We start from the raw sequence: 72,089 nt of genomic DNA on the forward strand, positions 1-72,089 counted from the left end.
GGTTGAGAAGAGCTGCCAGGCAAGGGCCTTGTACTACGGGCTGCTATTAAGTGCGGCTGAGGTGGATAAGGGTTTGGGCCCACTGGACACCCACTGACTTCATGGGGATGGTAAAACACCGGTGGATAGGGGATAGATTGTCTGGGTAACTCCGGAGGAGGTCGCCGAGTTTGGAACACGGTAATTTTGTGATTTCGTTGTCTTGATAAGGGAGGAAAAGCTTGCTCATGGGTGAGAGGTAATGGCTGAACCACTTCAGCATATGATCTTTTCATAACAGCTTCCTTAGCTTTCTTGAATGGCATGTTATATTTGGCCGAAACCTCGTTTATCTCTAATCGTTTGTTATACTCCGGACACTCTTTACTGGGGGCACTGTGTTGACCTTGACAATGTACGCACTGCGGCTGAGGCAGTGAGCAGGGGTATGGAATATGTGACACACCACAGTTATTGCATCTGCCCTGTGAACGACAGAGTTTACTTATGTGGCCGAAGCGCAAGCAGTTGTAACAAATATGTACTGGAGCCACGTATGGAGAAACTTCACAACATGCCCCATATATTGACACACTGTCTGGCAGCGTCGGAGAGTCAAACGTAACCACACAAGTCCGTATTTGAACAGCAGTTGAAACATTGCCCTTCATTGTGCGCCTATACATACGACGGACTCGTCTGATTTTAACAGAAGAATGTATCACTTGCAATAGTTCGTCTTCCTGTATTTCTGTATGTACATCTCGAATGACACCCTGTCGAGTTGTGACGTGAGATGGAATGTGACCTTCTAATTGATGTGAGGAAAAAAGTAGAACTAACGAACCAGTTTGCTGCTTGTGCTGAATGAAATTCCATTTTAAGACGATTTTTCCCGATGGGAGAAATATCTTTGATATTTCGGCGTTGAGATGGACACTCTCGATACATTATTTTACCAAACGCTATCGGATGTAGTTTACCTATGTTTCCTTCTTTCCCTTCCACGTAGACGTAGTAAGGCCCTGAAGAATCAGTGTGATATCGGTTAGCTTTGTTATACTCATATGCACTGAGCCGAGGCGGTGCTCCGCTATTTTTGAGGAGGAAGCACAGCTGGTACGGCATTCATGTCAGAAACACGAGAAGCTGAGCTAGACTCTGAATCACTGGGAGAATATATCTGTTGGGAAACATTACCTGTAGCATTTTCTGGCGTAACTGCTTGTTTCTTACCGATGTTACCTGAAGGTTCTTCTAATGCTCGATTGTTTGCCGCCACAACAGATGTGAAACTCGCCTCCATATTACATTCGTAGGTAGGTGGTGGATTTAGAACCGCCAAAGCACTTCCAACACTATGAGACACCTGGCTGCTGTTTGAGCACATTAGACTGTGATATGAGGAGAGGACCGGCCTCCCCATATAGGCCTCCTTCCATAGCACTAACTGCTAATTAAACTGCTAGGTATGTCATGAGGCTACACACTAGTAGACGTAGTCACTGAAAGGCACGAATAAATGCCCATGCAATTAATAAATCCGTACTGCCGTACGATAAATGAGTGTGAGTCACACAGAGCGAACACACCAACAACTGCATGCCAGGAAGTCTTCGAACACACTGGCAGGCATTCTAAGGACTCAGACTAGGCCTGTAGCGTCAGCTCAGCGACGAAAACCGTATTCCCAAATGTCATTCCTCTGTATTTGTCGTAAGCACAAACCGCCATGTGCACATAGAAGAAGACTTATAGAAAGAAGGGTATAGACGTGGACAGGAAGCTCAAACCTGTAAGAAAAGTTAACACCGTGGAGAACCAACCACATCTACATGTAGTCAGTGTAGTCCACTTGTGATCAGTGATCCATCGTATAAAACTATAGGCACACAATGTTCTATTGCTGTGGTATTCAAAGTGTGGTACGCGTACCACTAGGGGAACGTGGGGTCATCTCATGGGGTACGCAAATTTATCATAGCTTGTAACCGTTTTCAGTGAGCAGTCCAGAAAAGAGTGGAACCTGCTCAGTCTACCACTACACAGAGTCACCTTTCCGAATTCATTCTAAGATATGTGTCAGTTTGTACCTCCAGTTAATTAGATATGTAAAAATGCTTATTTACGTCGAATTGTTCTTTTTTAATGTTTTGTTTCGAAATCCACTCATTCACTTCACTTGTAACAGTATATATAGTACAATAGTAACTATTGCATTAATAATATACTCGTAGCTTATCGTTGCTAGGCAATGAACACCTCGTAATTCCACTCACGAGAAAACCACGTTCCTCCATCTATCTTGTGAAGGCTTACCGCGTTGCCTGAGAAGGGAACAGAATACTCAAATGGTCGAATAATTGGGCTATCATTATGCAATGAAAATGCCAGGAGCAGTTCCCCGGTCATCGCTAACCGTTCGGATTTTGCGCTTCTTTTGTAAAGTTTACTCTGAAGGAGCTACGAGGTTTCCTTTGTCCAGCGATGATATTACATTATTCTTATTGTCGGGGAACAGTGTGGTGTAGTGGCTTAGCTGCTTGCCTGTTATCTCGACAAAAGTGGTTTGATTCCTGGTGTTGCTGGGGTGGTATTTTCAGTTGAAAATCGCGTGGTGCCAGGAAGGCCATGCGACCTTAAATGCCCGACCTCAACTCTTTCTTGGCTCAGTGCTTGCACGAACCCTGACCAAGCGGGATAAGCTGATGATGACGATTATAGTTAATATTGTTCGGCATCCAGCAACAATAATTTGTTATTTCTGGTATAATCGCAATATACTCGTACATCGGGGGTACAGTTGTGTTTGGGGGGTACGCCTACGAAAAAGTTTGAATACCACTATTGTATTGAAGTAAAAGAAAGCTATTCAGTACTAAAGTGGGCCTGCAATAAGCAGAAGATGGGTAGGCTATGTTTAGCGGAAGTTATCTACAGAAAATTTCCTTGCCCGCAACTGACAATATTTCAGTTCATTTCATCCATTTTTCAGGACAGGGGAGGATTAAGGTACCCTAACGTTTTCTTCATAACTTTGATACAAAAATCGTATGATTTTGTTCCTGAAGCCATACACTAGCTGCCAAAAAGCAGTATCTACCGATTTGCGCCCATTACTCTATTTGAAAGACAGGTTTTTAAGTGATTTTATATACAAGATCTGCCACAAGAATGATCACAATTGTTGCTGCAGATTTTGCTACTCTAAACATTTTTTCAGACATTATTGTAAGTAGTATGTCATCGAATGCGAAAATTTTGCAAAATTAGACCGAGCACCTTTGAAGAGAATGGTGTTAAAGCTAAGTTGGGAAGTTGTGTGATAATTATAGGATGATTTCGTACAGGAGATCCATTTCTATATGGGGACATTTTTGAAAGTATTAACCAATGATATTTTACGTGTGCATAAGTGGACAACCTGTTCTCATGAATATGTTTAAAACCTCTTTTTATATGAGGAGTCTAAAGCACAACGGATATAAGTGACATGAACTGCAAACTGAGATGAATGGGTTTAAAATTACAGTAAGTGACAATAGAAAATACTCTCTCCAATGTCTGTTTTGTGCTTACAAATTGAGTTGTAGTCATAGGAAGTAGCTTACAGCAGTTTTGAAATACACTGAAGAAAATGGAAATTGCAACACCCAGAAGGAGTGGTGCTACATTGCTCCAATTGAACATGCAGGACGAGTGTTCGGTTGTGATTCGATGATTACACTTTCAGGTCCCTCTGACTGCAAGTTTGGACAACAATCAATACAGGATGTGCCCACCATGAGCTGCAATACATCGATGAATTCGTCGAGGCATGGAGTCAATAAGGCCCTTGATCGCTTTCTGAGGAATTGTGGCCCATGCTTGCTGTACTGCACGGGTCAGTTGTTCGAGAGTTGTGGGTGGCTGAGGACGGTTGGCCAGTTATCGACCCATCATGTCCCACACATGCTCAATAAGATTGAGGTCCGGGGATCTGGTTGGCCATTCTAAGGTTTTGATGTCGTTGAGAGCTTCTTTGGAGATGCGTGCAGTGTGAACCCGGGCATTGTCCTGCTGAAACATCCCATTAGCAATGCTCGCCATCATAGGGGCAACCACTGGATTGAGTACCCTATCAACGTACTGTCGAGCAGTCATAGTGCCCTCAACAAGCACTAATTGTGATTTCACATTAAAGCCAATAGCTCCCCAGACCATAATTCTTGGTGTTGGCCCTGTGTGCCTCTCGACAGTAAGATCTGCTAAGCTCGGCTCAACTCGGCTCGGACTTGGAGTGTTACGGAACAAATGAGGAAGAGGGATACAGGCGGATCGAGCGACACAGGCGTAGGGAAAGAGAGAGACATCGCTATTGCTCCAAATCGAGTAATGGGAATCTGCACTCTGGTCAACCTAGCGAACTCGTCTTTTGCACCCTGCGCCGTGCAATGCACTGGTGCATACAGCCTGAGAGGCCCTGCTATAGGTTGAGCTCACTACTAGCTTAACATTACAATGATGTTAAAGTAAAGTTGAAAACATAATTACCCTACAAGAACAACAACAGTAGAACAAGCAAATCCCTGGAAAGAAAATATTACAAGAAATACTACTAGTTTAAGTTTACAATTCTAAATCCATCATCATCATCATATACAAATTCACACAAAACTTAAGTATTTCCCGGTGCTTAACACTACAGCTTACACTATTATAGGTTGAACTTACTACTAGCTTAACATTACAAGTGATAATAAAGTAAAGTTAAAATGATTGGTAATTACCCAACAACAACAACAACAACAGTACAACAAGCAATTCCCTGAAAATGAAATGAAATGGCGTATGGCTTTTAGTGCCGGAATGTGTCCGAGGACTTCGGCTCGCCAGGTGCAGGTCTTTTGATTTGACGGCCGTAGGCGACCTGCGCGTCGTGACGAGGATGAAATGATGAAGACGATACATACACCCAGTCCCCGTGCCAGGACAATTAACCAGTTATGGTCAAAATTCCCGACACGGTAATCATTTAGCCATGGAGCCGAAGTTCCCTGGGAAGAGAATACCACAAGAAAAACTACTAGTTTCACAACCTAAACCAAGCAGAAAATCACAAATTCAGTGTCTGTAATTTACAACTTTTACTTTTTTACTTTACACTAGCATTAATGGTCTTCTTAAATGCCTTGATACCGCAAGGGAATCTATCAAAGACTGCTGCAGGTAATTTATTCCAATTCCTTATGGTCCGGTTTACGAAGGAAAACTTGCTCACGTCCGTATGCTGGTTTCTGGCCCTAATTTTATGTTTACGATCATTTCTCGATATGTATGAGGGAGGTTCCAATCTATTCCAATACTACTCCAGGCAGCCTTTCTCGTATAGCTCTTATAAAGACCACACAGGCGAGCTCTAGTTCTTCTACATTCAAGACTTGCCAAATTAATGGTATTCCTCCTATTCCCGGTTACGAAACGCATCGCTCTTCTTTGAACTTTTTCTAGGGAAGTGCTGAAACAGATGTTGCCTCAGAAATAGACGCAGGCAGTAGATAGTCTGTAATGCAGATGTCTGATCGATCGATCGAGCTGCGCGCTTCGGGCTGGGTACCTGTTAGCTTGCGTTGGGGAGATAACGGTTCGAACCCCACCGTCGGCAGCCCTGAAAATGATTTCCGTGGTTTCCCATTTTCACACCTTAATAAAGGTCAAAGCCGCTTGTTTCCCGTTTCTATCCCTTTCCTGTTCCATCGTCGGCGAAACCTCTCTGAGTTAGTGCTATGTACAATCACTTGTATGTTTGTATGGTAGAAAATAGAGAAGCTGCATCACAACTTTATCCAAGGTACACTCCTCGCATTTACCTCAAATGAGTAATAGACTCCTGCAGTCCTGCAGAATATCTGTCCCAAGAGAAACGGTCCTTGGAAACGTGGCGGAATGCCCACGACACGCATTTAATATAGACTAAATGTATTATAAGTTCATGAAGTCTCTGTCCAAGCTGTCGTATTTCACCAGCTTCAACCACAACAGTCCGTTCGGCCCATACTTTATCGTCGCTTGGCCTCAGAATTTATGGAAGAGGATATATCTCCATTTTGCACGAGCTTTTCTCTTCCTCTTGTTCCTTGTGTTATACTGCAGTGAGGGATTTGTGAGTTGAGCGATGAGAAAATAGGAGGAGTCTGAGAGGCAAGAGACGGACGTTGATAACAATAACTGAAAAAAAAAAAAGCTTCTTAGAGGAGCGGACCGGGTAACCTCGGAATTGATAATTAGTTTTGTTCCAAATACAAATGACATAAACATGAGATTAACAAAATATAAAGTATCAATCAGCTCTTTTAAGAAACTTGTTACGGTGTGTGGGGAAAATCGTAGATTGTGAGATGCATACTATTTCAGCAGCCAACTCCAGTCTCTTACTAAATAATTTCCCTTCCAACATTGATGATTAGTCTTTCTTTTGTAAGTTCGAACCACTGACGTAACTTAAAACGTAAATGAATACCAATAAAAACTCGACTGGGTGCAGAGGTATTTTTCTGAATCTTTAAATAATACTCGTTAGAGTGAGCACGTTATACTAGAAATCCAATTCGAACACGGTCTCCAAGACCGAAACGTCGGTGTGGAGGCGTAAGTTATCTCATTCACAATCTTTAAATAACACCCGTTTTTCTTCTCATTTAGATGCTTACCTTATCTTTCTGATCAAACACGCGTTTTTTTTACCGTATAGAAATAATCACGACTACCATAATTGTCATTCAACTCGTTACAGTGAGGATTGAAGAATATTTCCGTGTCAGCGTTGATGGACTTCGCATTCGTAATATCTGTTACTGCCCGTGCGATGTTAATGCATGAGACATAACTGATCGGAAATTGTAGTTCTATAACTTTTGTTGTGTGCAGGTTTTAGATGAAACAAAATTCCGGATATATTTGGAAGGTTGTGAATAATGCGTGCGAGACGTGGACCCTCAACGAGCGTGACGAGAACTTTCTACGGGTGAGGGAGAGAAAGATCTCGAGGAAAATATTCGGCGCGGTTCACGATCGAGGAGAGTAGCGCATCAGAACGAACGAAGAAGTCTACGCCCTGCACGGCGACCTCGAGATACTCGCAGAGGCAAAAAAGAGGAGACTCCGGTACCTCGGGCACATCATAAGGATGGACCACGACCGAGTAACAAAGATAATCCTCGACCAACATCCTGGTGGCCAACGAAGACGGGAGAGACCAAGGACAAGATGACTGGACAACGTCTCGAAAGATCTGGAGTTGTTGGGGATCCAGGGCTGGAGAGGGAGAGCACTGGACCGGAAGGGGTGGGCGAGTGATGTTGGAGAGGCCAAGGCCTTTCATGGGCTATAGCGCCAGGAGAGTGAGTGAGTGAGTGAGTGAGTGAGTGAGTATGCGACAAAACCAACGGCACTGAAATGTTATTTAAATGCATTGTTTCAGTATGTGTTCAAAATTTGTACCATCACGTGCCACACATACAAACGTTCTGAAAATTATTGAACATCTTGATGAACAAAGGTTGCTATAAGGACACAAAAATCATGTTATCTTCTCGTGTAATTCAGGAATATTTGTAGATGGGTTATCGGTCGTGAAAAATGATTCATTCAACGTACCCCAGTGTGTACGCGTCTGGGCCAATGAGATCCGGGGAGCGGGAAGGGTACGAGAGTGGAACTCCACGAGAAATTAGACGATCTCCAAAGTGTCCTTGCAGAAGGGTAAGCGACTCCCCCGTGGTGTGGGCTCAGGGCTGTAGCTACGTCTTGCTGCGTCCTTTGTCGTTGGAGGAGTAAGTATCTGGTGCGACAAGAAATGGCGTAATAATGAGATCTGTGTAGACTATCTGATCCACTGCTTTTGGATTCCGTGCAGCGGTTCGATGAAATAAGGGCCCAGTATTTTATGACCAGGCACGTCGCAATGAATCGTAACCCGCGCGCAGTGTAATGGTTCCTGTATAACATCAGGCCGTTCAAGTCCTAAAAAAAGGACTTGTTTGTCGGTTGATGTAGCCATCAAGGCGAATATTGCTTTACTCTGCAAACTACGTGTAACAGAAGAAATCTGGCTCCTCATACATTATGGACAGCGCTCGGCTGCAATACTGTAATCGGGCTCGCTCATCCTGTTCACCGACCGACCGACCGACCGACTGACCGACCAACCGACCGACCAACTGACCAACCGACCAACCAACCAACCACGTAAAAACTAAATATAATGCAAAATTTGGAAGTGAACAGACAAAAAATGATATTTTTATTTGTAATGATAAAAAAATCTAGGAGAATAAACAGACAAAGCAAAATACTTGCCCATGGCTACCAACTACTTTTCTTCACGGTTAATTGGGGTGTATGATGACCTTTTTACCATTTTTTTTGTACATTGGAACTGGAAGAAAGTGTCTGGTTGATTTTTAATTTCGCTTGTGGTTTAACATTACAGCCACCTCAGGCAGGTCTTCTGATTACGATGGAATGGGAAAGGGCTAGAACGGTGGCCTTATTTAAGGTTCAGCCACAGCATTTAACTGGAAAACCATCTTCAAGGCTGCCGATGATGGAGCTCGAACCCACGATCTCCCCGATGTAAGTTAATAGATACACGGGTAGCCAACTCGCTCGGTTGTTAGTCTGGTGTATACCCACTGAGAGAAAAAAATGTCATTCTTCTTCTTCTTCTTCTTCTCCGTTTAGGCCTACGATGGACCACGTGGTTCTTAGCTGGTGAGCTCTTTTCTTCCTCTTAGCCCAGTATTCCTTCATTCTAGCGCTATGGATTTAGTTGTTAGTGACTGGTGATGATACTTGTTGTTTTAAGGGGCCTAACATCGAAGGTCATCGGCCCCGTTAGTGACTGGAGAGAGTCAGATGTCTTGACTAACTTTCTGAACTTATCTCGGATGTAAATGTCAATGTGATCAGTGTTTAGGTATTGTAGGTCTTTCCGCACTAAATTCGTCCATTTGGCATTTGTTGCTTTCCGTCTAGATACAGTGTTGAATATCCTTGAAGTGAGTCTCCGGCTGTCCATCCTGACTACGTGACCATAGAACATTAGTCTTCTCTTCCTCATAGCCGTTGTAATGCTCTCTATTTTACTGTAGAGCTCCTTGTTGTGCCTGATTCTGTAGCCATTTCCTTCTTTAATGGGACCCATAATCCTTCTGAGGATCTTTCGTTCTTTCAGTTCCAGTTTTCTGAGTTGCCCTTTCCGGGCCATGTTTAGGCATTCTGAGGCGTACAGTACAGATGGTCTTACTATGGTGTTGTAGTGTCTAAGATTCAAGGAGAGGGATTTAGACGTGTATATGTTCTTACAAATATGATAAGCTCTTTATAATTTAGTGCATCTACTCTTAATTGCAAGGTCCTCATTAACATTTGGGGTTATCCATTCTCCAAGATATTTGAATGAGTTGGCCTTGTGTATTATTTTGTCCCCCAAAGAAATGAAGTTGGATGCTTCTCCGATGTTGGTCAGAAATTCTGTTTTATTGACAGCGAGCGATCTTTAGCCCTACTTTAGCTTCTATGCGTTCTAGGGAGGATAGCTGGTACGTAGCTTCTTCCATACTTGAAGCTAAGAGTGTGAGGTCATCTGCGAAGGCTAAGCAAGTAACTGTTAACTTGTCTTTTTTGTAGCCGATTTTTAATCCAGAGTTGTCAGGTAGTGTGTTCGTCCATTCCCGAATGACCTTCTCCAGAAGACAGTTAAACAGGATAGGGGACAAACCATCTCCTTGTCTAACACCTGTTTTGATCTCGAAGCTTTTTGATAATACCCCTCTGAATTTGACTTTGGACATGGTGCTCGTTAGAGTAGCCTTCGCAAGATTCAAAGTCGTCTTATCCAGTCCCATTTCAGTCAACGTCTCAAAGAGGGACTGTCTGTCTACCGAGTCGTAAGCCTTCTAGAAGTCAACGAAAATTGCTACATAGGGTGAGGTGCTGAGGTTTTTGTAGGTAAAGATAATTTTGAGGTTCAGAATCTGCTCTCTGCATGATCTTGACTTCCTAAATCCAGCTTGGTACTTTCCTGTGCAAGAATCTAATTGTGCCTCCACTCTTTTAAGCAATGCTTTGGAGAAGATTTTGTAAGTCACTGATAGGAGAGAGATCCCTCTATAGTTGTTAGGGTCTAACTTGTCTCCTTTCTTGTGCAGCGGGTGGATAATAGCTGAAGTCCAATCCCTTAGTAGTGTTTCTGTTGTCCAGATGTCAGTTATGATTCTGTGGATACTGTCAATTGTCTCTTCATCTGCATGTTTCCATAATTCTGCAATGATGCCATCTTCGCCTGCTGCTCTGTTAGATTTCAGTTCAGAGATGATCTGTTTGATTTCTTCTTTGGTAGGAGGAAGGGAGTCAGGGTTAATAACATTCTTAGGTTGAAATTGTAGTTTTTCCTCTGGTTCTTCTGCATTGAGGAGGCCATCAAATAATTTTGCAAGGGCTGTAGTACAACCATCATTGTTCATTTTCAGTTCTCCGTCTGGTCCTCGAAGGTGGTGTGGGTGTAGGGGCTGAGTAAGCGTTTGTCTGAGATGTTAAAGTTTTGTACAAGTTACTGGTGTTGTTCCTTTAAAAGTCTTTCTCTGCCTGATCTATGATGTCGTAGTTATATTGCCTCTAAGCATTTCTAATGGTATTGGCCGTGTTCTTTCTGACTATTAGGAAGGCTGTATGATTTTCCGTGTTTTTGTTGCAGTTCCATTTCTCCCATGCCTGTCTTCTCTCCTCTATTGCCTTATCACATGTTGGTGTTCACCATGGGTGTTTACTCCTTCTGACTGCAAGGATGGTTTCTGTTGCTGCATCTATCAGTGCCTTCTGTAGGTTAGGCCAATCCGTTTTATTCTGATTATTGCTTAGGACCTTAGTAAAGTTGTTTTTCTCTTTCTACTGGGCTGGATTAAATTTTGGGATTCTGGACCTGGTGTAATTGTTACCTCTGCACTTCGTGAGTGGAATGAAATTTGCTTTGATCAAAGATAGGTAGTGGTCTGAATCAATATTGGCACTTCTCAATACCTTGACGTTCATTATTTCCTTGCTATTCCTTCTACTGATGGCAACGCGATCTAGCTGGTACTCTCCTAGCAAGGGATTGGGACATCTCCAGGTCTTGGCTTTTATAGAATATTCTATAGAAAAATATTTTACACTTTGAAAGGCTGTTTCTCAGTGCCACACGCGAATGTCCGATGTCTTCATGTGGTCACCCTTTCGTTCTCTGGAAAATTTCACCGAAGTCGCTGGGATACGAACACGGGGCTTCTTGATTAGAGGCAGACTTCTCTACCCCTAGACCGCGGGGTGGCAGTAGGTAATAACACGAGACATATTTTTAAACATGGCCCCAAACAATGTGATTTAGTTCCTGCATACGTTCCTAATTTATCTACTCGACGCAGGTGTCCAAGAAAATATTGTACTTGTTTACGATGAGAATGCGAAAAAGACTATTCTTCGTTGTAGGAGGTTGCAAGTGCCTGATACAACTGTTCACAGAAGGCGAGATAGAAGTGAAACATGGACATAGACGGAGAGTAGCTGTTGCTCTTCTCAAGTTCATAAAATGTAAGGAGTTCACTAACACTTCTCAGCCCTTATTAATAAGCTCGTTCAATCAAGTACAGCATAGTAATTAGTTAGCTGAAGATTTTCGTTCGGCTCGGACTGTCGGTATGACGTAATAACACTTTACCCGAGAGTGCAAACAGAACCTACCAGACTACACGCGTGTTTAAGCGCTTCACAAACAATCAATATCGTCAAGGCCAGTGCAGTAGCACATCCTCCTCAATCGTGGGACGTTAACTCACTGACTGATTATTCTATTTACAGGTGTGTCCTTGTGATATGTAAATGACTGTAATAATGTTATTGGTTTTACGACTCACTAACTACCTTCACGAGTTTCCTGTAGACGTGGAGGAACAAGAATTTTGTCCCGCAGGAATTATTTTACATGCCAGCGCCTTGAAATACCACCGGACTGAACCGGGATCAAACCAACTTGAGCTCGGAGGATTGGGACAGCCAATAGGAGTGGTACAAGAGCTTCCCGGCATTCTTGAAGTGAACGTGGAGTTCGGCATAAAATAAATTATCGTAACGTCTGATAGAAATAGTTTTCTCCTTGCAGACAGGATTTTTGGAAGAGTAGAGCTGGAATGGTGAAAACCTAACCGTATTTAATAAATGTGAATACAATAATATTGTTTTCGAAGTTTGGCTTGGAGTAGATTGGCATTTTCTAAGTGTAAAATATTGAAATATTTAAAGAAAATTGCTGGAATTAGTGACTTTAAAACCTTAAGTTCCAAAAACAAAACATTTAAATCAGGGTTTAAATGTACAATAAAAGGCCTAAATTACTACAGTGATATCGTTGAGGACAATACGTGCATTTCTTTGTGAAAAAGGGAAAGAAATTGTAACAAAATCTGGAACCTGTGCTATTAATTCATATTTGTACTGGAAAAATGAAGGCTGTGAACTTAATTCTGATAAAAAATTATGTTGGTAAAGAATGGCAACAGAAATTAGACGTTGGCGTCTACGGATATGCCTCTTTCAGCACTCCAGAAAATAATGATGGTGGCAATGAACAATGAAAGTAGTGTTTGTATGAAAATATATTACAGTTTGACTCTTTTGTCACCTTTCGTCCTTAATTGAAGACGTGCAATTATGTAATATCATGCATTTAAGTTATAACCATTTGAAAGTAAATATCCAGTCATATGGCAACTCGTCCAACAAAACCATTAAATATAACACGCCCAAATTTTGTTTGGAAATTGCAGGAATATCTTATTATTTTTGTCTTATTGTATGAAACTCTCTTTGTTATTTTATCAGAATCTTCGTCTTCTGCTTCTTCTTCCTAACCTTTTTCCTGTTACTTGGGGTCGGCACTTCTTCTTTTTCTACCGCTTTCCCCCACACCTTGTGTAGCACATGTGGCTTTGCCATGTTTTACTGCCGGATGCCCTTTCGGACGCCAACCCTACGTGAAGGGATGCAATCACTAGTGCGTGTTTCTGTGATGGCCGATAGTGTAGTGTAGTCTTTTGTCCGAATATTAAGAGGACTGTTTTGGGAAAAACACTAACAACCGGTCTCCGAGCCAGAAGAATTAATCACACGCGATTAAAATCCCCGACCCGGCTGGGAATCGAACCCGGGACCCTGTAAACAGAAAGCCCGAACGCTGACCATTCAGCCTAGCAGCGGACACTATATGTGGAATTAGCCCGCTTTTACAGTCGGATGCCTTTCCTGATGCCCACCCCGTTTGGGGGATGTATTCAGTATTGTATGTAAATGAAGGTTACATTAGCAGAATAAGTAAGTAATTTCAAAATGTTTGCCAGATGTTCATTTTTAATGTACATGTTGCTTAATTCCTGCCAAAAATGTGTTAACAAGTACGTGTTGCTTTTTAGAACGCCAGCCCCTCGTTGTTCAGTATGACCAAATCCGAAAACAAGTATGGTCGAGTCCCATCACTGACCTCTATGTCTTCTTCTTCTTCTTCTTTATCCGTTTACCCTCCAGGATCGGTTGTTCCCTCGGACTTAGCGAGGGATCCCACCTCTACCGCCTCACAGGCAGTGTCCTGGAGCTTCGGAGTCTGGGTCGGGGGATACAACTGGGGAGGATGACCAGTACCTCGCCCAGGCGGCCTCACCTGCTATGCTGAACAGGGGCCTTGTTGGAGGATGGGAAGATTGGGCGGCGTAGACAAGGAAGAGGGAAGGAAGCGGCCGTGGCCTTAAGTTAGGTACCATCCCGGCATTTGCCTGGAGGAGAAGTGGGAAACCACGGAAAACCACTTCCAGGATGGCTGAGGTGGGAATCGAACCCACCTTTACTCAGTTGACCTACCGAGGCTGAGTGGACCCCGTTCCAGCCTTCGTACCACTTTTCAAATTTCGTGGCAGAGCCGGGAATCGAACGTGGGCCTCCGGGGGTGGCAGCTAATCATACTAACCACTACACCACAGAGGCGGACACATTTTTCTATAGCTTCCATTTGATCTCCAGGCGTGATCAGAGATGATATCCTGTTACAATCAACGATTTTTTTCCTTTCTCAATCCCTACCCCAGTTACAAATACTCATACCATTTAAATAAAGAACGCAGTCGCTGCTAGAGGTTTATGGCCACTATGACTCAAGACAGAATGTAAACATAGCAGAAACGTTTGGTCATTTGAAACACGGTGATACCTCAGCACTTCCGACTTCGAAGCCAGTGGCGCGTGAAACGATACCGTTAGACATCCTATTACCTCAGTTGTGCTACGTGGTGGCTCGAATGACACGCCTCTGACACACACCTTAGTAGGAGATCGGTATCCTGAAAAAAGGCATATCAGTTTTCTCTCTTCTGTTACACTTCCCGCACTGACGTATCTATGCCGCTGCTGCTGTTGAGGGAGTTTATGCATGTTTGTTAATTATGAGCATTAAGAGGCTGCGGTGTAGCCAAGGGACAAGCAGTCTGGATCCGAAGATGCTTAACTGGCTGTGGAAAAGACGGCAAATTAAAAAAGAATAGATTACTCCCCCCTTCCCCCTTCGTACCTGGAAGATATTTTGTATCAGCGCTAAAGATTACGCTGTAACATACAGTCGTTTATAATTTATTGCATCATTTCCAAACTTAAATCTATATATATAAAATAAGAGTTTTGTCTGTACATTGCTCAAATTTTGAAAATGATGGTATTTCTGTATCAGTCATGACCATAGTAACAAGGAAATGCATTTTTTAATTTTTCGTAATTTCTGTCTGTCTGCCTGTCTATATGTATGTACACGCATCACGAGAAAACGGCTGAAGAGAATATAATGAAAATCGGTATGTAAAGTCCAGCAATAAGTCGCTACAATCTAGGCCATAAATAATCTTTTTCACGCTGGAGAAATGGTAGTTTACGGGAAGGCCTAAAATTTAATTCTCAAATATTTATGTTATTAGTGGTCCTATCATAATGAAAACCGGCATGTAAAATTCTAAAATAAGTCGCTACAATATAAACTATAAATAATCTTATTCACTCTGAAAGAAATGGTAGTTTAGGGGAAGGCCTAAAATTTTATTCCCAAAGATTTATGTTATCAGTGGTTCTATCTTAATTAAAATAGGTATGCAAAGTCGGCGAATAAGTCGCTACAATCTACGCCATAAATAATCTTATTCACGCTGAGAAAAATGGTAGTGTAGGGGAAGGCCTAAAATTTAATTCTCAAATATTTGTTATTAGTTGTCCCATCGTAAATAAAATCGGTATGCAAAGTCGGGGAATAAGTCGCTACAATCTAGGTCATAAACAACTTTATTCACGCTGAGCGAAATGGTAGTTTAGGGGAAGCCCCAAAATTTAATTATCCAATATTTGTGTTATTATTGGTGTTATTGACAATTTCTATAAAAATAAAGTTACATAATATTAAATTCTCGATCATTTAGGTCTTAAACATTTTGACCGTACCAGCTATGATAACAGAGATATTCATGTATATGGACTTTTTTTTGCTAAGATCATATCAGCGCCGTCACGAGAAAATGGGTAAACAGAATTTAATGAAAAATCGGTATGTAAAGTCGGGAAATAAGGAACTATAGTCTACGCTATAATTAATTTTATAAGACGGCCTTATTACAGAGTCGAAAGAAAACGGAATGTGAAGGCCTACAATACAGAAAGCTCATAACATTGATCAACAATAACATTACATTGACCATTGTTTGTTGAGATTTGTTTTCTGTCTCTGCTGCCATTCATCCCCGATAGATGGGATTACTGCTGTATATCGAGTTTTATTTTTAATTTGCTCTACGTCGCGCCGACACCGATAGGACTCATGGCGACGATGGGATACGAAAGGGCTAGGGTGGGAAGGAAGCAGCCCCTACGTTAATTATGTTATAGCCCCAGCATTATCCTGGTGTGAAAATTGGAGATCACGGAAAACCATCTTCAGGGCTGTCGACAGTGGAGTTCGAATCCCCTACCTCCCGGATCCAAGCTCATAGATATGCGCCCCTAACCGCGCAGTCAACTCACCCGGTCGTACCGAGTATAACAGCCTGCCTGAAAATTGGCGGGAAGTAGCTGGCGAGTTAGATAAATTTCTGATACTACTGATACGTAACAGACTGGTTCATCATAGCATTCGAGCTATTCACTTCCAACTCTGAGGCACTGTTTGGAATGAGCAGTGTGCATATTTAACGGAATAATGGCAGAGAAGTGTTCACGGCTGTCTGCGGACTGGTCATTGCAGCACTGGAACTTTGGACCGTTAGATCGGCACCGTAGTACTGTTCGTTAAAAGTGAGAAAATGTGCGGTTTATTAATTTGATCGAGTATTATTGCTTTTAATCACTACATTCCTTCTGACGAGTTCAGGAAGGAAAACCACAAGGACAGTCTTCCTAAGAATCCCGTAGCGAAGCACGGGTACATCAGCTAGTCTATATATATAAAATAAGAGTTTTGTCTGTACATTGCTCAGAATTTGAAAAGAATGGTATTTCTGTATCGGTCATGTCCACAGTAACAAGGAAATGCATTTTTAACTTTTCCGTATGTCTGTCTGTCTGTCTGTCTGTCTGTCTGTCTGTCTGTCTGTCTGTCTGTCTGTCTGTCTGTCTGTCTGTCTGTCTGCATGTATGTACACGCATCACTAGAAAACGGCTAAAGAGAATTTAATGAAAATCGGTATGCAAAGTCGGGGAATAAGTCGCTACAATCCAAGCCATAAATAATTTTATTCACGGTGATAGAAATGGTAGTTTAGGGGAAGGCCTAAAATTTAATTTTTAAATATTTATGTTATTAGTGGTCCTATCTTAATAAAAATTGGTATGCAAAGTCAGGAAATAAGTAGCTGCAATCTAGGCTATAAATAATTTTATTCACGCTGAATAAAATAGTAGTTTAGGGGAAGGCCTGAAATTTATCTCTTAAATATTTACGTTATTAGTGGTCCTATCTCATTGTAAACTGATATAAAATATCGGAGAATGAACCACTATAATCTAGGCTATAAATCATATTATTCACGCTGAATGAAATGGTAGTTTAGGGGAAGGCATAAAATTTAATTCTCAAATATTTATATTGTTAGTGGTCGTATCGATAAATACTACATAACCAAAGCTATATAGAATTAAATTTACGACCATGTATGTCTTATACATTTTTACCGTACCGGCTATGATAACACAGATATTCATGAATTTGGATTTTTGTTGCTAAGTCCATATCGACTCCGAGCCACGAGAAAATGGGTGAACAGAATTTAATGAAAATCAGTATATGGAGTCGGGGAATAAGAAACTACAGTGTAAGCTATAAACAGTTTTATTCACCCTGGATGAAATTGTAGCTTAGGGGAAGGTTCCTAAAATTTAATTTTTAAACACGTATGTTTTTGGTCCTATTGAAAAGTACTACATAATATAAGTTACAGAGAATATAATTTCCGATCATTTGTGTTTTATTCAGTTTTACCGTACCGACTATGATGAGTGATATTTCAGAGTCTGAAGAAAACTAAATGTGAAGGCTTACAATATCGAAGGCACATAACATTGATCAACAATAACATTACATTGACAATTTTTTGTTGTGATGTTCCCAACTCCGATAGATGGGATTACTGCTGTGTAGCGAGTGTAATAGCCCGACTGAATATTGGCAGGAAATAGCCGGAGAGTTAGAAGACTTTCTTCTTTAGCATGACATTCCTCCTGTTCATGCGTTTTCTGATACAGCTGGAACGTAACACACTGGTTCTTCATAGTATTCCAGTTATTCGATCCCTACTGTGACGCGCTGTTTTGAATGAGCAGTGTGCATACTTAAGGCAGAGGCTGACTTAGTAGTAGTAGTAGTAGTAGTAGTAGTAGTAGTAGTAGTAGTATGGCCTGGTCTAGAATAACGATTTAGGCCTATTCCAAATTATAGCACCACAATTCACTAAATACTCAAAATTCAACCCTGAAAAGAGCCGTTTCTTAAGAAAAGCTTCTTCTTCTTCTTCTTCTTCTTCTTCTTCTTCTTCTTCTTCACTTTTGTTAAATTCTATATTCATTTCATTCCAAATTATCTGGCTTAGAGGATAAATTTGCCTCCAAGTCAGATAGATTTTTCGGCCGCCAGTGTAGTGAATTGATATTTTCCGACTCATCGGGTACTCCTAAGAAACTTATCAATAAAAGGGCATAGTTTTTGCCTTGGGAGTCTCTACTATTCGACCCTCTCACCGCCGGAAAAGTATGAAGAGTGTTCAAGAATCAGGGCTGTCTGCGGCTTGGACATTCCAGCTCTGGGACTTTGTTAGACTCTGTTAGATCGGCAGTGTAGTCCTGTTCGTTAAAAGTGAGAAAATGTGTGGTGTTTCATTTGATCGAGTATTTCATATGAAAGCATTGCTTTTAATCGCGCGATTCCTATTGACGCCATTGTAATGTATGTTAATTTCAGTTGGGAAAACCACTAAGACAGTCTTTCTGAGGATGTAAACAGGCAGGTGGAGAGTGAGTGTCTACCATCATAATGGAATCTCCCCAACCTGATAGTGACTGATGGTATGCAAGCGGGTCTACCCTTACAGTGAAAATTCCCTAACTCAATCTTCATATGAGAAAGATGTTTGGTGACTTCCCCGTCGCGTTTCTGTGGTAACGTTAAGAGCTACTCAGTAATGAATAAATACATTATTTATATTTCTAATTGTATCTTCTTTTTCTGTCACTTTCCCCACACCTGTGGGGTCGCTGGTGCGAACTGTGTCGCGAATGTGGATTTCGCCCTATTTTACGGACGGATGCCCTTCCTGACGCCAACCCTATATGGAGGGATGTAATCACTATTGCGTGTTTCTGAGGTGGTTGGTAGTGTAGTGAAATGCGTGCATCAACCGGCCCTGTGAACAACATTTTCACACCATTCATAGCAGGGACTGGCTGCATAAGGAATGGCATTACTAGCATCACTCATACCTCAGTCACTTTCATATTATCAAAGCCAAGGATAAGCCTGAGACAGGTCAATGAAAGTAACAAAATTGGTGTAGCCTATACTTGAAGACTTAGTGCACTGTAAACACTAGGTCCCTCCAGCAAAGGCATATAGAGTAATAAATAAGTTACAGGATTGCAGCGTCTGCAAAAAGAACAACAGTGTTAGGAGATGGACAGCAGACAATGGTATCATGGTAAATGGTGTGAAAAATCAGGTTGTGAGTTTCACCAAGAGGAAAAGCCCTTTCAGTTATAATTTTTTTGCTATTTGCTTTACGTCGCACCGACACAGATAGGTCTTAGGGCGACGATGGGATAGGAAAGATCTAGGAATTGGAAGGAAGCGGCCGTGGCCTTAATTAAGGTACAGCCCCAGCATTTGCCTGGTGTGAAAAAGGGAAACCACGGAGAACCATCTTCAGGGCTGCCGACAGTTTGAATTACTGTGTTACAAATCTCTTCATGCGATTATGAGGGTATTTAGGGGCTGTAGTAAGGATGGAAAGGAGAGTGCATATAAGTCACTGGTAAGACCACAACTAAGAGGATGGCTCCAGTATATGGGACTCTCTTCAGGATTACATGATTCAAAAACTGAAAATAATCCAAAGAAAAACAGCATGGTAATGTTGCGAAGTCTGTTCTTGGAAGACTTGAGAGTAAGGAGACGAGCTGCTCGACTAAGCGGTATGTTCCGAGCTGCCAGTAGAGAGAAGGCGTTGGTGATTTTGAAAGTTATTTCTACGTTCGCACGTAGAACTAGTGTATCATTAACTTATTATCAAGAGAAGGCCACTTATAATTACTTATAATAACAATAATAATAAATTCATTTCGAATGTAGATCTTCTACATGTCGACCGGAACACAATATCATTCTCTCATCGCGGGAAAAAAACAGGTAAGTCCATTTTTTCGTTCTTTTTAAAAATTTTGCAGTTACCTATTAAAGTTAATGCTCTCTGTCCTTTGACACCAACAAGATAAGTTATTTCATCATAATACTGAAGAAAAAGTAAAATTTTATTTCCAGATTATTCTAGAATACAAAACAGTCCCAGGTAAGAACGAGATAAGTTGTTATCTTGTTAATTTTCTGAATATTTTTAAGAAAAGTGGCTCCAACCATATAAGTTCACTTGTCTTATGTGTAATATATTTTCTGTTGTTGTTGTTGTTGTGGACGTAGACATTATTATGATGTAAATGAATTATTGGTAGTGAATTTACACAGCTGTTTCTGTCAAAGAGAACTATTAAATCTTACTAGCTGGCAATACCCAAATGTGACTACACGCTTTGGTTTTGACTGGTCCACATAAGAAAATAATGCTGGTCAATATAGGACAAGTCAGTTTCATTCACGATTCAAAGCAGATACTTAATTCATTTTTGAATTAAACAAAATCCAACCAAAACCATTACTTAAAATGCTATTTCATATAACGCAGAATGTTTTTTTATTTGGTGAATCGGTTATTTCCAATTGTTTAAAAACACAAAAATGCTTCCACTGAGAACTTTTTTTTTACTTGTCTTGTTATCCCTGGGATGAGTGATAATATTCTTGTATTATTTACGAGAAATACAATAATGGGCTGTCTGCTTTCTGTATACTGTATAGGAAGAAGAATACAGCACTTCATCATTATTGAATAGCAGACCCAGTACAAATTCGTTTCGCAACTAGTAATTTCTGCCAATAAGGAGAAGTCATTGTTTTTGTAGACATGATAAGAAGCATTTCGGCCTTTGCTGTGTTACGTTTCGCAGATAACTTTGCTCCGCATCTTCCGAAGAAAATTTTCTGCGAAACGATGTTTTCTTGATACGGCAAAAGCTCTAAAAGTTTATTATCATCCACAATTACGGGCCGTGAAAGCGTCATTGTAAACGTCATTGTATTTGTTTATAACTTTAGCGCTGTTTGGAAAACCTCACTCGCTTACGTTAGGTAAATTATATCAATGGCAATGGCGAACAGGATATGCAACGTGACGCGCCGCAACACTGTATACAACAATAATTACAAGGCCAAAGTTGGAGATCATTTTTCCCGTCAGATGCAAGTGACACACGATGCTATTTGTTAGGGAACCCCGCCGTGTCAGCGCTCAATATTAGATAATGCGGGTAGCTATCAATCAAGTCCAACTTGTTACAGATACAGAGGGTGACTGGATGTCGATAATCCCGGAGCTGTATAGCCAGTGAATTAGAGCGGTCCACGACGAGTTACCGTAGCATGAAAATAAAAAAGTCAGTTATTAAAATATGAACATGGGCCCCGTGATAAGGGAAGTGTTCGAGCTAGACCTAACCGACTGCAATGCATCTCGTTAGAATGATCAGTTAAGACATCACAAACGTAATGGTAGTAGTCATTCTGCCGTAAAGTACTGTTTACTTAAAAATAGTAATTTGATGCTGGAGTTTTAAATGAAACGTGATGGATCGAAAGGCTTCGCTTGCAGTGAAAGTAGGATGATCAATCGATGTACGCCTACTGTTTTTATATAGACTGTAAACAGCATGATACAAAGATCCATTCTGAACAGGAATGCGGCAGTTTCCTCGTTTGTGCTAATAAAAGACTATACAGGGGAGAACCGAACTCCACCGACAATCTTTCGGAGGTGATTCAGGGATACCTTCTGAGTATATTGGTGTAAGGGACCTATGGTCTCCAGTGGCTCATTACAGAGTAATTGCATTTCGTTTGGTTTGTTGTCCGAGTTAGCTTTGTACCTGTATTGCACTGAAAATAATAAATGTTAGTTCTTGACAAACGCCGGGGTGTAGGAATTTTGTCCCGCAGGAGTTCTTCAACGTGCCGGAAGCCAACCATGCCGTGATCATGGTGGTCGACATTTTAAACAATACCTGTAGGAACTGTTCAGTTCTGCATTTGTTGTACTCTACACTACACTGACAAAACAGATTGAACGCACTGTGACGAACTGTTTCGTCTGAGGGTTGTTGCCTTACTCTGTGTTTTGTGTTGTACGTTTTGGTCATTGCATATTACAGGCTTTGCATTACTCTGTGTTTCGTGAGGCTTTTTCCCTGATATGAAGGTATTTTTACAGAAATAAGGATGATTGGGGTAACAAACGAATAAAGCGTTATTACTCTGTAATAACAAGCCACCGGACATCCGTGGTGATGTTACAAACTTTCAAGGATGATGGAGGACGGCAAATGGATCAAATTGAGATAAGGAGCCGTAGTCCGGAAACTTTTGAGTCAAAAGTTATTGATACATAATAAATGCAGCAGTGTAAACAGTGGTACTCAGAGATGTACTACCCACGTTCCTGGAACACATCCCACTTGCCCTCCGTCAACGGATGTGCTTCCACCATGATGGTGTCCCACCTCACTTTGGACTGAAGGTTCGTGAACACCTGGATCAGACATTCCCTGTAAAATGGATAGAAAGGGGAGGTCCTGCTTTGTGGCCAACCCCGTCACCTGATCTCACCCCACTTGTTTTTTTCTTGTGGAGACATGTGAAAAGCCTAATGTATGAAAGACCTGTTGGGACTGAAGAGGATCTCTTGGCAAGAATTCTCGCTGTCTGCGACGTTGTTCATACGACACCGGGGATGTTCGAACGGGTATGACAGAACTTTGTGCGATGATGCCATGCCTGCATTGACGCCATTTCGAACATTTGTTGTAAATGGAGCAGCTTATGAAACTTGTGCAGGTAAACGGACTTAAATGAGTAGAATTTTACTTAACGTTTAACTCGATCGTTTCCGGAATATGGTTCCTTATCTCAAATTGATCCATTTGCCGTATACACGTATACACCCTGTATATTCAGAAGGTATCCCTGAATGTCGGTGGAGTTCAGCTTCACCCCGTATAAGATCATGCACGTTTTTATACGAGGGTTGGGGCATGTCATGGCAACTATTTTGTTCCTCACATTCACTCGGTGCTACCATACAATGGTCATATATTCTGGAAAGCATAACACTGATAGTACATGAACACAGCACGAGATGGCAGTGCGTTGGACAGGCATCACACTCAGGGCGATTGGGACTGCAGTAGTGAGTCAGGTTCTGCGCTGAATGGATGTAACGAAGCAAGAACAGCGTGTGTACATCAAACTGGCCGTTCGCCGGAGTCGCAATGCCAAAGGATGTCATAAAGAGCTTTTGAAAGCTATGGGGAATAATGTCCTTCCGTACCGAGTAGTTGCGAGATGGGCAGCAACATTTCAACACGGACGTGAAACAAGCAGCGAAGTGCAACGGTCCGCAAGACTTGTTAGTGTCCGGACAGATGTGTCACGTGCAGTAATTACCCAGTACATGGACGTGGACAGAAAATGGACACTACTTGAGTTACATGTCGAAACAAGCATCCTTCTCCATAATGAAATGAAATGTCATATGGCTGTTAGTGCCGGGATATCCCAGGACGGGTTCGGCTCGCCAGGTGCAGGTCTTTCTATTTGACTCCCGTAGGCGACCTGCGCGTCGTGATGAGGATGAAATGATGATGAAGACAACACATACACCCAGCCCCCGTGCCGTAGGAATTAACCAATTAAGGTTAAAAACCACGACCCGGCCGGGGATCGAACCCGGGACCCTCTGAAACGAAGGCCAGTACGCTGACCGTTCAGCCAACGAGTCGGACATCCTTCACCATGATAGTACCAGACCGCATGCAGCAGAGGTTGTACGAAGGCAACTTCAGAGCTTGGGGAGGGAAGTGCTGGAACCGCCACCATGCTTACCGGACCTGTCTCCGTGCGAATTTGACCTCATCCCCAAAGCGAAAGAGCCATTGCGTGGGAGACGGTTCGGGACACGAGAGGGCATTGCCTACGCTCTGAAGCATGGGCCTGCAAAATTTCCACATGCTGAGGTGCCTGCTATCCGACGTAGCACAAGGATTTCAAGGATGATAGTTTACTCGCTTTACCTGCCACACATTGTGCGCCTTCGTAGCGTAACGGTCAGTATTATTAGCTGCCGTCCTCGGGGGTCCGGGTTCGATTCCCGGTACTGCCAGAAATTTAAGAATGGCAGGAGGGCTGGTATGTGGTGGAACTGGTACATGCAGCTCACTGTGTGCCTGAAAAGCGCTGCACCACCTCGGGATGAAGAAACCACACATTGTAAACCTTTGTGTATACATTCCACTGCACCTTACGCTCCCCTCTTCCATCTGTATGTTTTCATTTGTCTGCTATATACCGCAATCGTCCTGACTTATGCCCCAACCCTCGTAATTAGATAGCCAAGATTTCATACCACCTAATATTTTAGTTTTTGTTATAAACAATACAAGTATTGAAACCTTACTATATGCATATACAGTGCTGTAGTTATTAGTAAAATACGTTTGTAGTTTGTGAAATTCTGTTCGTTTGTTGCTCGTTTTCGCTATAAAGTATTTTATGTAACTTTACAACAGAGCTATCGGTGCATGTGCAAGGTCACTTTGGGCCATCATCAGCCAACTGCTCCAAGCCGTCCAACTATTTTTCAGCAGTTAACACCACCGTTGACTTAACGGCAAAGTGATTATTACCGTTAAATTTAGAACATTATCATCCTACAAAGTTTTACTGAAATCTGTCTGGTTCAGCCGAAATAGTTCCCTTGTGGGTGCTGCAGTGGATTAGACGCTTGCCTTGTGTGCTCACTGTTGCTCACTGACATGCACAGAATTCTGTTCCTAGAAATTGGGTTCGTAAGACAATACAATAACAACTCCCTGGTATTGGCTTCCGACATGTTAAACAATTGCAGAACAAGATTTAGACCGACCGACCGACCGACCGACCGACTGACTGACTGACTGACTGACTGACTGTCTTGTCTTGACTTGACTTGACTTGACTTGACTTGACTTGACTTGACTTGACTTCTATTAAAGTCTATAGCAATTGAAGGGAGGTTGAATTAGATATATTTTTACTTCAGTACGACACAAAGGATATACCGGTAGTGGAAATTCAATCCACTTAGTGCTGCGTGAGGAGGAGGATGTGAAACGAAACTTCAAAGAAACTCTTAGTAAAATTCTTGGTCGAGCAGAATTAGACAATGAAGAAATATCCACCATCGTCTGCGATTGTTTGAGAGTCTTTAATGATTTCTCGCCCTTTGACTTACCTGTCTAGCAAGTCTGGAGACCTAACAACATTAACGACGCCATCCATGTTCTTACAAGAAATCAAGGAAGGAGTGCCACACATAGTTTAAATAGACTCTACTAACTGTGCAAGAATCGCTTACAAAACTAAACTCAGAGAGGCTGTCACAGAAATATTTCGGCGAGAGTATTTTGGACAGCTGAATCTTAGGAGTACTAAGTGGAGGAGCAAGGGAGAAGTTGTACTGACGGTATGAACGGCTAGAGTGGAGGAGTTGATACCTCGACATGATGGGGAGACATCAGCTGGCACACTCCTGCAACCTATACAACGGCTCTGTCACATCCAGAAAATTGTGACGAATTGGTAAAGTACATTCAAGAGAGGTCCGGCTCCATGGCTAAATGGTTAGCGTGCTGGCCTTTGCTCACAGGGGTCCCGGGTTCGATTCCAGACAGGGTCGGGAATTTTAACTATAACTAGTTAATTTCGCTGACACGGTGTCGTCTTCATCATCATTTCATCCTCATCACGACGCGCAGGTCGCCTACGGGTGTCAGATCAAAAGCCCTGAATCTGGCGAGCCGAACATGTCCTCGGACACTCCCGGCACTAAAAGCCATACGCCATTTCATTTCATTCAAGAGACGACCGACAAGCTGGAAGGACTGAAACAACTTATATTCTTACCTAAGGTGATAACTAGAGGTCGGAAATTAAATAAAGAAAGAAGGAAGGCTAATTTGTCTGTGTAAAAAGGTGTTAAGTCAACTCATAAGGATATTGTTACCTTAATGTGGGAGTATTTTTAATTATGTTTACTGTCGCAGCATTATAAATATTGTTTCTTGAGGTTGGCTAAACCCAAGTGGCGACTATGAGAGTAAGCTGTTTTTTCTTTCTGCTGCTGTTTCATAATGCATCTGATGACCGTTTGTAATGTGTATGTTTTTAATGTAACATACTGTTTTAAGACCTGTTTCCAATATCTGGACACTACTGTATTTCCAAAAATATTGATCCTCGTTGTTCGTTTTTTACCATAAAAGGGTTTCAAGTTTTAACTCTATGGCGGTTTATTTGTTTACAAACTTCGAGGTAACTTATTTTTAATACTATATCAATTATCTCTGAAGTGGTGTGGGTGTGACGTATCTTCCGCTTTATCTGGAGATCCTGTGTTCGATTCCTGACCAGATCGGGATTTTAATTCTGGACTGAGGACAGGAACGGGTTTGCTCAGCATAGTGAAACCAACTGAGGAGCTGTCTGATACAAGAGTCACCGGACGCGGTCAGGAAAGCCAAGCAGTACATTGAGAAATGGCAGTTGAGTATCTGCAGGCCATTTGACTGTTACACCACTGGTTGGTGCATGTCAATGTGGTAGACGATAGTGTAATGTGTGGGGGTCGTGTTCATGAGTGGCATCATCACTAGTTTTTATCAATGAGGGCATGTTTCGAATCCCGACCAATGCATGTGGGATTCTTGAAATTAAAAGTCACGTCCCTGTGGTTCGGATTACACGTAAAATTGAGGTCCTGTAACTGTAATTATGATACATATGGTTACAAAAAACTGCAAGCTTTCTTCCAAGCAACAGAGTTCTGTACTCATGAATAAATGTTAAATGTAGGCCTATGTTATGTTCTCTGTACGACACAGTACTAAAATGTGATCATATTCTCATGAGGGTAACGTATGGTATCATTTCTCACTTTATAGGCCTACCCATATATTAGTTAGTAATTTCATAGTAATCCAGTCCTTCACCGGGAGATTTCAAAGGAGCCAATTTAACATCCAAGATGTGACTGTGTCTCTCGTGTGTTGGCCGTGTTAGCGGAATGATTAACACACCCGTTCAGAGATGGGAGGGACACGAGTTTATATCCCGAGAGTTGTCTTTCGTCTAAGAATCAGAGATTTATTGGTTGATATAATATTTGGCTATAGCAGGGTTTGTGTACCGGATGTAAAATTCGTTCTCATTACTCATTAAAGGGTATAGCTCTGTTAACAGTGTTTGCAGAATATACTTTTCAAAACTACTGTATATATGAACTGTTCTTAACTGGTGCAGAGCCTGTGATGTAACGATAATACTTAGATCTTGTTGCTATGCTCTTAAATACCTGTTATGGAATGTTAATGAACGTTGCGCACTTCTTGTCAGCGTTATTGCGTAGTTTTCATTGACCTTGGTTATTTTCCAAGAAAGTCTTAATTGGAATTCTGATTGTTTATGACATCTGCAACATAATGATTGGTTGTTCGTAGTTAGACCTTGCCGTTCAAACACTACTGTTCCTGTTCACTGTAAAGTGTCCTTCTGAGAATGTTAATATAAGGGTTGCCCAGATTAAACTGAGACTTCTGTTGATTTCTGTATTAAAGTCAATACGTCATCATACAGGAAGTAAAGAGTGGAGTGATGATATGTATGAGTGATGTATCTGCGTAAATATAGTCGCACTGTTGGTTCGAATAAGTGTCCCAGCGCTCTACTTGATGACGGATACCCCGAGCGGTGGTTGACGGCGGAACCATTCTTCAATGGCGTATCGGTCTCACCGTTCCTTGCGCACCGGCATCCCTTGAATCTGCTTTAGTTTTTCTCACCAGACTGCGCACTGGTTCTGACCTGGTTTAGGCATGTCCTTACTCGTCCATGATGTTTTCCCAACACCATCTGAACATTGTAGAGCGTGATACACACTCATTCCCATACACGACGATAATTGTCGGCTCCGCTAACATCATCTCCCACTGTAAACTGAGTAACCAACGCTGCGAAATTCTGAACGAATTCAGGGCAAAGCTTCCGCACGTACAAACAGCACACTAACATTTTCCAACGATACCACATTTCTTTCTGACATACGTGGCCATCCACGGACGAATGTGCAATATTCTCTTTCTTCAAATAACGACGCTCCTACTAAAGTCTGTTTCATTTGGGCAACCCTTATACACTCTTCATATCAAGCTCTGCATACTCCCACATAGAAACAGAAAGTCTACAGTGTAACCGGTATTTCTAAAGAGGATATTATTATTATTATTATTATTATTATTATTATTATTATTATTATTATTATTATTATTATTATTATTATTATTATTATTATTATTATTATTATTATTATTATTATTATTGTTTGCTTGTATGGGTGACGAAAATTCCACATTGAATGGTTACTGGTAAACATTACGGCGAACTTGACAGGCTTCTGTTTGGCGCTTGTTTCCTGCTCCAGGTCGTGTTATCTGATCTCTGCACTGTCGATTGTTGCATCTCTTTCCCTGTACAAAATGTAATACTGTTCACCACAATGTTAAAATACATGTGTTAGGCGTTGTTTCTTTGCTATTGGTTTGTGTCACACCGACTCAGATAGTCTTTTTTGGCGACGATAGGATAGGGCAGGACTAGGACTGGGAAGCAAGCGTCCGTGTCCTTAATTGAGGTAAAGCCTCATCATTTTCCTGGTGGAAAATAGGAAGCCACGGAAAACTATCCTCAAAGCCGTCGACATTGGGTTTCGAACCCAGTACCTCCCCGCCCCCCTCCCGAATGGAAGCTAACATCTACAGTACATGGCTTGAATTGCGGAGCCAACTTGCTCAGTTGCTAGCGGTTCATGTGGCACTAACTCCGATAGGATATAACAATTGCGTCTAGCCTCCGGTGAAGGTCTTTCAAGTTGACACCCATAGGCGACCTGCGCGTCTATGAGAAGGGGGCCCCACCTACGATAAACATCCAGTCTCCGAGCCAGAGGAAATAATCAATGAAGGTTAAAATTCTCGACTCGGTCGAGCATCGAACTTAGCTATCAAGCCGGACTGACGATGGGACGAGAAAGAGCTAGAACTGGGAAGAGAGTGACCGTGGCCTTAATTAAGGTACAGCCCTAGCATTTGCCTGGTATAGAAATGGGAAACCATGGAAAAATATCCTCAAGACTGCTGAACGGAATTCGAACCCACTATCTCTGGAATACAAGTTTACAGAAATACATCCCGCACTCAGCAGCCAGCTCACTCGATATTAATACTGTAAATCAGAGGTTCAGTTGGAAAGCAAAAAATAAAATAAGCCAAGAGGGAGGGGATAGAGCACAGGGTTAGTGGTCTTGCCACTCGACGCCCTACCTGGTTCGAACTCCGTTAATGGATAGTGTTAATCTTCCGGAAACCACAGCATTCCAGCACCGATAATGGCCTTGACGTCAGCGGATTCCTGTTCAGATAGCACAGTAAACACAAGTGTGAACTTACGTATTTTTAACGGTATGACAGAATCGCTGACATAAGTAATAGATTCTTACATTACTGTTGCAGTTGTCACGGAGTCTTGAAACTGTTGCTTAAACCAACTGTACCTACGCATGAACTGTTCTCGACTCCTCCTGTGACTCGTACAGAACATTTTATCTTTAAGTAAAAGCCTTTTATGATTTTGCTCGTTATCAGATTTCTTTAAGTGGGTATAGAATGTGTGAATTGTGCTTGTGATGGATGATCGATTATTATTCTGATAGTTTAGGACTAAACATGTGCTTATGCAGTCACATCTAAATGTAAATTACACTGACTGACAGAGCAAATGCAACACGAAGGAGGAGTGGTTCGAAAGGGATGAAAGTTGGGGGAAAAAACAGAGACGGCACGGACGAAAAATTGATGTTTATTTCAAACCGATATGCAGGTTACACAATGCGCACGGCATCGACTCAGTAGGAAGTAGGACCACCGCGAGCGGCGATGCACGCAGAAACACGTCGAGGTACAGAGTCAATAAGAGTGCGGATGGTGTCCTGAGGGATGGTTCTCCATTCTCTGTCAACCATTTGCCACAGTTGGTCGTCCGTACGAGGCTGGGGCAGAGTTTGCAAACGGCGTCCAATGAGATCCCACACGTGTTCGATTGGTGAGAGATCCAGAGAGTACGCTGGCCACGGAAGCATCTGTACACCTCGTAGAGCCTGTTGGGAGATGCGAGCAGTGTGTGGGCGGGCATTATCCTGCTGAAACAGAGCATTGGGCAGCCCCTGAAGGTACGGGAGTGCCACCGGCCGCAGCACATGCTGCACGTAGCGGTGGGCATTTAACGTGCCTTGAATACGCACTAGAGGTGACGTGGAATCATACGCAGTAGCGCCCCAAACCATGATGCCGCGTTGTCTAGCGGTAGGGCGCTCCACATTTACTGCCGGATTTGACCTTTCTCCACGCCGACGCCACACTCGTCTGCGGTGACTATCACTGACAGAACAGAAGCGTGACTCATCGGAGAACACGACGTTCCGCCATTCCCTCATCCAAGTCGCTCTAGCCCGGCACCATGCCAGGCGTGCACGTCTATGCTGTGGAGTCAATGGTAGTCTTCTGAGCGGACGCCGGGAGTGCAGGCCTCCTTCAACCAATCGACGGGGAATTGTTCTGGTCGATATTGGAACAGCCAGGGTGTCTTGCACATGCTGAAGAATGGCGGTTGACGTGGCGTGCGGGGCTGCCACCGCTTGGCGGCGGATGCGCCGATCCTCGCGTGCTGACGTCACTCGGGCTGCGCCTGGACACCTCGCACGTGCCACATGTCCCTGCGCCAACCATCTTCGCCACAGGCGCTGCACCGTGGACACATTCCTATGGGTATCGGCTGCGATTTGACGAAGCGACCAACCTGCCCTTCTCAGCCCGATCACCATACCCCTCGTAAAGTCGTCTGTCTGCTGGAAATGCCTCCGTTGACGGCGGCCTGGCATTCTTAGCTATACACGTGTCCTGTGGCACACGACAACACGTTCTACAATGACTGTCGGCTGAGAAATCACGGTACGAAGTGGGCCATTCGCCAACGCCGTGTCCCATTTATCGTTCGCTACGTGCGCAGCACAGCGGCGCATTTCACATCATGAGCATACCTCAGTGACGTCAGTCTACCCTGCAATTGGCATAAAGTTCTGACCACTCCTTCTTGGTGTTACATTTGCTCTGTCAGTCAGTGTATATTTATCCATGCGTCCGATACCTCAGAAATCCTACTGCAGTACCCTCGAATTGAGGGTATTGTTCAGTTTGACAGCTTTCAAAGTGCAATTCATGTTATAAAATGCGGAGTTATAATTTTAAGCGTTGTTTTTTACATGATGCTAGTATCTCTGCTCCCGTTGGGCCAGTGCCAAGAAGAATGCCTCCCTTGAACTACTGCACTACGGAGGCTTTAAATCAGCTATTCTTTATAATACCTTTCTTCTCTCTGATGTTGGCGCGCCAAACAGGCTGGTCTTGCGGTTAGGTCACTAGCCCCTCGCTCGTGTTGTAGCAACTGTGTCACCAGCAGTCTCTGGGCGTGGCCTTCGTCCGTGTTTGCTTTACACGTATTTGGGTGATTGCGTGAGTGTAAATGGTTTAGTTAGTGATTGATTCATGATTGATGTTTCGATTTACGAAGGTAAAGGAGAGGGGGTAGAATACAGGCACAGTGGTCTTGCCACTTGCCGCCCTACTAAGTATCACTGGTTCGAACTCCGGCAAATTGGGGTGGATTTTTTTCACTACGGCCAGCACGTGCTCTTGTCTTCAACCCCCAGGCAAGTGCTAAATTAAATGAACGTTTCGCTGACCCAACGTAAACGTGGGAACTGCTACTACCACTACTACTCCCCACATGGTGGTGGTGGTGGTGATAATTGCTGTTTGAAGATTATCACCCTATTAACATCACGCACTGACGTACAATTTACCACCCACTACGCTGTCCAACTCCATCGTAGGACTTACCCCTCAAATGTGGCTATAATTATCCTACGAAATTATTATTACAGATAATCATCATCATCATCCGACTCCTTGGATGAATGGTCGGAGTAATGGCCTTCGGTTCAAAGGGCCTCGGGTTTGATTCCCGGCTGGATCGGTGATTCAAATCTTTAGTAGTTAATCCCTGCAAAACATACGTCACACCAACACGCAGTTTCCCATACACGGCAAATGCCGTCCACCCTCACCGGAGGGTCTGCCTTAAAAGAGCTGCACCAGGCTAGCAATAGCCATACGAAATATTATTATTATTATTATTATTATTATTATTATTATTATTATTATTATTATTATTATTATTATTATTATTCACTCGTTGCAACAATAACGATTGCGTTTCTACTTAAATCCTAGAAGAACGCTCCTTGTTGTAGAACCTGGAGGTCGCTTCTTCTCTGACAGCCTCGCTGCTTTTCAAACTGCTGTGCACTTGCGTAAACAATTCGTTTTCGGGTAGGCCGATCCGACTCTAGGTCCTCCAAGTTGCGAAAGTCAATTTGGAACTTGTTCATATTTAGAACGTCCTTGTATCGTTTTCTCTGTCTTCCATGACTGCGTTGTCCATTCTCCAGTCACTTGGTTTGGAAGATGTGTGTTGGGCATGCGAGCGACATCATATTTATTACTAGGCTGGTATGTTTTCGGGTTCGATTCCCGGCCATGTCAGGGATTTTTACCTGGATCTGAATGTTAGTTCGAGGCCCACTCAGTCTACGTAATTACAATTGAGGAGCGGTGCGATAGCGGCCCCGGTATAGAAAGCCAAGAATATCGGCCGAAAAGATTCGTCGTGCTGACGACACGACACCTCGTGATGTACAGGCCTTCGGGTTGAGCAGCGGTCGCTTGGTAGATCTTCCTTCCCTACAGACATAACTTAGTCTTGGAAATGCTATTTTCTATCACACTTATTGCACCTATTTTCAAGTTCCAAGATATCAGTGCTTACTACATTTCCACCTTATCGAGTCCTTCCCTGCCACTTTATGCTTCTCAGTACTTCAGTATTAATATATATATTAAAGCAAGAATGTCTCAATATTGGATCTTGTACGTAATATATCTTGTGCAGCACTTGGTGTGGCAAGTCCTTCGAAGTTGTCCTCGAAACAAGCTATTTTAGGAAGTTCGGTCGTCTCACGGAACTAGACAGTCTTGGATTCGAATCATGGAAGCCCCGGAGGCAGTAGGAAATGTAGAGGGAAGGAAAGAATTTAGGCTTATACGGAGATGCAGGAAGAGAGAAGAAATTCATTCATTGTTGTCGGTCGTCGTCCCTACGTATCCATCTGTGTGGTGATGGTAGACAGTGAAAATGTTTTGATATCTGGTAGCCTTGTGCTGTACTTCGTCGTACATCATGTTTTTTAGACAATGTGCGTTTTTGCGGAGCTTTCTACAGTGTGTTTACAGTTTGATGGAATGTCCTATGTGCTTGAAAATCTGTATCCATTTGCGAGGCTTCAGCTTGTGTTTGATAAAGTGAAAGTCCATTTTAATTTCTGGAAATTGTGTTTTATACACAACATGTCTCTGCACTGTGTATGCACTTGTCGTTGTTCTCGCTAAAAAAAATGCTAGCTCATCCTTCGTTCTATTTCCCAAGTACTTTTATGACTGATCCTATTTTTTGTTTTGTATAGAGAGAATCCTCCAGCCTTCTGTTAATGTCTATAAGTGTGATTTTATTGTTGTTGTTGTATGTGTGTGCTCTTGTGAAGATTATATCGGATTATAGGCTTAGATGGTTTATGGTGAATTAGAGTGGAGAAATTATTGTGGAACGTAGGTGCATTTCCCACTCGTGCAATCATTTTCAGATGGTTAGGTAAGGTCTGTAGCAGTTTCACCAGTATACTGTACAGCCTGTACAGGCTTGGGAGGGAAGAGACAATTTATCATGCTCTATCTTGGTGAACTCAAGCGCCCAAATTACGGATATTTCAAATTTTAATAATTAATATTTCAATGACAAATAATAAAGCTTCAAATAGCACCCAGTTCTGGAGCTTGCAGTTAGTTGAAGTTACCACGCAGCCAACTTGCTTGGTCGCGAACTCTGATGAGCTTTCTAAAGGGGTGAATGTGGTCGTTGAATAGACGCCAGAATTGTCAAGATCAATGGAATCGTTCATGCTAATGACAGAGCTATGAAAATATTAGCGATCTCGTTTCAAACTGTGCAGTCTTATTTTTTTTTTATTTTTTTTTTTTTTTTGCTAGTTGTTTTACGTCGCACCGACACAGATAGGTCTTATGGCGACGACGGGACAGGGAAGGGCTAGGAGTGGGAAGGAAGTGGCCGTGGCCTTAATTAAGGTACAGCCCCAGCATTTGCCTGGTGTGAAAATGGGAAACCACGGAAAACCATTTTCAGGGCTGCCGACAGTGGGGTTCGAACCTACTATCTCCCGAATACTGGATACTGGCCGCACTTAAGCGACTGCAGCTATCGAGCTCGGTGTAGTCTTAAGGTAATCGCCCACTGCAGGGAACCGCGCCGCGCCGCGCGGAACAAGCTTGTGGAACATTCCACGGGTCATTTTCCGAGACTTCGCCCATACAGCACACCTCACCGCGCCGCCTCTCTCCAGTTGGGGAAGTGCAGCTCACACAGAAAGATGAGTTCCAGTTCCGAGGAGGATTTATTATTTGCAGTTGCGCTACTTGCAAATGAGGAAGAAGAAAAACGCGAAAGAAAAGTTTGGGTCCACAACATTTATGAGAAAAGGGAAACGTACGGAGAGTTTCACCATTTATTTCCTGATCTACTAAAGGACCGAAGTAAATTTTTCCACTACTTTCGTATGTCCCAAGAAAAATTCTATGAACTATTGAACCTAGTTAAGCCGTGTGTAGAGCGAGAAAATACCACCTTTCGCCGAGCTGTACCATGTGAAGAAAGACTTGCTGTATGCCTCAGGTAAGTTATTTGATTCATTTATATTTTAATTTCATATTTTCTCGTACAAACAGAGTAACACAATATAGCTACAGTAATAGTAGTTACTGATAATTCAATGTAGCGTATCGAAAAGGTTTTTATTTATTTATTTATTTTGTTGTCCGATACACAAAAGCCTATTTTATCCGAAGTTACTTTAGGGCTAAAGATGATAATAGATTATACAATTGCATCAGATTAAATAGTATGAAATTATCACAGAGCTGCTGAAAATTTCCATCCTAAGGTAAAGCACTAAATCATTTTAAGACTATACAGGTTCTGGAGGAAATAAAATATAAAATCATTGATTCAGTGTTTTTTTCAAAAGGCGTAGGTGAACAAAAGTTAGTTGGGAAACTAAATAAAACTTCCCCAAAGGCTGAATTTTTAATATACTTTTTTAAAATGGATTTTTTGACTAACATACTTTTATGGAACATGTTCCACTCTCTGAAATAATTGTAAAAATGTTTGTCCGGAAGATATGCGCAAAAGAAAATCGTGCAACTACGCCCTTTCCAAAAAAATAGACACAAAAACGTTCATTAAATTGTTTTAAAATGCAATTTATTTGCTAGAGACAGATATTTACAGAAATACGTGACAAAGACTAACACAAAATATAATATCAGTTTAGGACTTAAATTGGAATGTTTCGCAACACTAAGAAATTAGTGCAAATCTAAAGCACAGACAATTTGTTCAGATGGAATGCATTTGCTACACACTAAAATTACCGTACTACAAATCTGAAGCACAGAGAACCACTTACAACATAACAAAGCCATTGTTACTCAGCAGTTTAGGTTTGAAAACCTAATATACAGTATTATTTAATGCAAATCTAAAGCAAAGGAACATAGTTATAAAAAAACATTACTAAATAGAAATTCAAGTTGTTAAATTGAACGTATTTGCTACACTGAGAAATGAAAGCAAATCTGAATCACAGAGACAGATACCATGAACATATCATTGTTGCTCTAATAACATCTTATAACAAAAGCAGATGTCTCAATAATTTTGTGGGAGGCGGTATGTAGTTACAGCTCATGGAGAGTAGCGAAATGGTTTACACTTTAATTGTCGTTCACTGGGTGGTTGTCATCATTCGTCTGGTGATTTTGATTGAACTGGGGTGCCTGAATATGGCCTGGTGTTGGTGAGATTGGGATCTGTGAACCTGCTTGAGTGTGTGTAAGGATACTGGAAGAAGTCAAACTTGGTGGAAATCGATACTGGACAGGAATTTCGGGATGGATAAAATTTGGTGCTGGAAATGACTGCATATTGATTGCTTCAAATTCTGCCTGATGAATGATGGTGGAAATCTGACTTTTAATTTTTACTTGTAACTGTGGTGGAAATGTTCTTACTGTCTCTTCTACACTTTGAAAGTATTTGCGGAGATGGTCACCCTCTTGCCCTAGAGAAGATTGTCGCGATTTCTTCAACTCAACAAACTCTTTAAAAATAGCAGCCGAAGGTGTTAAAGGCGCAGTTTTCTTTCTCTTGCCACTCCACAATCCTGGTCGTTTGTCATTTTTCTGAGTATCTTCAGTTGTATGTGAGGAACCCGAGTCGACATTCTGAGATTCTTCCTGAACCTCAGAAATATCTGTTTGTTCATCGTCATCGGATGGAGTTCCTACATTGCTCACCTGGCTTCTCTGCATTGTGATGAAGGGCCTGATGAACTCCATTTGTGCCTCGAGGCGCCAAGGGTTGATTTTCTTGGCTGCTTGTCCAGATTTTGGTTGTCTTTTTCTTAAAGCCTTCCGATAACATTCCCGCAGGGACTTCCATTTGGCTCTGCACTCATCAGCTGAAAGTAAAAAAAAGATGTAATATAAATAAATAAATAAATAAATAAATAAATAAATAAATAAATAAATAAATAAATAAATAAATAAATAAATAAATAAATAAGTTAATTATCTAACTATGCATAAAAGTTTAAATAATTTCTTAAATGTTTATATCATTATTGAAATATAAAAGCAATCAATCAATCAATCAATGAATTCAAATCAATTATCTAAAGGCTAAGCCTTGTCGCTGTAGCCACATCCCACGGTCTTGAGCAGTTCTCTTCATCGTGACGTAGGAAGCAAAACTGAGTATATCATATTTATTTCGTCCACTAGAAATTAAGAGAAACACGTAACCATCAATGGCTCAAAGCGAAATTGTACTAAATTTTGAGATGTTAAGAGACGTGCAGGATCTCTCCGAATATTTTACCAGTCAGAAAATTGTATCCTTTCAGTTTAGGGATTTCACAACTAAATTACAGGCTTTTGATCAAAATGACAGGGCATTTAATATTATCAAATTATTTCTTGTTAGCTGGAGAAAGAAAGTAATCAGATCAGAGATGAATTAAAATTTGTGATCATTTAACAAACGCAAAGAATTAGGCAAGAAGCAATAATATTTATTTATTTATTTATTTTATTTATTTATTTATGTATTTATTTATTTACTTTTTCTTTTCAGATTTCTTGCTACCGGGAACTCTTTCAGAACACTTGCATTTAGCTACAGACTTGGAGAGACAAGCGTCAGGAGGATTGTGTACGATGTGTGTGACGCTGTGTGGACAAAGTTGGTTCCTATTTTCATGCCTCAACCAGACAAAGAAATCTGGGAGAGAAATGAACTAGAGTTCCGAGAAAGATGGAATTTCCCGAACTGTGTGGGAGCAATGGACGGGAAACATGTGGTGTTTGACAAGCCAGCCAACAGTGGGTCATTGTTCTACAATTACAAAAAAAGCTTCTCCATTGTGCTTCTAGCTCTAGTCGATGCCAATTATAAGTTTGTGATGGTAGATGTAGGGGCTTTGGGAAAAAATAGCGATGGGGGAATATTTTCTAATAGTATTTTCGGAAGAAAACTTCAGCAGAACAAATTGGACTTTCCTCCGGATAAAATTCTACCTGGAACGAATGAGCTCATGCCTCATGTTATTGTTGCAGATGAAGCATTTCCTCTGCAACGGAACTTGATGAGGCCTTATCCCGGTGATGAATCAAAAAGAAACACGGAGAAGAGAATATACAATTACCGACACAGCAGAGCTAGAAATACCTGCGAGGATTCATTTGGCATTTTATCTAAGAAGTTCAGAATATATCAGAGGAAAATGCAAGTTTCGCCAGAACATATGACGAAATTTGTTTTGGCAACCTGCGTGCTTCATAATTTCTTACGCGAAGATCATCCAAATCTGCTTGCAGAACTTATAGAAGAAGCTACACCTGCGCTTCAAGATTTGAGAGGCACTGGAGGGACGTACACAGGATCAGCTCTTCGGATCAGGGACAGATTTAAGGACTATTTCAGCTCCCATGCAGGATCGGTTGAATGGCAAGAAAGAATGATAAATGTTGGCCGAAGGAACACTAACGAATAAAAATTAATTCTTAACGTATTGTCCTCGTTGAGAACTTAACATGATAGCCTACAATTATTAGTAAACGTTTTACATTAACTAAGTAGTATAATTTTAGACTTTTCATCATAATGAACCTAAGTTATCGTTTTTAATCTCTATATATTTGTTTTGATGAACAATTGCCTGACCGGAAACATAATCATGAAATGCATAGGATATGGCAATGAATATGTGAGGTAATAATTATTATAACAAACAATAAGTTTCTTAAGTAATAAGAAAACAAAAATGTGATCAATTGTTAAACATATTTATAATGTTTAAATCTGATGTCTTTTTCAGGTTGCACTACATCTGTTTATCTTTTAACTCCTTTCGTTTACTCTTTCTTTTGGTATAGGATCATTGTTTTCTTGTCACGTAGTACAATTTTGTAGCGGCTTTTGCTTTTACGCTACTACTTTCCTTCCAACACGTTTTGCTTATGGATAGAAGGCTGAGCGTTAATTATGGTGTCCTTAGAATTTAATGGCTGTATGTATTTGATATGTCATTTTTTTTAAATTCTTGTTCACTGTACTGGGTAATGAAAAGTTTTAATATTATTTTATTTTATAATAGCTTTAACGTGCTTGTCAATTGGAAATAAATATACTTACCACTGAGGCCCATTTCCTTGCTGATTTCATCCCACGAATTGTCCTTTGCCAGATTATCGTGGTACTTGGGATGAGAGGGATCGTACAGATGGGGATATTCCTTCACCAAAAGCAGCAATCCTTCTTCATTCATTCTGAAAACCTGAATTTAAAAAACGAAATGAAAACCTTAAATTTGTTTTACTTAACTTAATAAACGTGACTGAGGAGTTTGTTGGAGAACTAACACGTTTACATTTTTAAATTATATTCTAATTAAATTTACAATATAAAAACCACATGAAAACATCCGGCTCGATGTTGATTTTGTTGAATTCTAGCTCAATTTGGTTATGCATGATTTTACTTACCACAATGAACGATGAGAACAGGACAGAAGAGGAAACACAACTCAGAAGACAACAGAAACACAGACAAGATAACAGAAAGGCGTACAGTGCACAATACCACTAACCGCGTGAAGGTACGAGCATGCTGGCACTAGTCGAGGACTCCCGAGGACCGCCGAAACGGCACGAAACCACATTCTTTCCGTTATTCCATCCTTCTACCCTCGCCCAGGCAAGCGCGCCGAAAGGAAAAAGTTCCGTTCCAGAAACCTGGGGGCTTCTGGCGCGGAAATTCCACAAGCTTGCTCCGCGCGGCGGGGCGCGGCTCCCTGCAGTGGGCGTTAAGCCATTTCATTTCACAAGAAGCAGACCACGGAAATTTCTTCTCGGCTGCGCTGCGCGGCGCGGCGCGGTGTAGTGGGCGATTACCTTTATTCGTCTATATGAGAAAGAGTATACTTTTTACAAACATGCACCCAAACACTTTTTCTGGAGTTGTAATGAGGACATGTCCCAGGAAAAGAGGATGCATGGTAGCCCTAATCTACACAGCTCATGGCAAATCCACTGACGATAGTCGAACCCCGATTGGGGCATGATATAACAACAATAACAGCCAAAATATCTTGGCGGAAGAACTTTCGTGGTTGGTATGGGTTCAGAATATCTACTGTCTTAGAGAGACGGAGAAGAAATGGCGAATCGCACTGACGATAGCCGACTCCGGATGAGATTATGACAGACATGGCACATTGTAAGAAGAAAATAAGAAAAATATGCATTGTTAACAGTAACCCTGTGCCGTGCTTCACTGTTTGTCATTTTCCGCCTCTGAAGGCCCTCGTTGTCGTAATCCAAGCGCGAAAGTCTCACTCTTGATGGATCGGCCCTCCTTCGCTTCCTCTCATTAAGGAGCTAATGGTGTGCGTGTACGTGATGAAAGACATGATCGAAATAAGCACAGTAGAAGGGAAGCAACTCGAGTGGTGAAATGTGTTCTTGATATTTTGTCCTGTTTTGGGCACTTCAGATAGATGCAGTTATCTACAGCATCATTTAATTATAACTTGTTTGAATTCTTTGGTATAGCCTCTTTTACTGCGGTATCCATTAAGACATTTGTGACTAGGTTAATATTTGGTCTATTTGTCCTGAAAACCTATTATCAATGATTGGTGACGGCTTCACTGCATTTTTGTGGCAGAAACAGTTACCTCGTTCCAGTAATTTTAACTGAGTTTGCTCAGTCGTCTTCAGCAACTAACTCTCGGGACAGGTGTCAATGTACTGAGGAGAGGTTGCGTGGTTTGTGTCTTGTAACTGTCAGCTTGCATCGGGAGATAGTGGCTTCGAATCCCTGAAGTTTTCCGTGGTTTCCCATTTTCATACCAGGCAATATACATTGAATAAGGCCACGGCCACGTCCTTCCCACTCCTGACCATTTCCTATCCCATCATTGACGTGTCAGAGCGAAGTAAAGCAAATTTTAGAAGAAAAAATTATCAAAGTAAACAAATCACTGACAGCCTTCAACACGAAATAAATAACGAAATATACAGGAAGCGCGCGCGCACGCTCTCTCTCTCTCTCTCTCAGAAATCTACGGCACAAGACAGTTTTCATAACAAAATACTAAACAGAATTCATCGTAGAAAAAGCAACCAACAAACGGACATGTATATAATTTACCTGGTGTTTACAGACTCAAATGCATAAACTGAACGTTTCGGTCAACGGAAGGTACAGAGCTCTCCTAGTTACGTTACCAGGGCCGAAAATGAGTTTTTACGTTCGAGTTGAAATGTTTACGGAATTTCGGACCAAATGCGTCAAACACTTTTGCCGTGTAATGCACAATTTCATGCTACTGTACATCAAAGAACCAACATTCTCAATGAACAGATTCAACTCAAATGTATCCTGCTACGTCAAACAAAACTCCATTTCTAACCGCAATGTTGATATAGAACACATTCCATCGGATGGTGTGCTTAAAAGGGAGAGAGTACTTCAATCTCAAGAGGCGTTTCTGATTCGTTTGCATAAAAGCGAGATAGTTCTTTGTCACCTGAGATATGTCTTGCAAGGTTGAGATAGAACGAGACAGCTTGACAGCACTAATTATTTTTAAAGCCCTGATGAACAGGGGGATGAATACATAAACATACATGCATACATTATCATGATAGACCGTTATGCCATTCAGCGTTCTGTCTGCAAGCCCCTGTGAATTTACTACACGTCGCCACAATCCTCTATTTGCAACTAGTGCTGTGTCCTCATCTTTAACTCGTTATAAACTGAGTCTAACCATCGTCGTCTTGGTCTCCCTCTACTTCTCTTACCCTCCATAACTGAGACCATTATACCTCTAGGTAACCTATCCTCCTCTATTCGCCTCACATGACCCCAGCACCTAAGCCGGTTTATGAGTACAACTTCATCTATCGAGTTCATTCCTAGCTTAACCTTTATCTCCTCATTCCGAATACACTCCTGCCATTGTTCCCACCTGTTTGCACCAGCAATCATTCTTGCTACTTTCATGTCTGTTACTTCTAACTTATAAATAAGATATCCTGAGTCCACCCAGATTTCGCTCCCGTAAAGCAAAGTTGATCTGCAAACAGACCGATGTAAAGATAGTTTCGTCCGGGAGCTGACTTCCTTCTTACAGAATACTGTTGATCGCAAATGCGAGCTCACTTCATTAGCTTTATTACACCTTGATTCAATTTCACTTACTATATTACCATCCTGGGAGAACACACAACCTAAATACTTGAAATTATCGACCAGTTCTAGCTTTGTATCACCAATCTGACATTCAGTTCTGTTGAATTTCTTGCCTACTGACATCAATTTAGTCTTCGAAAGGCTAATTTTCATACCATACTCATTACACCTATTTACAAGTTCCAAGATATTAGACTGCAGGCTTTCGGCACAATCTGCCATTAAGACCCAAGTCGTCAGTATAGGTCAGACTGCTTACTACATTTCCACCTAGCTGAATCCCTCCCTGCCACTTTATGCCTTTTAGCAAATGATCCATGTAAACTACAAACAGCAAAGGTGAAAGATTACAGCCTTGTCTAACCCCTGCAAGTACCCTGCACCAAGAACTCATTCTACCATCAATGCTCACTGAAGCCCAATTGTCAATATGAATGCCGTTGATTGATTTTAATAATCTACCTTTAATTCCATAGTCCCCCAGTATGGCGAACATCTTTTCCCTCGGTACCCTGTCATATGTTTTCTCTAGATCTAAAAAAACGTATACACAGCAGTATATTCCTTTCGTAGCATTTTTCAGTTACCTGGCGCATACTGAAAATCTGATTCTGACAGCCCCTCTGTGTTCTGAAACTACACTGGTTTTCATCCAACTTTTTCTCAACCACCGATCGCATCCTCCCTTCCAAATGCCAGTGAATACTTTGCCTGGTATACTAATCAACGAGATGCCTCGACAGTTGTTGCAATCCTTCCTGTTACCTTGCTTATAGATAGGTGCAATGACTGCTTTTGTCCAATCTGAAGGTACCTTACCAACACTCCACGCTAATTTTACTACTACTCTGTATGAAACCATTTCATCCCTGCCTTCCCACTATACTTCACCATTTCAGGTCTAATTTCATCTATTCCCACTACTTTATGTTAATGGAGTTTATTTGCCATCCTTTCCACTTCCTCAAGCGTAATTTCACCAACATCATTTTCCTCCTCCCCATGATCTTGTCTGTCCGCAACACCACGAGGAAGATTTGCTTTTACGTTAAGAAGATGTTCAAAATATTCCCTCCACATCTCCAGTGATTCTCTGGGATCTATTATGAGTTCACCTGAATTACCCAAAACACTGTTCATTTCCTTTTTCCCTCCCTTCCTAAGATTCTTTATTACTGTCCAGAAAGGTTTCCCTGACGTTTGACCTGCCCTTTCCAGGTTATTACCAAAATCTTGCCCTGACTTCTTTTTGGATTCAACAAATATTTGTTTCGCTCTGTTTGTTTCATCTATGTACAATTCCCTGTCTGCATCGGCCCTTGTTTGGAGCCATTTCTGATAAGCCTTCTTTTTACGTTTACAAGCTGCTCTCACTTCATCATTCCACCAAAATGCTCTCTTTTCTCCAGCTTTACACACAGTTGTTCCTAGGCATTCCTTTGCTGTTTCTACTGTTCTACAGCATCCCTGTATGCCACCCATTCTCTTTCTATATCCTGAACCTGCTTACTGTCTGCTGTTTGAAATTTCTCGCTAGTCATATCCATGTACTTCTGTCCAATTTCCTCGTCCTGGAGATTTTCTACCCTTATTCGTTTGCAGACAGATTTCACTCTCTCTATCCTAGGCCTAGAGATACTTAGTTTCACTACAGATCAGATAGTGGTCTGTATCATAAAAAATCCACGGAAAACTTGTACATTCCTAACAGACTTCTTGAATTCGAAGTCGGTTATGATATAGTCTATTATGGATCTGGTACCCCTAGCCTCCCTTGTGTGGCGGTGAATAGCCTTATGCTTGAAGAATGTATTCGTAACTGCTAAACCCATACTAGCACAGAAGTCCAGCAAACGCTTTCCATTCCCATTAGCTTCCGTATCTTCCCCACATTTGCCAATCACCCTTTCGTACCCTTCAGTTCTATTTCTATTTCCAGCTCTCGCATTGAAATCGCCCTTCAGCACTAGCCTATCCTTGCTGTTGACCTTGACTACGATGTCACTCAATGCTTCATAAAACTTGTCAACTTCATCCTGATCTGCACCATCACATGGTGAAGACACTTGAGACAATTCTCGTCCTAATTACTCCGACTGCCAAGTCTACCCACATCATTCGCTTTTTTACGTGCCTAACAGAAACTATGTTGCGTGCAGTAGTATTTCTGATAAACAACCCTACCCCATACTCTGCCCTTCCCTTTCTAATACCCGTCAAGTATACTGTATAATATCTTATCTCCTCCCCTTACCCGCATATCACTTACTCCTAGCACATCCAGGTTCATCCTCTTTGCTGACTCAGTCAATTCTACTTTCTTCCTTCCATAAGCCCCAGGTTGTTTCCAAAGAGTCCCTCGCCTGTCAAATGGGAGTGGGACTCCGTTACTCCCATAGGTCCGAGGCTTGCTTAAAATGTTCTGAGCTCGGTAAATTCATGAAGCAGGATGCTACCCTACTTACACATAGTCCAAGTGAGGATCTCTCCTCTAACGGGTTATGGACCACCGGTGAATTGTATAGTCCTAGCCGCGTGAGCACAAGGAAGGCCTTGACTCAGAATATGTCCGAGATGCCCACTCCCATTCCATAGCAACTGGTACCCGACTCTCAGGACCACTTACTAGGCCACTCAGCCGTTGCTCACGGTTCACGAACTAGGATGTGACTATAGTAACCCACACCATGAACCACGAATACATAAACACGAAGCGTAATGCCAGCACCAACGTGTTTACAAGTGGAGGTACTTTTTATCCTGGCTCGGTGCACGAATCGCGAATTTTAAAAAACATGTTTTACAGTGATGGCAAACCTTCCTGCTAATGCACTTCCTCTAGCCTGTGCAGAACTAAGGTATTCCATGACAAAGAACCTGCTGTACTAAAGCACGTGTTGTCATTCAGAATGTTTCAGTCAGCTGAAGCAGAGGTTTCTCATTCTTCGGAGCAAGCTAAGGTTAGCCATAGAAAGGTTACCCTGCACTATTGTGTGTGCGTGGTTCTTCGTAACGTAGCCAGACATCGCCATGACGCCGACTATGAAGTTCCTGAGGAACTTGCGCTGGTGGAAAAGATGAAGCTGTTGAAGGAGGAACACGAGAGAGGTGCCAATAAAGAAAATAAATTATGGCAAGAAAAATAATGCTAGGCACCAATAAATGAGTAGGCTTTATATTATTCCAATTGTATTGTTGTTACCTTCACTGTTTACTTTATTGTTGTGTTCAGCAAAATAAGAACGAATACCCGCGTTGTTTGCAGAATTAAGGCACCGTGCGCGTCACGGTTCTAATTGGTGGATAACAGAAATAGCGGAGTAAGAATAAAAGCGCGTTCTAAGATGTTGAAACTCCTGGAAATGCAGATACTACAAGAAAGCGGAATGGGGACAAAGAGGGTTTTTTTTGCTATTTGCTTTACGTCGCACCGACACAGATAGGTCGTATGGCGACGATGAGATAGGAAAGGCCTAGGAGTTGAAGGAAGCGGCCGTGGCCGTAAGTAAGGTAATAGACCCAGCATTTGCCTGGTGTGGGACAAAGACTGTTGTGTTGTTGGGTGTAGTAATACCTACAACGGAGACGCTGATATCTTGCCTCCGAGTGCCCAAACCCACGGTGCCGGGGGCGTAAATGATGGAGCTTCGGATCCGACATCATAACAACGTTACGGCATCAAATTCCGTCTCAGTAGTCAATAGGAAGGGAACGAGCTCGAGGGCATTAAAGACGAGGAGGCCGGGATATCGCGCCCAGTCTCTCTTGTAAAAAAGTGTTTACGTCGCCACAAGAACGAATGAACACGGGGAGATTAGGAAAGGGATCCCGAACTTGGCGCCCAGCCTCCCTCGTTAAACAGAATCACGTTGCCACAAGAAATTCGTACGTTTCTTTGGTGGCATCAGTCAGGTTCTGAGGAGGGTATGTAGTTGGGAACAACTTGCAGACAACAAGATTGTTCATGGTCTGCTCTTCACTGCATTCACTTTCTCATATTACCGGGCGAGTTGGCCGTGCGCGTAGAGGCACGCGGCTGTGAGCTTGCATCCGGGAGATAGTAGGTTCGAATCCCACTATCGGCAGCCCTGAAGATGGTTTTCCGTGGTTTCCCATTTTCACACCAGGCAAATGCTGGGGCTGTACCTTAATTAAGGCCACGGCCGATTCCTTCCCACTCCTAGACCTTTCCTGTCCCATCGTCGCCGTAAGACCTATCTGTGTCGGTGCGACGTAAAACAACTAGCAAAAAAAAAAAAAAAAAAAAAAAAACTTTCTCATATTGATCTTCGATCTGCCAACTCCGGAGCGCAGCCTGTTGTGTGCCTTCCATGTTGACAAACTTTCCTCATGATCTGAAGGGAGGCTTTCAAAAGATACCATACATTCTGCGAGGTAGCTGTATTTGGAACGCCATGAATTTACTTAAGTCTTCGAGTTGTTAGTAGATATCCATATAGAGTATGGGCCTAGATTTCTCTAGTTTGGCTGCAGACTAACGACTTATAGCTGGAGATGGGATAGCTGCTTGACAGTACAATTTCCAAGTGGTCTACACCTCAAACAAGATGTAATGAGGTAACATCCACTTGATCAGCGTGGCTGAATCTGTACCAGATGGGATAGGCGTATTCTGCAGCTGAAGAGCAAAGGGCTATAGCTGAAGTTCTTAAAGTGCGAGGCTGCGTCCCCCAGGTTGTACCTGATAGTTTCAGAAGAATATTGTTCCTTGCTGATACCTTCCTTTTGGTAATCCAGCATTGAGTTCTGTAGGTTCGCGCTCGATCAAATATTACTCCTAGATGTTTTAGAGTGAAGCAATGTTCTAGTTGTGTACTTAACTCCTAGATATTTGAGAGTGAAGCACTGTTCTAGTTATGTGCTTTTCCAGGCCACCGGCATATATTTTTACGCTTGCCTGTTTTTGAGTTGGAAGGCGCAGACTTGTGTTTTTGATGTATTCAGTTTCAGCTGGTTCTAGTAGTAATAATCACCTAGGTCTTGCAGAGCATGAGAGACCTTCTCTTCAGCATGTCCTAAACTTGTCTCTTGAACTTCTAGAGCGTGATTATCTGTATAAATAAACCTCTTCGTTCCTTGCGGGCGGGGCTGATCATTAGTGTAGATGTTAAAAAGGAGCTAGCACACTTCCTTGTGGAAGATCATTCTTCAGTTCTTCCGTCTGCCCTTGGCCTTGAAATTCAACCAAAAATACCTTCTGTTCTGCAGAAGGGACTTAATAATTCGAGTTAGTTTGTAGTCTTTAGTTATTATGCATAGTTTACTTAGCAGTATACATGGTTTACCGTGTCGTGGGCTGATGCCAGGTGAGCGAAAACTACTCCAGGGAGTCTGTTGTTTTCGTAGCCATCTTCTATATATGCTGCGTGAGATGTATTATTTAGGAAGTACAACTTTACCCTCTTCGAAAGACTGCTTGTTCTGGAATGAGCAATGGCTCTACCATTTCAGACAGTCTATCCAAAATCATTCGTTCTGAGATTTTGTACAAATGGCACGACAAAGAGATTGGACTGTTGTTCTTGGAATCACTTGCATTCTTGCCAGGTTTAGGTATTTTGCAGTTGGTGATGCAATTGTTGAATAAATCCAAGAGTCACTGTTTACTAGCAGAACCAATCTTTTGAGTTGTTCGATGCAGACATCACTGAGATCTGCTGCATTACCATTTCTACACATTAAGCGCTCTGTTAAGATCTTCCAAAGAAAAGCGATGGAAACAGTTCTCCGGGTAACACATTTTTCCTGCCTTTGCCTTGGTTTGACTGCAGCTTATTTCATTCATCCCAGGGAATAATAAGATAAGTAAAAAAGTTTAAAGTTCTCATGGGAAGCATCTTTTGTGTTTGAACAATACGTAATCACTGATTCATGAAATGTTGTCAAATTCTGCGTTATATGGAACAGCTTTTTAAATAATGGTTTTGGTTTGATTTTATTTAATTCAAAATATTAAAGAATATTAATAAAATATCTGCTTTGGATCTTGAATGAAAGTGACTTGTCCTATATTGTCCAGACAGTATTTTCTGATGTGGACGAATCGAAACCAAAGTGGTGTAAGTCACATTTGTGTATTGTTAGCTAGTAAGATTTAATAGTTCTCTTTAACAAAGGCAGCCTTGTATATTCATTACCAATAATTCATTTACAATACAATAATGTCTACGTCCACAATACCAAGAGAAAATAACTTACACTCAAGATAAACTGACTTATCTGGTTGAAGCCACTTTCATTAGAAATATTCGGAAGGTTAACAGGATATCTCAACGTATCTGGTTCTTATCGGTGACTGTTTTGTATTCTTGAATAATCTAGAAGTAAAATTTGGATATTTATTCAGTAATATGACTAAATAACTTATTATGTTCGTGTCAAAAGATACAGGACATTGAGCTTGGTAGGTCCCTGCAAAAATTTAAAACAATGACTTACCTGTTTTTTCTCTGGGATGAGTGCTTTGGTTTACCATTCTCAACGAACTAACTAGCTATTTGTTTTGCAGATATATTACTGTTTACTGAGGTCTTCGTTGTATCGTTACTGAAATGTCTGAATAAATTCCAGGTGTTGTAACTATAACATTTCTTCCATTCTTTGTGCGTGTTTTTCTTTCCAGAAAGGCTATTCGCAACTGACGTTCCCAAGCAAGATGTAGGATGCTGCTCTCATTTGTATGGGAGGCAGAAGAGAAGTAACGTTATTTATTTCCGCTAGAACTGCTCGGAATTCAACTTGTACCTTCTATTCCTCCAGTGCAACACGCTAGGTTACTGGGTCTCGAACACACATTGTTTAATATTATCTAAGATATGAAATGTCCTTACGGTCTCAAAAGATTCCTCGACAGAAACATATAACTGCAGTTGTAACCCAGCTACTAGCCAATGTACTTAGAAGATTTTGTTGGTGATATTGATTATTATTGACGTTCATCCTTGGCTTCTTTATTTTTCTTCAAAGTAGCACAGTAAATAGCTTTCACTTCTTCATTTGAACAGCTGCGTATATTCCTACTACATGTATTTATAATCCTTAATTCTTGCCATTCACGCTGAAGGGATAATTTTCTATGGCTGTTTCTAGCGTGGTGCAGGCCTTATAGGGCGGAATCGTCTAAACAAAGAATGGTCCTGTATTTCAAGTATTTTAGGTGTTAATATGAGATATGAGCTATGAAAATACGTAATATATTTACACTAAATTTGGAAAACAAAACTGTAACTTAATCTCTCGAAATTTAGTGCTATAATAGAGACGCCAATGATACAGATATTCAAGAACGTACGACTTTTTAATAAATCCATTAATTAACATGAAATATGCTATAACAGAAGATGCATATCAGTGAAGCCAAAAAGGAACACTGTCAAATAAATACAATAATCCCTCAGCCAAGACCGCGCGCATGTCAGTAGGCCTAACAGCAAAGGTTAGGTATGTCGATAGTTGGTAATGAAATTTATCTTTGAATTCTGGGAGTGGTGCCATATTCAAGAAATTTAAGCCTATTGCAGTGGATTTTCACTCGTATGGAAAATATCGCACGATTTCTGATATTTTGCCATAAAAATAAATACATTTCTTGGTGTCGTTTGGTGGGTTCCGATCATTGGCAATGAACACATCTCTTTCCCTTACATGTTATACGAGGTAAGATTTCTAATATTCACATCCCTAAACTCTCTACTTCATGCTGAAGAAGAATTGTATAACTTGATCGGAACATTGATTTATTTAGTGACCTAGCTGATAATTTCAGACTATTTCAGGGCTCAGTATAAACTTTCGAAATTGGGATGACGCGCTGTGTAATTTAATTTAACATATTACTGTAGATCATGTTGATGCCAGTATTGGCAAGAATGACTTCTTTTACGGATGATGCTGCATACTGCTGATGTTATATTGGCTAGCGATTCTCGAAACAGACTCAAACCTTTGGTCAACTAGTGGAAAACACGACTGAACAATTTTGGACTAGGGTTCAACCTGACAAAAACTGAATATGCGGAGTGCGGTGCCCAGACAGACGGCACGATCGTGGTTGAAGGTACCCCCGCTGGTGAAGTCTTCCAGTTTTAGGTATCTTGGCTTCCGCATGACAACTGACGGTGGCACGCCACTGGAAGCCCGAGCCAGGATTAACAGTCACCTTACTTCTAAAACCATTTCGGTAAATTTTCAGAGCAAGCAATAAAATAAATAAATAGATAGATAGATAAACAAACAAATAAACAAATAAATAAATAAATAAATAAATAAATAAATAAATAAATAAATAAATAAATAAATAAATAAATAAATCCCTACATCGTACTTTTTCTTAACAGTGTTTTTCATGCATTGTTGTAAGGGTGTACTTTCAAAATTACCGATTTTGTCATAACAGCGTAAATATTTAGCTTCAAGCGTACAAAATAATACATTTTTACTTGCGTGCTTTTATGCTGCAATCCATCCAGTTTATTCAGTTATATGAGTTTTTTATGAGTCTACCAGCTCTGCCAGGTTGAACGAACAGTCTATTAATTTATTATTTTCCATTCACTTCCAAGTTTTCTGACATTACATAACATGACTCAATCGTCCTTATGTCTGGAGACAATATTTTTTTCTTTCCTCATTCTTACTTATTGTGAAAAGAAAATAAACGACATTACACATTTAAGACATTCACCAAGTGTTGAATGCAGTTACATTCAGAACCACCGGTCTGGTCTTCCTGTTGAAATACCAACTGCATAAACAAATGAAAACCGGGCGAGTTGGCCGTGCGTGTAGAGGCGCGCGGCTGTGAGCTTGCATCCGGGAGATAGTAGGTTCGAATCCCACTATCGGCAGCCCTGAAAATGGTTTTCCGTGGTTTCCCATTTTCACACCAGGCAAATGCTGGGGCTGTACCTTAATTAAGGCCACGGCCGCTTCCTTCCAACTCCTAGGCCTTTCCTATCCCATCGTCGCCATAAGACCTATCTGTGTCGGTGCGACGTAAAGCCCCTAGCAAAAAAAAACAAAACAAAAAAAAACAAATGAAAACGACTCTGTGGCCTCTTAGATTGGAGATAACTGTACATTTTCAGAGTATATAGACAAAACAATATACAATTCTTTTCGATGATATCGGGAAAAAGTCATGATAGGCTTACGGGCCCCACTCCCACCTAATAGACTATATGGACGTCAGAGGTAAACTATCGTACGATAAGGAGTGCGGCGGACGGCATTTCAGGTTGAACTCTTGTATGATCATTTATCGTTGTTTATCGGCGAATTCTCCTTGCACAAACCATAGTATCGCATAGCTTACCTTCATTCCTGCGAAACATTCAATAGTGTATCCAGAAGTAGACACGATCAAAACCTCAATACCGTCGTTCTGAAGTCTAGAATGATGAGTGAAAATGTAATTTATTAGAATGTTACATGAAGTAACGATGGAATAAATCCAGTGCAACGTAAAGTCAGAGCCATAAAAAATGCACCTACAGTTCAGTTGGTGAAGCGTAATTAAATCCGAAGGAATCATATGCAGTAATATTCTGAACAGAAAGGAAGATGATTATTGTGACTTTTCATTAAATGCAGAAATCGCTTATTTTTTGAATTCCTAAGGAAACACGCCCAAATACGTTCCTAATGTTAATGTTCGCTTGTATTATGTTCCCTACAGAGCTCATAACTTGTGAGACATGACCTGAGGACCTCGGGATCTCAGCATAGCTTGGCTTTGCTTCCGTCATTATTTGTGCTTGACTTCAGTCTTTCACTATCTCTCTCCGATTTCCCATAGTCCAGTTTTGTTCTCTTCTGAACCAGTAATATTGGGTCTTTTCACAACTCTTCTCCTTCCTTAGCTCATGTTCTTATTTGTCTCCTACGATCATTGTTACCACCTCCAGTCGTGTACTTTATTTCAAATTAACTTATTCTTTTACCGTTCTTTCGCCAAGAGGATTTGTCGTGCTGACCACATGACACCTCGTAACCTGCAGGCCTTCGGGCTGAGCAGCGGTCGCTTGGTAGGCCAAGGCCGTTCAAGGCTGTAGTGCAATGGGGTTAGGTTTTATCGTTCTTTCATTATTATCGTCTAAATGCAATACTGTACTTCGTTTTCCGACTTTAATGACCCGAGACCGTCAAAAAAGTATTTCACTTTTCCTAACTGGCTTCTAAAGCTTGCATGTATGCATGACTCGAACGGCTTGTCTTTGAAAAGGCTTGCGTGTCGTATATGTTCTTTAGTAGCCCCGGATAAATGAATGTTGCACTGTTTCTTTCCTTTCAACGTCACATCGTGCTTGTTACCGAGCGCAGAACCAAGTACTTGGCCGGATGACATTTACGCCTCAGTAGCTTATTTTGCTGTCAAAGAAGAAGTAACGCAGCTTCAACTACATATAATTTTAAGAATCCTATATCAGTATGCGTGAATGAGTTATCACAAAAATAAGTTACAGTAATTATAACATTAGTGGACTTAAGATACTCTGCTGCCTATTATTAGTATTATTATTATTATTATTATTATTATTATTATTATTATTATTATTATTATTATTATTATTATTATTATTATTATTATTATTATTAGCCATATCATGTGAAGATGGGCTGTCGTATAAGAATATTATTTTTCTTATGGTACCGTCTCCTTAACGGAGGTTGGCGATCATTATGACATATGCATTTCTGCCCTGAGCTGTTTTAATAAGCTGTTGTAAATTCTGACCCATCTACTGTTGTGTATTACAGTGCCAGAAGGTCGTTCTTCAAAGTCATGGAAGGGAAAGTTATTGGGAAGAGGGCGACCAAAACTTTCATACATCGAGAAACTAATGATGCAAATGAATTGCAGATCCTATGAGGAGATGAAAATGTTGGATAGGGAAAGTTGGTTGCAGCGTCAGTAAATAATAATAATGACGATGATGATATTCGATGGCTTATGCAGCCATCAATGATTTCTCTCCACGCACAGGCGATGGATTTTCCTCAGTTATTGTGTAAGCACTTCACTTTAACTCTTTCTTTCACTGACTCATGCATAACCACAGGCGTAACCTTGGTAACAAGTACCCTGCACTGAGCAAGTAACTCCTTGACACATTTGTTGTGTAATCTGGAATATTCATTTCTAAAAATATCTTGAGTTTTTGTGATGTCGAGTACTGTACAACAAATTAAAGATCCTGATTGCCGATTCCTGTTTTAAGCGTTGTTTTGAGAACGAAATTTCAGAGTGAAACTACCTATATAGTAAATGAAGTCTGCGACGAATTCTAAAGGAAAGCGAGTCAGGTAGATATTAGCGTAAATCATTTAATTCTGCCGGGCCGAGTGGCTCAGATGGTAGAGCACCTGATCCTTCTGAGCCCAAGTTGGTGGGTTCGATCTGGACGATGATTTCCGTGTCTGAAAGTAGCAGACTACTGAAGAAACAACCAGCATATGGAAATTTGAAAATGATAGCAGGAGTGAAGAGTAAAACAGAGGGTATTCGTAGCTGTTCAGCTGTTTGCAGACGACTTTGTACTCTGAGCATAAGATTGAGCAACGTTCGAATGAGCACAGCGAAGACCGAATAATGTAATTATGAAGAGAAAAGATAGCTTCATAAAACTCTAGGATGAGATGTTACCAAGTTCAAGTCTATAGTATCGAGTGTTGAGAGGGATGGATGATTGAACGTTGAGATAAATCACAGAACTAGTGAAAGACGATTGGAATGCTTTGTGATTAGAAAGTAAGCTGCCAAACGAAAGGTAAATCGTACAAGACCAGACTTGTCATGTTACATGGAGCTGAAACATGGGCGAATATAAGGGGTCAAGAAAGGAAGATAAAAGTGGCCGAAACGAAAATGCTAAGATAGATGTGTGGTGTGAGAAGGAAACACAAAATCAGAAATGACTACGTCAGAGGTGATGATGATAGGCTATCACTCGCTGATGAGTATGATTGTCTTCCTCAGATGTCACTGGTGAGTCTATGAGTTCTTAGGTGACTGTTGAGACCAATCCTCGAGCCACAGATTCTTCCGCAGTGGTGGCACACATTGCCAGCGTTGAAATCCAATTGGTGAAGATTATACATCCTGAGGATCCGAGCAATTCTCTTTTCAGTTTCAAACCTCCGACGTTGTTGTTCGAAGTCCTTAGGACCTTCGTGGATAAGACGACGCCATACCAGGCGGTTAGCTGCATTTCTTTCCCAGTTAGTGGTGCTGGGGCAATTCTTCATGACTGAATTTAATACGTCCCTGAACCTTTTTTGTTATCCACCCTTGTGTCGACGGCCACCTTTCAGTTGAGCATACGTATGTGTTTGGGAGGCGAAAATCAGGCATACGAACGACTTGACCTCTCCAACGAAGTTGATGTTTCATGATCATAGCTTGAATACTGATGGTGCAGACTTTTTCAACGATACTGATGTTAGTATTACCATTTAACCTTAAGGATCCTCCTCAGTGCCTCCTGCAAGTGGTCCACGTTTCGCATCCATAAAGGAGTGTTGGTATTACGATAGCCTGGTACACATGAAGTTTTGTCTGAGTTCTGATGTTATGGTTATCAGAGACCCTTTGTCGTAGAAGACCGAATGCTGCATAATTCAGGCGATATTGAATTTCAGCATCTATATTACCATTTGCTGAGAGGTGACTACGAAGGTAAGCAAAGTTTTGGATGTTCTGCAAGATCTTGTTGTGGACTGAGATTGTAGGAGCAGTAACATTGGCTTTGGGTGCAGACTGATGCAATATCTGTGTCTTTTGGCTGTTGAGACTTAGATCGATGCTCTTGTATGCTTTTGTGAAAGCATTTGGGATGGTTTGTAGATCTTCTTCTGAGCTGGCCAGAACAATATCGTAATCTGGATACTGGAGTATGGCATAGGTGGACCGAAAAACAATAACTTATGCTAAGATTGTTTGGACACATGAAGAGAAGGGATATGGGAAATAGAGTGGTGGTGATAACTGTCACTGGAAAGAGGAGGAGAGGAATACTCAAGTTCAGAGCTGAGGAGGCGGTATTGGTGGTGATTATGATTTTAAGAGAAAGTACAACTCGGCAACCATCCTCTATTAATACTAATCAGAGGAAAAATGGAAGGGGTCCGACACTTCGAAAAATAAAGTTATCGGTCAAAGAAAAACAAGGGCTACGAAGGGCGTGAAAATGAAGGTCTCCCTAAACCTCGATACCTAATACCATCGGGATCGGAAAAGAACAAGAGTTGATCAAGGGAGGTCGGATAGGATAGATGAAAGTGAGGAGCCTGGCAAAAGTAATTGGAAGCAGTGGCAGGACTCAGCTAAGGGCCCCCGCTCGCCAACCTACGCTTCCAATTTGAAAGCTCCAGGGGCCCCTTTTAGGCGCCCCTTGCGACAGGCACGGGGTACCATGAGTGTATTCTATCGCACCAACGGGGGATCCAAGCTGCGGTGGGACAATGTAGATGAGAATGTGCGAGTAAACTATGTGCCAACACTCCCCTTTCTTGCTATCATATATCCCGTCATTCATGTGCTCTCATTAACTTCTCTCCTGAGGGTCGTATAGGGCTATTCGGTCGTATAATCTCGCTACAAAGATTCATCTCATTTCAGACTCGACCCCGCAGAGAAAAGGGACAAGATTTGGGCACACACAATGTTTGCATGTGGCACCAACAATTTTCCTCACGATCAGTTTAGTCGTCCAACTCAAAATATGAGTCGTTTTGAAGGGTTTGCAATATTTTCAGTTGTGTAAAGTATTGTATCGCATATTGGGAAGTTTTACTGTATGTAGACGTATGAGAACTCAATTCTTTTCTGTTTTAACGACCTCGTGATGTTCACTTCATAAAATTTTTAAATTTCGTTCTGTTTTCAGTTGAGTGCTAATCTCTATAATTGGCAAAAATTATTCGCCGTCAGCACAGTGGCTGTAGGCCACGCTCGGTAATTCAATCGCTCTGTATCTCACCTTCGTTGATCTCACCGTTGAAAAATGTGTCGCAATTAATGTGTCGCATTAGTGCCGCGTTATTGTTTACCCTGTCATCCACAATCTGCAGTAGCTATCTGTGAAATACTGTTACTTGTTCCTGGCAAATTGCTTGACGAAGAAATTAGCAAAGAACATCGGCTGTTCTTTAATAAAAAGGGGCTGAAATACACATCCTATTGTCGTCGTTAAACTCCTCTAAGAAAGACCTCTCCGGAACATGTTTCGACATGAATAAGATCATCGACTAGCGTATTTTCTGCCGACAAATATGCATTCTTGTTTAAACCATGTAGCCAACAAAAAGTATGAAAACACGGTGAAAACAGGCCAGGCATTCACTTTGGTTTTAGTTGATTTATGGAGAGTTCTACCGGGTGGTTCCCCAGCACCTTGCGGTTTAGGTTTATGCATCCTGCCGCGTATACTACATTATTCTGAAATACATTAGACCCTTTCCCTAAACTGTTGTAATATAACGAGATGTGTGGTTTCGGGCCAAGAAACCAGCAGGAATCATAAGTGCCACTATTAATTAATTAATGTGAGTACCCTGAATGAACCCGTAAAACTAGCTCAGATACGAATTATATGTACCGTACAACAGGAGGTACACACAAAGACCGGGATCATGTATTTTATAGCTGGAAACTCCGCGCTGCATGTCAAGCCTCGCAATACCTCACTTGTCAGCGGCGCGGTGGGAGTTGCTATATCGGACAGTGCTCGAAGGTTCGAATCCTACGTATGTATTGTTCTTTTTACAGCTAGTTGACTTGGATGAGGCAAAGTTGCATGCTTAATAGCTTCCACAGACTGATTTGTTTATTTGGCCCTGATATATGATATGATGTGATATGATGATATGATATGATATGATATGATATGATATGATATGATATGATATGATATGATATGTGATATGATATGATATGATATGATATGATATGATATGATATGATATGATATGATATGATATGATATGATATGATATGATATGATATGAAGCTGAGTTGGAAGAGGCTACGAAATATGCGGCAGGATTTCAGGCACCTACGTCTTTTAACGTAGCATCTGCTCGAACTGATGACCTCCATGGTCGATACAGAGCTGCGCGCAATATATGGCAAGCATAATTGGTGGTCATAAAAATTTTAGTGAAAATGGAAGGATATGTATAGGTACTTTAAGGCAGAAACCGGTTCAAAGGAGGACATTCCAGGAATCATTAATGAACAAGGGGAGTGTGTATGCGAGGATCTTCAAAAGGCAGAAGTATTCAGTCAGCAGTATGTAAAGATTGTTGGTTACAAGGATAATGTCCAGATAGGGGAGCTGAGTAATACTAAAGACGTATTGAAATTTACGTATGATAACAATGACATTTACAGTAAGATACAAACGTTGAAAACTAGAAAAGCAGGTGGAATTGATAAGATTTCTGGGGATATACTAAAGGCAGTGGGTTGGGATATAGTACCATATCTGAAATATTTATTTGATTATTGTTTGCATGAAGAAGCTATACGAAATGAATGGAGAGTTGCTATAGTAGCCCCTGTGTATAAAGGAAAGGGTGATAGACATAAAGCTGAAAATTACAGGGCCGTCAGTTTGACATGCATTGCATGTAAGCTTTGGGAAAGCATTCTTTCTGATTATATTAGATATGTTTGCGAAATTAATAACTGGTTTGACAGAAGGAAGTTTGGGTTTAGGAAAGGTTATTCCACTGAAGCTCAGCTTGTAGGATTTCAGCAAGATATAGCAGATATCCTGGATTCAGGAGGCCAAATGGACTGTATTGCGATTGACATTTGATAGGGTAGATCATGGAAGACTACTGGCAAAAATGAGTGCTATTGAACTAGAAAAAAGAGTGACTGAATGGGTGGCTATATTTCTAGAAAATAGAACTCAGAGAATTAGAGTAGGCTAAGCTTTATCTGACCATAAGAGGGGAATTCCTCAAGGCAGTATTATTGGACCTTTGTGTTTTCTTATATATATTAATGATATGTGTTAAGAAGTGAAATCAGAGATAAGGCTGTTTGCAGATGATGTTATTCTGTACAGAGTAATAAATACGTTACAAGATTGTGAGCGGCTGCAGGGTGACCTCGATAGTGTTGTGAGATGGACGGTGGGCAATGGTATGATGATAAACGGGGTTAAAATTCAGGTTGTGAGTTTCACAAATAGGAAAATGGGGATCATTGTAAGTACCTAGGTGTTAATATAACAAAAGACCTTCATTGGGGTAATCACATATGATTGTTAATAAAGGGTACAGATCTCTGCACATGGTTATGAGGGTATTTAGGGATTGTAAGGATGTAAAGGAGAGGGCATATAAGTCTCTGGTAAGACCCCAACTAGAGTATGGTTCCAGTGTATGGGACCTTCACCAGAATTACTTGATTCAAGAACTGGAGAAAATCCAAAGAAAAGCAGCTCGATTTGTTCTGGGTGATTTCCGACAAAAGAGTAGCGTTACATAAATGTTGCAAAGTTTGGCCTGGGAAGACTTGGGAGAAAGGAGACGGGCTGCTCGATTAAGTGGTTTGTTCCGAACTGTCAGTGGAGAGATGGCGTGGGAGGACATCAGTAGACGAATACGTTTGAATGGTGTCTTTAAAAATAGGAAAGATCACAATATGAAGATAAAATTGGAATTCAAGAGGACAAATTGGGGCAAATATTCGTTTATGGGAAGGGGAGTTAGGGATTGGAATGACTTACCAATGGAAATGTTCAATAATTTTCCAATTTCTTTGCGATCATTTAAGAAAAGGCTAGGAATGCAACAGATAGGGAATCTGCCACCTGGGCGACTGCCCTAAATGCAGATCAGTAGTGATTGATTGTATGTACCATCTGGCACGTTGCAACATCCCCGGCGTAACGGATCGGCATGCCTCGGTGATGAGCTGTCTAAGGTGACCAGAATTGCTCGGCTCCTGTGTATACATCAGTTGTTTTACATTGTCCCACAGAAAAAATACAATCCAGGGGCGTAAGATCAGAAGATCTGACGGGCCAGGGGACAGGTCCTCCCCTTCCTATCCATTTATCAGGATACGTCGCATTGAGATGTTTCCGGACGATCACCGCCGAGTTTGGTGGAACTCCGTGATGTTCAAACCACATCCTGCAGTGGTCAAGGAGTGACACATGTTCCAAGAACAGTTTTAGGTCATCTCGGAGAAACCGCAGAATGCGTTCTCCCATCAGAGGTCCCTCGCAGAAATGGGGCCCATTGGGGACGATACCACACCATACGTTCACGCCCCACTGTATCTGAAAAGCTGCCTGTCATTCCCAATGGGTATTATCCACACTCCAGTAACGCACATTATGTCGATTAACGGTGCCATTGTTGTGGACCAAGGAGTTATGTTGTGAGTGTAGATGGTACGGGCGAAACGGCTGGATATGCGATATCAATAAATTCAATAAGTTCAATGAATTTCCAATGACTTTGAAATCATTCAAGAAAAGACTGGAAAACAACAGATAGGGAATTTGCCACCTGGGCGACTGCCCTAATTGCAGATCAGTAGTGATTGTTGATCCGCATAACAAACGCCCGACTGATGTTCGTCTCGTGTGCAGTGGCCCGTGTGCTGTTGCGAGGGTTATGCTCTTAATTGTGAACAGACGTCGCAGGAAGATCTCGAACAGGCAGTGTCCTTCTCAGGGACGCAGTAGCCCGCAGACGTCTTTCCACACTCTGAAATGTTATGCCTGTTAGTTGTTGTCTATCCGCATACAGGTGTTGTGTCTGGTATATATTCTATCTAGTTTCTCAATAGATCAGTAACATATCCGCACACTCGTCGCTGGAATACATCACGAGGCAGTGAATAAGCTTGTGTTGTGTTGTACTGTGTTGTGACTTGCCTTGAAGGAGGGGAGTTCGCGCAGCTACATGCCTACCTGCCAACGCATGTCGTTATCGTTCCAGTAGGGCACACTTTGCCCTACCTGTGGTCTATGAAGCTTGGAACATATACGACGTAGCTAATTGGTTGTCTTTGTCCTAGCCACAGACCATCACCTCCTCATCCTCGTCCAACCCAGCTCAATGCCCTATTCCACAATACAAACGGTCCATTGCAGGGGCAAATAAACAAATCAGTCTGTGGAAAGTATCAAGTATACCACATTCCAGACAATTGGCGGCAAAATAAAAAAATTGCGTGGGATTTGAACCCTCGAGCACCGTCCACTAGCACAACATCCACGGTGCACCTACGAAGTGAGTTATTGCGAGGCTTGACATGCAGCGGGCAGTTTCCAGCCTGTACAATACGTGTGCACCTCCTGTTGTAAGATACGTGTTCTTCATATTTGTGCTTGTTTTACGGGTTCATTCCCGTACCCATAATGAATTAACAGTGACGCTCACGATTACTGCTGTCTTCACACATCTCGTTATATTACCCCGATTTACGGAGAGGGACCCGTGTGTTTCAGAATTGTAGTAAAAGCGGCAGGATGCATGAAACTAAATCGCAAGGAGCTGGCTGACCACCCGGTGTAGGATTGTAGCAGGCGAGAGCCTGTGTGTGTCCAATTCTTGTCCCATTTCTTTACGGGATTGGGTATTACGTGAAATGAATCATCGTTGCGACTTTTATGACCGGATGCCCTTCCTGACGTCAATCTCATCTGGAGTTAATAACATAAAATGAATGGCTTGATATGTGATTGCAGGAAGGGGGAGGGCGAAAGACGTTGTCAAGGACTTTGGTGTTGCAGAAAGGCTCATTAGGAGGCAAGAACGAATCTATACACCTGAAGAATAGTATAGCTTCCTACTTAGTTCACTTTTCGGGTAGAAGAACTAAATAGGAAATTAACAGACCATGAAAGTTTCGCGTCTAAAATATTAAAACATTATCAGTCCTTCTTGATTAAAATTTAAAATCTTGAACATAAAAACTGAAGATGTTTTGAACTACAAGTACTTGTTGTGCCTGATATTACAAAATAGAATGTACTTTCAGTTCATTCAAAAGCAAAAATGCCAAACGATCAGAAAAGTATCAGTTGCACAGCATCCAAAATTAAAATATTTTGAAATTTAGAATAAGTCTGGTATTGCGACTGTATCGAACCGCATAGACGTTCTCCCAAAAGATAAATTCTCATTGGGGAAACCTGCTCATGAGGCTGCACCGTTAATAGTAGTTTGTCAGTGGCCATCGACAGACCGAAATTTGACTCTAATTTTCTGAAGGATGTAGACATTGTTCCCGTAAATGTTGTTATTAATTGCAACCAAACATGATTTCTGACCATTAAATCGATTTTGTATACAGTAATATATACTGTATAGCAGTGGCAGTATAAGATGTTTGTTTTATGAGCTCCGTTTTATGATGAAAATGTGATGGTTTTATCACCGACCCAAGAGTTATAGAGGTGTCTACTTATTCGGAAAATTATTTTGTTTGAGCTAGTATTGTTTAAAGTTAAATGCAGATCAAAAACACCGTGTGCTTGCATCATGACCTCAAAAATAAGCATTGGGATTATTGTAGCCAACTGTGAAATCTGAGCAAGAATATTTATGCAACGAGTTGCAGTCAGTCGCAAGGAATAGTAAATTATTTCCATCATTTTCAACTGTCTAACTCCATGTTGCCAGTCTGCATTCACGAAATTCAACAACTATCGATGCCATCTAACATTGGTTGCATACAGTATCTGTAAAAAATTAAACATCTAGTAGGTCAGGAAATCTAACAGCATTGCGTGTGGTTTATATGATAGTGTTTCATACAAAATCTCTAAATTTACAAAGAGAGGAAATGACATTTTAAGAAGTATAGCCATTTGTTGGAAATGTGACAGTTGCACATAAACATCCATATTTCGAACGCACCTTGCGATTCATGGGTTCCGTTCCCGCACCATGCCTGGCTGAGGGTCGTTTAGAAGCTCAACTGGTAGGATTCTCGCAAGATATAGCAGATATTTTAGTTTCAGCAGGTCAGATGGACTGTATCGCTATTGACGTATCCAAGGCTTTTGATAGGGTAGATGATAGATTACTGACGAAAACGAGGGCTATTGGACTAGATAAAAGGGTGGTTAAATTTCTATAAAATAGAATTCAGAGAATTAGAGTAGGTGGAGCGTTATCTGATCCTGTGGGGGTCCCGCAGGGCAGTATTATTGAACCTTTATTATTTCTTATATATAAATGATATGAGTAAAGAACTGGAATCACACATAAGGCTATTTGCGTATTGAGTAGTAAATGAATTGTAGGATTTTGAGCGACTTCAGGGGGACCTAGACAGTGTTGTTAGATGGAATACACTGGCGGAAAAGAATATCCAAACACCAAGAAGGGGTTGTTTTAGATTAACGAACGTTGCTAGGTGTGTTTATACATCTGAGAAATGACGTCGACTCAAAATTCCCGCCAATCGCATTAGCGTGCGAGAGCGTTAGTTACCTGTGAAACTGGACGGAGTGACTGTGAGTGGGTCAAGGATACCTTTACGACGACGAAGAGGCCAGTATCAACAGCTCACTGCGGTTGAACGATGCCGTATAATAGGGCTACGTGAAGGTGGATTTTCCTTCCGCACTATTGCAGAACGATTTGGCAGGAATGTCTCCACTGTGCATGCGTGCTGGCATCAGTGGTCACGAGAAGGTACCCTCGCAAGAAGACCGGGCACTGGACGTCACTGGCGTATGGCTGTGGCGCAGCGGACTGCGTCTGCAGCAGCAATTCGAAGGGCAGTGAGCACCATAGTGACTCAACGAACTCTTCGAAATCGGTTACTTGAAGGACAACTCCGAGCCAGACGCCCTGCGGTGTGCATTCCACGTACCCCCAACCACCGCCGTCTGCGACTTCAGTGGTGTCAAGCGAGAGCTCACTGGAGGAGGAGTGGAGGTCCGTTCTCCGTTTGTTTTCCGATGAAAGGCGGTTCTGCCTTGGTGCTAGTGATGCCCGTGTGTTGGTTAGGAGGAGGCCAGGTGAGCGCCTGCATTCCACCTGTCTGCGGCATCAACACACTGGATCTACACTGAGAGTTCTGGTCTGGGGAGCAATTTCTCTGACAGCAGGAGCACTCTCGCGGTTATCCCACGCACCCTGACTGCAGATGTGTATGTCCGTCTGGTGATTCGACCTGTTGTGCTGCCATTCATGATCATCATTCCCGGGGATGTTTTCCAACAGGATAATGAACGCCCCCATGCCTCTGTTATAACCCAACGTGTTCTACAGAGTGTCGACATGTTGCCTTAACCTGCTCGATCCCCTGATCTGTCCCCATTCATCAGTGGACGACAACTTCAGGGTCATCCGACCAAGTGCAACAGGCCTGGAACTCCATCCCACAAGCTGACATTCGGCACCTTTGCGACACAATGCATGCACGTTTGAATGCCTGCATTGAACAGTCAGGCGATTACACCGGTTATTAATGAATCTGCATGACATATTTTCGATGGCTTTTCTCGCGCGGATATTAACCTGTAGTCTTGTACCTTTAATCAATTAAATATCGTCCCTGCTCTGGCAAACTAGCGAAACTGACAAACTAAGGAATCTGTAGTTCTGAAGTTCTGGTCTAGATTTTGTTATTTATATATTGTCTACCCTCTGACAAAGTCTCACATCTGCAGCTCATTCTGTATGCCTAACACATAAAACCAGTAATTAAATATAAAAATTGATTTGACATGAGTAATCACAACTTCTTTCAGCTCTCCTAACCTTTTGACAATTTTCAGATTCGTTAGTTTGCCAGAGCAGGGACGATATGTTACCTCGACACATATATTACCAAAATTTCCGTATTCTACATTCCTTATTTCATGGTTTTTAGATATTTTTCCGCCAGTGTAAATAAATGAGTGTTTTATGTCTTCATTTGATTTGATATGACAGGTGAAATTAATAATTCAAATGTGCTTTACCCAATAAAAATTATCATTCATGGCGAGTATATAATAAAATTAGCATTAAATAGAATGAAGTAAATATGAAAGACAACAATTAGTTTCTCGTACAGATCTTATTCTCTTCAGTTTTTAGCCTCTCGTCTAAAATGTGAAATTGTGGCCTTTTCCAAATAACCGATTCAATTAAATTCTGATTTGCATTGATCTATGCTAAAATAGTAGCTTTGTAAACATGTTCGTTTCGTTCATAACCAATGTATTAAATTACTTATTAACAAAGAAATGAATTGGAGATTTCTGAGTAAGCATGCAAATAATTGAGTTATCAATGGGTTAAGAAAAAATTCAAAAAGTATCAGAACGTTATGACGGCTGACAATTAAGCGCAAGTTCAGTGAGTGTAAAAATAACTTCAAGCACCTGCCATTGTAAATGTAAGATCGGGGCGTTAGTTGTCGACTCTTGGATAACAGTTTCTGAAGCCAACGTCATAGCAGAGCGTTATATCAAAGAGAAGAACCCTGTAGGCTTGCCTTTAGCAGAGAATAGCTTTAGGGCAGGGGCGAGGTGGGAATGTCACCACCAGAGGGGATGAATAATTCATCGCTTGCAGAGCTGTAGACTGATAGATGTGCAAACCACTTTGGCGACCGTACACAATCAAACACACCAGTCAGACTTATTAATAAAATGGATGTCAGCAAAGTTGCCTACCTTTGTGCTGTGTTTGTCTTTAATTTTCAGAGTGTGATGAGGAAAAAAAACATTCGTTGCATTATGACTTTCACGAATTGTTTTTCTTCTCTTCCTCGTCCTCTTCTTCTTCTGGTATTTTCCCAAATACCTGTGGTCAGCACTATGTGTGGAATAAGTCCACTTTTACGGACGAATGCCATTCCTGTCGCCAACCCTATAAAGAATCTACTTAAGATTTAAAGTATGGTCATAAAGGACGATGAAAAGGTAAAAAGTTTTTTTTGTGTCTGATGTTGCAGAGGATGTTATAATTTCTTATTTGTTTTGCCAAATAGCATTCTGTAGTTCAATTTTAATCGGAGAAACCGATTGGTTTCACAGTTAAACCAATATAAAATAATTGAATCAAACTGGGAGAACTTCATAATTGCTTCTGAAACAGAAGAAAGTTAGTTACTTTGTTAGTTCATGGAAGATTTCACAAAATTCAAAACCACAATTCGTACCTTCGGATGCACTACTGAAGACTGAGACATAGTGGCCATTAGGTAATTGCAATTCACTTCGTCACTTTTGCTCCCTGTTGTATCCTACGCCGAGTGGGCTAATTGATCAGGACACTGCTTGAAAGGAGCTCATAAAATGTACTGCTACAAGAATCCTCAGCATAATATCTTTACTAAAACTAACTTCTCATGAAAGGAGTATCGTCTGGGCACTGCAAAGTGTATTTTGTGGAATGATATTCAGACAGACTTAGGCAGGGTTCTTGACGTTGTATATATACAACACTGTTGAATTATCCCCCATAATATATGACAAATAATTTCTTGCATAACCCATCATTTTTCATCGGTGGCAGAATATTGCCTTGTGGGCGAGTCTCTTGTCTGTTTCTTGAAAGAGGCAGATATTTTTCGCTATTAATGTGACTACTGAAGTGTCATGAATGGCATATTACACTAGACATATTGCATCAACATCTGGCCTTGTGGTTTGGAAAGCAAATCCAGTTTGTACGAATCTCTATCACCACTGAAAGTCATTAACGTCGTAAGTAAGACCGCATGGTCTTCCCCATGTTTATATACCACTCCACTTGGCTATATTTCTAAACGAGATTCGATGTTTCAGGAATACGGACTTCCCTCTATGCTCCATTTCTCTTCTAGCCCGCTCGATCGCCAGGTTTGTTAGAGCAGTTGCAGAAAATCAATGGGTGGATTCTAGAACATATGCTCGTTAGTTGACTGAACACTGGCGTTTCAGTCATTGTCTCCTCTTCAAGCCCGAGCGACTTCATATGGATTTTTGCATGGCGGCAGAAATCTCAGGCCTTAAGTCGCCCGCTTAATTTAAAATAACCCATACACGTATGGGGAATAAATAAAAGAATACCGTAAAATTAACAAAAAAATAACCTAAGAGAAAGAATCTGTAACTATAGATAATACACATAACTTCATGTTGGCATTAGAGAGGAACTGTTGTTTTTCCTATACATTAAATATTCACACTCATTATAAAACGTTTGGCAAATCCCATACACTGTAATTGAATACAAAAGTGGATTTGAAACACAATATAATATACCCGCAATAACTATTTCTCACAAGTAGCTGCTTCGATTTGGGTCACGTAGCTATCAGCTTGCATCCGGGTAGTGGGTTCGACCCCACTGTTGGTGGTTTTTCATGGTCTCCCATTTTCTCACCAGGCAAATGCTGGGGCCGTACGTTAATTAAAGCCACGGTCGCTTCCTTCCCACTCTAGCCCTTTGCTAACTCATTGTCGCCATAAGACCTATCTGTGTCGGTGTGACGTAAAAAAACCTATTGGTCACCAACAAGTAAACATAATAGAACGTTGGTTTGCATGATGCACAAAAATATCAATACCCAGTAGCTCGTCGCCTTGCAGCAGTCCTGTTTGTACTATGGTGGTCTGACGAGAAGTCGCGTTCATGCAAGGTAAGCAGTCGCTCCCACGCATGCGCCTATCTCAAGTCTCAAGGTCTGACAGTAAACATCTGTTCCGTCCGCGGCGACTCTTCCGACTTGAGGTTGCATTGTGGGCCTGCGGTAAGCTGGATGGACGTATCGACGGATTGCTGCACGTGTTGGCCACAACGTATCGGTGGTGTATCCTTGCTTTCAGCAGTGGTCTGTGGAACATTCCCACACTCGTAGACCAGACTCCGGGCGTCCGCGTAGTACAGACGCACGTCAAGATCGACGCATTGTGCGAGCAGCGGTGGCCGACCGAACATTATCCAGGAACGAAATCCGGTCACATATTGCACCTGCTGTGTCACCAACGACCATTACGAACCGTCTGCTTGCAGCAAGGATTACGATCACGTGTGCCTCTGGCCACGCTACCACTGACACCACGACACCGCCAAGCACGGCTAGATGGACTGGAGAGAGGAATGTTGTCTTCAGTGACGAGTATACAAGTGATGGGCGTACACGTGTACGGCGCAGACCTGGTGAGCGGCCTGTTCCAGATGCATTCGCCACGACACCCTGTTTCCACCTCAGGCTTCATGGTGTGGGGGGCGGTCACACTTGGTATTTCTGTAGGGTAACGTAAGCTGTGCCCACTACATTGCACAGGTTGTTGTTCCCATACTACTGCCATTTCTTCGACGGAAAGGTGATGAGGCTTTTTCAGCAGGGCAGTGTCCGTCCACATACAACTGCTACGACACAACGTGCTCTGCGAGGTGTACAACTGCCCTAGCCAGTAAATCCACACGATCTCCCGCCAGTTGAACACGTATGGGAGACGATGAAGCGGGAACTTACGTGTTCCCCAGAGCCTGCAAGAAGCATTGCCGAATTGCATCACAAGGTGCAAGATGCTTGGGAAAATCTATCGCAGGATCCCATTCGGGAGCTTTATGATCGTTTGTTCACGCGAATACGCGCCTGCATTGCCGTCAGAGAGGGTTACACAGAGTATTGATGCGACTGTTTGGGCACCCTTTACTGTGACATACATGTTTCATATACTCTTGTCTCATCGCTTGTGAATAAAATGGCCTTGACTTGAGAAAGTTGCATGTTTCTTTTCGGTGGTGTACTTATACAGTATATATATCACATAAATCAGTGTGTGTGTGTGTGTGTGTGTGTGTGTGTGTGTGTGTGTGTGTGTGTGTGTGTGTGTGTGTGTGTGTGTGTGTGTGTGTGTGTGTGTGTGTGTGTGTGTGTGTGTGTGTGTGTGTGTGTGTGTGTGTGTGTGTGTGTGTGTGTGTGTGTGTGTGTGTGTGTGTGTGTGTGTGTGTGTGTGTGTGTGTGTGTAGGTGTAAGTTAGGATCATTGCATTTTGTATAGTAGTTAAACTTGCTTCAGGTTGTATAGCATTAACTGCGCCAAGTAAAAGAACATTTATAGAATTACGTATTTCCAGACCCTGCCATGTATTTTTGAAACACCATATGTATATACAGAAAGTATATATATATATATATATATATATGAAAGGTTGTTCCTACCTACAGAAGGCACATACGATGCCTGGAAAAATATCACCAGCGCTGCCTGCGAAGGATCCTGTGAGTGAAATGGCAAGATCGACGTTCTAACATTAGTGTTTTAGAAGAAGCAAACTCCACTAGTATTGAAGCCATGGTCATCAAGCACCAATTCCGTTGGACAGGCCACATTGTTCGTATGCCTGAATGCTGTCTGCAAGAACGAATTCTGTATTCCCAGCTAAAGGATGGTCAAAGACGACTCGACGACCACAGAAGCAGTTGTCAATAATGAAATGCTACGGTGTAAGAACAGCTCCAAGTCACTTCTCCGTGGCTGAGGACGTTAACGGGCAAATGTTGAGTCTTGTGTTCGGAGGTTCAAACGCGGTGCCAGTGGAATAATTTTGTGCAAATGAGCAAGGCTGGGTCCGCTCCCTGGAGTAATTTGAACGTCATAGGTCATTTTCTACTATCGTATTAAGGAATGCGATGGTGAGATGGCGTGGATAAACATTCACTTCGTGACTAAACTATCAATAATTCTTCCGTCATACACATCGCTCATGTTAATGTGTGAGTTCACATTTCAGTATTATTCTCGTTAAGTTGATGGATCATTTATAAGTTTTGTTACGAATTAATTCTGAACATGCTCACTCTCCACGATATCGGAAGGATTCGCTTCAACTGGCACGAGCGACATCAAATGTAAATCTCGCTCCCTGCAGAACACGCCGTACATTACAATAACCCTCGTGTGGAATATTCCAAGTGCAACGCATAGCATTAGCAATATATGCAGGTCTTATTCTTAGATGCAGACTGTTCTGCATATTACTTCTTGGATTACCGGGCGAGTTGGCCGTGCGGTTAGGGGCGCGTAGCTTTGAGGTCGCATCCGGGAGATAGTGGCTTCGAACCCTACTGTCGGCAGCCGTGAATAAGATTTTCCGTGGTTTCCCATTTCCACACCAGACAAATGCTGGGGCTGTACCTTAATTAAGGCCACTTAAAAATACAATGTTCTGTACGTCGCACGACACATATAGGTCTTATGCCGACGATGGGATATGAAAGGGCTAGGAGTGGGATGAAAGTGGGAAACCACGGAAAACCATCTTCAGAGCTGCCGAAAGTGGGGATCGAGCCCAATATCTCCCGAATGCAAGCTGATAGCTACGTAACCCTAACTGCGCGGCCACTTGCTCCGTTGCTTACTTTCTGCTTGGGTAAATAATAATAATAATAATAATAATAATAATAATAATAATAATTGTTCCGGGATATCTGTGGAATGCAGAGAGGCGAAAGAAGGTGCGGGCTTGAATGGGTCCTACAATATCAAGAATTGTATTAAAATTTTAACGAAGGTTATATTTTTTTCAATATTAAAAATACTTAACAAATTTCCACTAGGTGGAATAACAATGAAAAATCAGGTACAATGCCAATGTAGAAACAGACTTGGAAAAATCCAAAATTAATGAAGTTTACAGTTTTGGGGCTTCAAGCCCTTAGTTTACAACTTCGGAGATACCGGATCCAGTTTACAAAACTTGATAACTCACAATGTTTAAACAGGGACGGACATATCCCGATTTAAGAGCACTTGCTCCAGAAGTTACAATATTTCGCCTTCCCAAAGGTACCCTCACTAGTCTATTACCAAACGTAGAAAAGAGCTTGCCCGCTCTCGATTTCTTACAGCCCACATCACATCACAATCTTACCTCACATGGCACGAATTACAAATGGAAATAATTTTACACAGGGGTATCTAGTACCCAACCTACTGGGTCTTTGCAAAAAAAAGAACAGGTTAAATAAACAGCCCGAACACAAACTGAAAAGGGGCGTACACTGCGCTCCCAGATAATGACAAATTAACCTACAGGGCTCTCGGCCGATGAAACAGGGGCTAGTCCCAAACTACTGAGGTGGCTCGCATAGAACTCACTTTAATACATTACAGAAAAAGAAAACAGCTACTAAATCGTAGTCACCTCAAACCAAGATGGTGAGCTCGAGAGGGTTACTCACTCTCTATCCCCGCTTTACAGTTATAAACTTTATGAAATTTTACATTAGGCGAAAGAAGATTTACATTTTAGAAAAGTTTGTTACATAGTTAAAGATTCGGACCTTCCCCTCGGATAAATTTGCGGAGACAGCAAGAAAGATAGAATTTACGTGGCCATTACCGTGTAGATGTTCTGCATGCCGACGAAAGAGGCGCCCCGCCTCCTGCCTTAAACACACACACTCTCTTAGGAAGACAACGATCAATTATTGACAAAGTAGCCAGAAAAGCCGCAGTTTATATACCCTCAGGGAAGGTTCGAGAGAAGTCAGGACTAATCAGGACACACCCTCTTAATTTTATTGGCAAATTCAAAGTGAACAAGAAATGCGGTATTGGTTGAAAATTAATTACAAAAATTCCTGATTGGCCAGATTCAAAACTGGCGGAAATAAAAAGAAGTGTTGCCAACCCAAAAATAAATGAACATAGATTCAGTTTTGCAATCCTAGAAATACGAAACTTGTTTAAGGTATAAGTTCTTCCACCTTGCACCAAGTTCTTCCACCTTGCACCAGAGTGCATGATCAGAGTTTTTTGGTAGATGTATAGCGAAACAAAACAAGGAGAAATTCAATCAGTTTAGGAAACTTCACAATAACACAATTACTTAATATTTCACTAGTGACATCCGATTAAAGCCTCAACTTCCTGAATTAGCAATTTCACATTTTGGTCGATAGAGGAAGTTATTAAGGCGCTTATTTTGAATGAACGAAGTTGAGCTGTATCTCTTGGTACAATAATAATAATAATAATAATAATAATAATAATAATAATAATAATAATAATAATAATAATATGACCTGAACTATTGAGGTGCCGGCCCCATGGTGTAGGGGTAGCGTACCTGCCTCTTACCCGGAGGCCCCGGGTTCGATTCTCGGCCAGGTCAGGGATTTTTACCTGGACTTGACGGCTGGTTCGAGGTCCACTCAGCCTACGTGATTAGAATTGAGTAGCTATCTGACGGTGAGATAGCGCCTCCGATCTAGAAAGCCAAGAATAACGGCCGAGAGGAATCATCGTGCTGACCACACGACACCTCGTAATCTGCAGGCCTTCGGGCTGAGCAGTGGTCGCTTGGTAGTCCAAGGCCCTTCAAGGGCTTTAGTGCCATGGGGTTTGGTTTGGTTTGGAACTATCGAGGTACACACATGAAATTATATCATCTAGGCGTCCTTATTACCAATTTCGATATTTCGTTTGTATTGCTGTCTAGGAACGAATTCTACTGGGCGAATTCTGTAGCTGCGTTAATTTAATTTTGTTGGGTGACACTGAGGACACCACCAAAGATCTTTAACATGCCAACAGCAATGGCATGGACTGCCCTATAAAAATCGACTACCTCAGATCGAACCCGCAAACTAGGGATCACGAGTCCACACTTCCAAGATCTTAGTCTCTGGGGTCCTCCTCTTCCGACTGGCGCAGACACCGTGGAAGAAAATTATGGGGAGCCTGGCGTACGAGGAAACAATACGAGGCTTCGCTAGAGATCCCGTGGTCTCCATTTCACGCTCACGAATTGAGAGCCCCAAGAGTAGAGGTCGCCAAATTCTGCGTGGCAAAGAGCTGCTTCCCAGATTTGAAAATGGGTGCTGACCTGCTAGGAATATTTTCTAAAGATTGCCATGTTTTTCGTCTAGATGCCCTTCCTGACGCCCACTCCATGCATGTTTCTGTGCTGGTTGGTTGTTTCTAACGTTGTGTGTACTTGAAAAAGAATTCAATTCACTTACATCATATGAAGTGATTTTATTATAAAATGGGCAATAG

The 72,089-nt window shown here is 41.7% G+C and overlaps 2 protein-coding genes across 2 annotated transcripts; one reads left to right on the plus strand and one right to left on the minus strand.

Annotated features, from left to right (window-relative positions):
- Nucleotides 1-34,630: 34,630 nt before the first annotated feature.
- LOC137500568 (uncharacterized) lies at nucleotides 34,631-39,029 on the plus strand. Its single transcript, XM_068227498.1, has 2 exons — nucleotides 34,631-34,939; nucleotides 37,463-39,029. Exons 1-2 carry the CDS (start codon nucleotides 34,638-34,640, stop codon nucleotides 38,379-38,381), a joined length of 1,221 nt encoding a protein of 406 aa, XP_068083599.1. The 5' UTR covers nucleotides 34,631-34,637; the 3' UTR covers nucleotides 38,382-39,029.
- Nucleotides 35,692-39,696, minus strand: LOC137500569 (uncharacterized). Its single transcript, XM_068227499.1, has 3 exons — nucleotides 39,477-39,696; nucleotides 39,023-39,164; nucleotides 35,692-36,788 (listed from the first exon to the last, which is right to left on the minus strand). The coding sequence occupies exons 1-3, from the start codon at nucleotides 39,546-39,548 to the stop codon at nucleotides 36,043-36,045; spliced, it is 960 nt and encodes a 319-aa protein (XP_068083600.1). The 5' UTR covers nucleotides 39,549-39,696; the 3' UTR covers nucleotides 35,692-36,042.
- Between the last annotated feature and the right edge of the window lie 32,393 nt (nucleotides 39,697-72,089).

This window comes from Anabrus simplex, chromosome 4 (genome assembly GCF_040414725.1).
Source record: "Anabrus simplex isolate iqAnaSimp1 chromosome 4, ASM4041472v1, whole genome shotgun sequence".
Classification (NCBI taxonomy): domain Eukaryota; kingdom Metazoa; phylum Arthropoda; class Insecta; order Orthoptera; family Tettigoniidae; genus Anabrus; species Anabrus simplex.

What these genes read in the sequence shown, in the direction of transcription:
- LOC137500568 (XM_068227498.1), top strand. Translation starts at nt 34,638, where the DNA reads ATGAGTTCCAGTTCCGAGGAGGATTTATTATTTGCAGTTGCGCTACTT. An exon ending in AGACTTGCTGTATGCCTCAG is followed by an intron (nt 34,940 to 37,462) that starts GTAAGTTATTTG and finishes TTTTCTTTTCAG; the next exon opens with ATTTCTTGCTACCGGGAACT.
- LOC137500569 (XM_068227499.1), bottom strand. Translation starts at nt 39,548, where the DNA reads ATGTGGTTTCGTGCCGTTTCGGCGGTCCTCGGGAGTCCTCGACTAGTG. An exon ending in CATGCTCGTACCTTCACGCG is followed by an intron (nt 39,165 to 39,476) that starts GTTAGTGGTATT and finishes TTTTAAATTCAG; the next exon opens with GTTTTCAGAATGAATGAAGA. An exon ending in CAAGGAAATGGGCCTCAGTG is followed by an intron (nt 36,789 to 39,022) that starts GTAAGTATATTT and finishes TTTTACTTTCAG; the next exon opens with CTGATGAGTGCAGAGCCAAA.